General features: G+C 41.0%; 1 non-coding gene across 1 annotated transcript; it reads right to left on the bottom strand.

Moving 5' to 3' along the window:
• Positions 1-39,510: 39,510 nt before the first annotated feature.
• Positions 39,511-39,617, bottom strand: LOC111885605 (small nucleolar RNA R71). The gene has a single exon (XR_002848155.2). It is a non-coding gene; the product is annotated as a small nucleolar RNA R71 (small nucleolar RNA).
• Between the last annotated feature and the right edge of the window lie 28,531 nt (positions 39,618-68,148).

The raw sequence follows: 68,148 nt of genomic DNA on the forward strand, positions 1-68,148 counted from the left end.
AAACCTTGTTGGATATGGTTCGTTCCATGATGAGTCGAGCTTCGCTACCAATCTCATTTTGGGGGTATGGCTTAGAGACTTCCGCCCATATCCTTAATCCGGTCCCTACAAAGAAAGTTGCCAAAACTCCTCATGAGATGTGGACTAGTAAAGTTCCCAAACCAGACCACATCAAGATTTGGGGTTGCGAGGCTTTCATGAGATGCAAGACTCATGATAAGCTCGAACCTTGAAGTAAGAGGTGTATCTTCATCGTCTACCCACATAAATCCTTTGGTTACCTCTTCTACAGACCTAGTGACAATGTGCTCTTTATAGCAAGGAGGGGTGTCTTTCGAGAGAGAGAGAGAGAGAGAGTTCATAAGCCAAGGAAACAGTGGGATGAAAATTGACCTTGAAGAACTTCAAGAGTCAAGTGGTGAAGGAACTTCAAACCCTAGCACTCAAGCTGAGGAGGAAACTCCTGTTAAGCCAATTGATAAGTCTGTACCTCTAAGGCATTCCATAAGGGTTAGGAATGCACCTGAGCACTACTATGGTTTCCATATTACTGCGGAAGGTGAGACACTTATCAGTGATGAGACATTGGTAAGTCTGGATGAACCTAACAACTATGCGGAAGCCATGGTAGGCCTCGAGTCTGCTAAATGGAAAGAGGCAATGGACAACGAGATACAGCCCATGTATGACAATCAAGTTTGGAACTTGGTTGACAATGTACCAGGTCGTAAGACATTTGGGTGCAAATGGATCTTTAAGAAGAATACCAAAATGGATGGTAATGTACACACGTATAAGGCACGACTGGTTGCAAAGGGCTTTTATCAAACTCCAGAAGTTGATTATGATGAGACCTTTTCACTAGTTGCAAAGGTTAAGTCCATTAGGATTGTGTTAGCCATCTCTGCATTTCATGATTATGAAATATGGAAAATGGATGTCAAAAACGCCTTCCTGAATGGAAGTTTGGATGAAGATGCTTACATGTGTCTGCCAGAGGGTTTTGTCAGTATAGAATGCCCTAGTAGAGTGTGTAAGCTCGAGAAATCCATTTATGGATTGAAACTTGCACGTCACAGATGGAATCTTTGCTTCGATGAGAAAGTAAAAGAGTTTGGCTTTTCGAGGAGTGAAGATGAATCTTGTGTCTATGTCAAGGCTAGTGGGAGTATAGTTAGCTTTTTGTACTGTATGTGGATGACATAGTACTCATAGGAAATGACATCCTAACCTTGCAGGAAGTAAAATCCTGGCTTGGGAAGTGTTTCTCTATGAAAGACCTAGGAGAAGCTGCCTATATTCTAGGGATAAGGATTCTGAGAGACGAGAGTAAAAGACTAATTGTAGACTTAGTCAGAGTACCTACTTAGATAAGGTGCTAAAGAGGTTCAGCATGCAGGATTCCAAGAAAGGAGAGTTACCCATCTAGAGTAACGCCAAACTGACTAAAACTCAGAGCCCGAGTACTGAGGCTGAGATAGTAGAAATGAGTTGAGTACCATATGCTTCTGCAGTAGGCTCGATCATGTATGCTATAACTTGTACTCGTACTGATGTAGCCTTTTCTTTGAGCATGGTTAGCAGATATCAAGGGAACCCTGGCAAGGCTCACTTGACTGCGGTAAAGAATATCCTTAAGTACCTGCGGAGGACTAAGGACTGGGTCCTTACCCTCGGTGGGAGTGATGACTTGAGAGTTGTAGGGTATAGTGATGCTAGCTTTCAGATTGATAAGGATAATTTCCGCTCTCTGCAGTCAGGCTATGTCATTACCTTAAACGGAGGAGCAATCACTTGGAAGAGTTCCAAGCAGGAGATAGTGGCTGATTCAACTTGCGAATCAGAGTATATAGCAGCAAGCGAGGCAGCAAATGAGGCGATATGGCTGAAAAACTTCATTGGAGACCTTGGAGTTGTACCAGTTATAAAAGAGCCAATGGTAATTTTCTGTGATAATGAAAGTGCAGTTGCCTTAGCCAAGGAACCAAGGGATCACGGGAGATCCAGACACATCGACAGAAAATACCATTTCTACAGACATCGAATAGAAGAAGGACTCCTCGTGGCAAAGAGGGTATCATCGGATGAGAACCCAGTAGATCCCCTCACGAAGGGACTGAGTCGGGTTAAGCATCTCCAACATGCTCGGAGCATAGGGCTGAAGGATGATATTAGTTTTAGTAGTTAGATAATTTTGAAATTTGTAAAGTGTAATTGACATTTCATGATGAATAAAAGTTGTGTTTATTTATGAGTAAAGTGTTGCTATCTTTTGTCAGTCGTTTACTATATTTCTTTTGCATGTTTTGACTTCCAGAATAATTATGTTTGGTATATCATATTATTTGAATTCTCCACAGTCGGTCATATGTTGGAAGTAGGTATGAATCAAGACTTTCATGAGATGGTTGCAGAGGTCTAAGTTGTTGGACATGGCTATAACACTCATGAGTGCTCATAAATTTTGAGCATTGGATTCAACCCACGCTCACTGGTATCACTTCATGGAATTTATCTCGAGTGATCGTGAGACGGTAATATCATATAAGTCTTCAAACCTAGAGATATGACTTGTTGCGTATGAGTTGGTTATGCATTGATCGTACGAAAACGCATTGGTAACTTGATGTTATAAAACCTACTTTTCTGTGTGATTCAACAAGTAGTAGAATAAGCATATGAGTCGAAGTTTATCTGTTCCTTCTTGGATTAGAAGCGATATATGGGCCCCTCGATGATTTTGTTTTGACCTATGTACCGGGCCCGGTCAGAACCGAATTAATGTGTTCAATTTAGTTCTATGTCAAACAAATCGGAAATCAGGAAACAAACTGCTGGACAATAAGTAAGACATTGTTCCATGTATTTGTCCGGCTGATATTCAGAACAGAGGATTATATGATCACTTATCTTAAATGGCGTATCATCATCTTCTCAGTTCCAAGAGACCTTGGAAGAGCTACGATTGTTGATCGGTTCATGAAGTCATACTTGCAGTTATAGTTATTAGACTTATCCAAGTGGGAGACTGTTGGATAAGGTGTTTAAGTCCATAACTATATTTGGTATGTACTTGACCCGACCCGGCATGGTCCATTTAGGTTGCATGGCATAATGCATTTGGATAAACTAAAATGAGAGAAATAATACTTATGGTTTATTAATATATTATAAGTTCTAATATATTAATAATATTATTTAATTAGCATTGATCAAGAATTAATTTAGAATTTATTAAGTGATCAAAAGATGACTAATTAAATATATGGGTTGATTATGTAAATCATCCATACTTGTATAGTGGACTAGATGCTCCACGGATTATCAAGTTAGGCTAAGGTCCATAGGATGCTCCATGGGAGTTACAAACCCATGGGTCATGGAAATGAAGATTCATGTCACATTGGGGTTTAGATGGTGTAACCCTAGATGTAACACACTATATAAAGAATATGAAGCTCACCAAAAATCGACTACTAGATGCAATATAGAGGGCAAGACGATTTCTAAGTGTGACACTCTCTCAAAGTTTATTCCAAGAGCATTTGGTGTTGTGTGAAACATTTGAGGCATCACACTTGGGGTGCTAGGCTCTCAAGGTATTTCAAGGAATCAAATCAACTACAAGGTATGTAACTCTAGACATATTTTATAATAAAAGTTCCCTATGTATGCTAGATAGGATTATGAACCTTGGAAATCATATTTTGCATGTATTTTAGACTAACATAGATCCATGGTTTTCTAGGGTTGCATGTACACTTAGGGGTGTTAGAATGCTCATAACACATCAAAAGAAGAGGAAGCTTCACACAAGAGCCGCAAGGGAAAGTCTCTTGATAGATCCTCTTTAAGTGGGACCAAAGTTGGTCCTACTAATCCCTCCTCCAATTCGAATGATGCAGAGTGCTTCCACTGTCATGAAAAAGGGCACTGGAAACGAAGCTATCCCAAGTACTTGTAGGACATAAAGGATGGCAAGATAAGTGTAAGTCCCAAAAATTGCTTGTGTATCAATCATATCCAATTGATGGTGCGGAATCCCAATCAATTGGATGATGTCAGATCAAATAGAAGAGAAGGAGAAGAAGAATTAAGATGAATCTAATGATGTATTTAATATGAATGATGCTCCTTACAATAGATTCATGCACACACACTTCTTTTCTCTAACTTTCTCTCTCTTCTGTCTTTCTTTCCTCTTTTCTCTTCTAACCGTACACTCCCACATGCACTCCTCAATTTATATGGACCTCCAGCCATACACATGTGTACAACCGCACACCCTGTGTACGGCCGTACACACGTGTACGGCCGTACACACAAACCGCAAACACATACAACATTACATAAAAATATATTTTCCTAGAAAAGCAAAGTATAAACCATATTTTTGACCTAACAATCTCCCCCTTGGTTTATAGCTTTCTTTTCTAATTGGCCCAACAAGCTCCCCCTAAAAAGTAGCTGGCTTTTCTTGTTAATCTTCATTGGGAGCTTGGCTTCAGTATTAATCTTCAAATTTCTTCACAGCATCAAGATGAACGTATGAATCTTCAATAAATGACTTCATCTTGAGCAGTTGGGATTTCTGCAGAATTTGACATTGAACGCACATTGGGTGAGGAGGCTTCTTGTAGAGATTCTTGAAAGATAGCACTTGCAGCTTGAGAATCTTCAGAGAGAACAACAGAGAGAAATAATCTACTGGATCACTTCAGCAGGTTTAAGATACCAGCAGACTGATTGAGGAGGCTTCAATGCAATCCGTCACATAATCTTCAAGTACAGCTTCACCATGCTTCTGGGGTTGACGGAGTAAATGTCGAAAGAATAATCTTCATTTCTTTCTCCTTCGAATGTGAATTCTTCGATGCTCACGAATGAAGCCTTGGCTCAGAAGATCTTCAATACAGTCTCCACGAGTCTCATCTACGCCTGAAATCACTTTTCAAGACAAAACAAAACTAAAAGAAAAATTATCACAAAAAATAGTTTTGGATTTTTAATATTTTCTGGAAAAATAAAAACAGAAACAAAATATTTTTGGATTTTCTGATTTTTCTGAACAAGAAATAAAACATAAATAACACTATTTTATGGATTTTTAATGTTCTGATTTTTGAATTATTTTTAATTCTCCTCCTAAAATTTAAATTAGAAGAAACTATGACAAATTTAACAAAAATAAAAATGATATCTAACTTTAAGAGAGATTTGGGATCAAAGTTTCCAGACAGCCTTTATCCACTTATCGGTACCTTTCATATTCACATCTTTGTCTGGTCGATCGTCGGTATTGTTTTCCACTTAAACACGAAAAATTGTGACAAAATTAGGACATACTATAAGTGACAAGACAATGTGATCCTAAGTTCCTAGATATTATATATGATCCTAAGTTTCTAGATACTATATCTTAATGACCATTAGCTGACGACGACCAGGGATATTGTTGTCCACCTAAATTGAGCAGCTAGATCTATAGACAATCTATATGTGTTCAATTTTAAGTGTACTAGAACGTGTTTCCCGCTTCCTGATATGCCCCAGCCATCAAGAACTTCCAGAGTACTCCTTACACCGGGTAAGCAGACAACCATTCAGAGAGAGGATAGATTCAGAATTCTATTACTTATTATTTATTTCTTCAGAGGGGTTGAGAAGTAGAAGGTTGCATATGCTGTGTACCAGGTCGGATTAGAAGCCGCGCAGAAGAGACATCATATGACTAACAGATAAGAAGTCTTTCACATACATAACCTGCAGAGAAATAGAGTTGCATATGTTGTGTACCAGGTCGGATTGGAAGTCACGCAAAGGAGACAACATATGACTAACAGACGGAAAGAAAGAAAATGATATTCTACAGAACTAATTTATCGGAATTTACCAGTCGCCCCATCCAACCGGAATTAAGGACATAATCCGCACATCGAGGAAAAGTTAAACCACGGTTCCAAGTACGGGTTCATTTAATGTGATGAGTAGATTCCCATATATATCTCCCTGCTCAACCTATCCAAGCGTCGAATTGTCAGGCTAAACGAAACTATCTAGGTCAAGATTTGTCAAGTCATTTGATTTCCTAAGTTCAATTCTGCCTAGTCATGTCCATTTAGAATCTTTCGTGCCTACCGACACATCAAACCAGAGCATAGACCCTTCAACTTTGGGTACGTTACACAGACTCATGTTGCATGTTATCACATGATCATATCACTTCCCTGAACATCTCCCCTCAAACATATTTTATAATTTTTAATGTTTTTGGATTTTCTATTTTTTAATGTTTTTGGTTTTTCTATTTTTTTAATGTTTTTTTTTAATTTTGTTTTGTTTTTATTTCTCCCCCTAAATTTGTGCATAGGAGAGAAACGAAAGTAAATGCGCAAATTTAAACTATCCTAAAACAAAAATTTGTCTTTAAAGCGAATCAGCTTAAGAAAAGCTCAGGAGTATAGAGAAGAAAACTTAAACCGTAAGTCACCGATTGAATTTGCATCCAGAAGGTCTGAGAATAGCACGCGTAAACTCAGAATAGATCCGAAAATTCTTCATGTCATTAAGCATAAACCCCCGTGAGTGATCACTTCCTTTCTTCCCTTCCCGCAAAGGACACATACTCTCAAACAAATGTCTGAATGTTGTACAGTTGAGAGATGTACCCTATCAAGTGCCAGGAACAGCCACTACCAACAAACCGAAGTCTGATGATATGCCTCCATAGCTGCTCCGACACAGAGCGGGATCAGTTGGTCTTTGGAACCCATTTCATTTTGAAACCGGGTCGACCTTTGTCATCCTTGCATGATACTCTCTCCCATGACATATCCTGCTTATAACAAACAGAAGATGTAGAAATATTAGAATCGTTAGAAGATTTGGGAGAGTGAGCCTTTGGAACCCATTTGTAGTTGGGTTTAACCCATTTCTTTTTCGATCTGATGGGTGGCTCAGTACTTGTTTTTGATCTAGATGTTGGCCGTTGATATGACTTTGATTTTGACTTCATGGGAGCATCTCTTGGATTTGGCTTCTTGGCCGACATTCCCTTCTTGACCTTGGGATTTGATTTCTTGGCCTTGGGAGTTGAACTCTTGCCCTTCGTAGCATTCCAGTCGCCATTATCTGAACATGACCTTGAGGGGTTTCTTTTGAAGTATCTCCCTCTTGGCGTGTTCTGCCACCCTGGTGGATAGTAAGGAATGTATGCGTGATTTGGACAGTTTCGGGCAATGTGTCCAGGTGTTCCACAGTGAAAACATGTCTTTTTCTTCACTGTGGTGTTGTTTCTTCCTGCCCCTCGTGGCGTAACCTTGCCTCGTTTTTTATTGTTCCCACAAGCACACTTGCAGCAAGTTGGCTGTTTTGCGTGAATTAGTGTCCTGTATTTACCAACAACAGGTTGATCAGAAGTAACTAAGTTATAAGCAACAGATTCAGAGTTCAAGGAGTCATTGGATTGTTCAATTGTTTTCTCCTTGTTCTCATCCTCTGCTACTTTACCTGCAGATGTAACAGAATCATTAGAAACGTTCACTTCATCCTTTTCAGGCATAACCGTAATAGGTTTCCCATATTGGAGATGTGCCTCATTGTGAATTTCTTCTTGTGTCATAGGGATGGATGTGTAGTTATGATTGAAAAGGGGGGGGGGGACACTATCATACCCTAGACCCTTGTTTTGATTATCTTTGAATTTTAATTGGTTTTCAAATAAGGACTCGACTGTCTTACTTGACGCAGTGTAATTTTTGAAACTAACATCTGTTTTTCCACACTTAATTTTCAAAGCGTCAAGTTCCTCAGTTACAGCAACAAGTTTTCTTTTGATGTGATCATAATTCTCACACTTATTGCTTTAATCTTCTTGCAGTTTCCTAAAGTCCTTAGTCTTGGCCTCTAATTGAGCTTTTAAAGGTTTCTGGCCTTTCCTAAGATTATAGCCTTCGTATTTGAGATCCTCATTTTCTCTTTTTAATAAATCGATTTGATCTCGGAGAAATTTAATCGTAGCTTTACAAGATGGAGTACATGAAACTTCATTTATTGGAATTGATGTGGAACTCATTCTTTTTATTTTTAAATTATATATATATATATATATTTTATTTTATTTATTTTTTTTTTAATTGCCCTTTGACTTAAAAGAGAAAGTCAACCTTAAAAGTCAAACCGAAAAGCCAAATTTGAAAAATTAAAAGTCAAATGAGAAAGTCAAAGGTCAACTTTTAAAAGTCAAAGTCAAAATTTTAAGTAAAAAGTCAAAAATAAAAGTTAAAATTTAAAAACTAAAATTTTGGTTGAAAATGAAAAAAAAAATTTAAATTTTGGGCTGATTTTGTCAAATTGTGAAAGTTTGGAACCGAATGGTAGTCTTTAAGAAGAAAAAACGGGAGTTAAATAACAAGATTTAGGGTAGAAGAGATGGTAAGCCGCTTTGTTGTTGGTCCAAGGGATCTGGGTTCGAATCCCGACAGCCCCAATTCCCGTTTCGTTTTTCTTTTTTAATGAGATGCTGCTGTGCAAATGGCTGCGAAGCGAGTACTAGAGCTGCGAAAGAGTCAAAGAGTTTGGATTTTCGAGAAACGAGGATGAGTTGTGTGTATATGTCAAAGCTAGTGGGACTATAGTGAGCTTTCTGGTATTGTGTGTAGATGATATACTGCTCATAGGAAACGATATTCCAACCTTGCAGGATGTTAAGTCCTGGCTTGGAAAGTGTTTCGCTATGAAGGACCTTGGGGAAGCTGCTTACATCCTAGGGATAAGGATATTGAGAAACAAGGGTAAAAGACTAATACGACTTAGTCAAACTACCTATTTGGACAAGGTGTTGAGACGCTTCAACATGTAGGAGTCCAAGAAAGGTGACTTACTTGTCCAAAGCAATACCAAACTGAGTAAGACTTAGAGTCCGAGTATAGAGGCTGAGATAGCATATATGAGTCGAATACCATATGCTTCGGCAGTTGGCTCTATCATATATGCTATGACTTGTACTCGCCCTAATGTGGCCTTTGCTTTGAGCGTGGTCAACAAATATCAAGGGAATCCTAGTAAAGCTCATTGGACTGCAGTTAAGAACATTCTTAAGCACCTGCAGAGGACTAAGGACTAGGTCCTTACCGTTGGTGGGAGTGATGACTTGAGAGTGACAGGGTATAGTGACACCAGCTTTCAAACCGATAGAGATAATTTCTGCTCTCAGTCGGGTTGGGTGTTTACCCTGAATGGAGGAGCAGTGACATGGAAAAGTTCCAAGCAGAAGATTGTAGCCGATTCAACGTGCGAATCAGAGTACATAGCAGCAAGTGTAGCATCAAAGGAGGCGATATGGTTGAAAAACTTCATCGGAGACCTTCGAGTCATACCATCCATAAAGGAGCCTATGGAGATTTTCTGCGATAATGAAGGGGAGGTTGGCTTAACCAAGGAAGCGAGAGATCATGGTAGATCCAAGCATATCGACAGAAAGTACCACTTCATAAGAAATCAAGTAGAAGGACACCTCATGGTAAAGGGGATATCGTCAGAGGACAACCCAACAGATCCCCTTACAAAGGGACTGACTAGGGTTAAGCACTTGCAGCATGCAAGGGGCATTAGGCTAACGGACGATATTAGTTTTAGCGGTTATATAAATAGAAACTTGTAATACCTAAATTGTAATTGACATTTGATGATTAAATAAAAGGAGTTTTATTAATAAGTAAAGTTACTGTCTTGTGTCCATTATTTACTATTATTTCACTTTGCATGTTTTGACTTCCAGTATAATAAAAATTTTCAAACCATCCACAGTCGATCATACGTTGGAAGTAAGTATGAAAGAAGACTTTCATGAGTTGGCTTGTAGATTGTCTAAGGTGTTAGACATAGCAAAAGTTTGCTACACCATTCATGAGTGCTCCTAATATAAGATTTGATTATTAGATTCAACCCGCACTCACCTGAACTACTTCATGGAATTTATCATGAGTAATTGTGCGATGATAATATCATACAGTCTTCAAACCAAGATATATGAGTTGTTGACTACGAGTTGGTTGTGCATTGATGGCATGAAAACGCATCAGTAACTTGGTGTTATAAAACGTGTCGTTGTGCATGATTTGATGAGTAGTTAGTACAAGCATATAATGTCGAAGTTTATCTATTCCTTTTATTCTAAGAGGAATAAAAGCGATATCTTGGGCCCCTCGATGATTCTATTTTGACTATGTGTCGGGCCCGGTCAGAACTAAATTGATGTGTTGGGCCCGGTCAGAACTAAATTGATGTGTTCAGTCTTTGTAAGTAGGGCCTTGAAAGGGCCAGAGGTTAATTACCCAGTCTTTGAGAAACTGGTCCTCATCCAGGTATACACTGCTAGGCGGCTACGGCGGTATTTCCAAGCTCATAAGGTGGATGTTCTAACTAGATACCCGATAAAGCAAGTTTTGATAAGGCCGTAAAATTCTGCATGCCTGGCCAAGTGGGCCATAGAATTAGGTGAACATGATATCAATTACCACCCCCAGACTAGCATCAAGGCCCAGGCCCTCGCAGATTTCCTAGTCGAAATCCCATATACTATCATGGGAATACCAACGATAATCTCCGTCGACCCATTGGAGCTGGAAGCCAACAAAAGCTTTGGAAATTATACACTGACAGCGCAGCAAGTAAGGAAGGCTCAGGCGCAAGCCTGATCCTTCAAAACCCCAAATGCAAAGAAATCACTTACGCACTACGATTCGATTTCCATGTATCTAATAACGAAGTAGAATATGAGGCACTACTAGCAGGCCTGAGGTTGGCAAGGGAGGTTGGTCTAAAGCAGTTAGCAGCTCTCAGTGATTCATTACTCATATGAAGCCAAAGATCCAAGGATGCAGAAGTACCTAGATGCAGTTCGCAGCTTAACAAGCACGTTTAAAACTTCTCAATAAAGCAAATCTCTCTTGGAAAAAATGCATGGGCAGACGCTCTCAGCAAGATAGCCTCAACTTCCTTTTATCAACTAACAAATATAGTGTTAGTCGAAGTGCTCCCAGAGAGGAGCATTGATAACCAAAAGGTTAATATAGTCTCGACAAACCCAGAATGGACCAAGCCATACGTCGATTACTTGCGCCACTGTGTACTCCGAGATTACTCGACAGAAATGAGAAAAGTCAAGGTCAGGGTGTCATATTTCACAATCCGAGACAACCAAATGTATCGAAGAAGGTATTTAAGCCCATGGCTAAATTGCATCTCTAAGACAGAAGGACAGACGCTCCTAGAGGAAAGTCACTTCGGAGACACGGCAGCACACGAAGGGGTTTGAGTACTCACGGGCAAAATACTCTGTTGAGGAGTGTATTGGCTAGACATATATAACGAGGCAGTATCCTTAACCAAGAAATGTAAAGAATGCCAGGCATTCACTCCTTTCCATAATCAACCGATCATGTCGTTGACCAGCATCACCAGCCCCTGGTCTTTCCATCAGTGGGGGATTGACATAGTAGGACCATTCCCACCGGCGCCAGGGGGTGTGAGATTCTTGTTAGTTGTTGTGGATTATTTTACAAAGTGGATAGAGGCGGAACCGCTGGCCACTGTCTCGGGAAAGCAAATGATAAATTTCATGACCAAAAATATCTAGGCTCACTTTGGCACACCTAAAGTGACACCGGAACACAATTTGAAGGGAGCCCCTTCAAGGAGCAGTGTGAAAGAAAGAAGATCCACAACCAGTTCACGTCCGTAGCACACCCTTAGGCTAGTGGACAAATCGAGATATCAAACAAAACCATAGTTAATGATTTATAGAAAAGGTTACTCAGATCAAAGTCTGCTTGGGTAGATGAGCTCCCGACAGTGCTGTGATCATATCGTACCACCGCAAGGTCAAGCACGAGAAAAACGCTATTTAGCCTTACCTATGGGATGGAAGTAGTCCTCCCATTGGAAATATTAGCTGGCTCACTACGAACAAAGAGTTTTGAGGAAACGGCTAATGAGGCAGGGCGACGCTAGGACTTAGACATGCTAGATGAAAAACGCGAGGCTACATAGATGCGCCAAGCATTGTACAAATCGCGTATCGAGAACTATTACAACCACCAAGTTCGGGTCAGGAACTTCAAAATTAGAGAATGGGTGTTAAGGAAAAACGAGTCCATCCACCCTGAACCATTAGGAAAACTCAGCGTCACTTAGGAGGGACCGTGCAAAATTATAGAAGCCCATAAGAATGGCGCTTACGTACTAGAAGCCCAAGACAGGCATGCAATACCAAGAACTTGGAATGCGCAGAGTCTGCATAATTTCTACTCTTAAACGAGTGTCAAAGATAAATTAAATGTTAGAAAAGGCATTGGTTATTGGTCTTGGAATGTAAAATTAATTAGTAAAAATTAGTTTACTATTTCCATCCTTGTGACACTCTAACAATAAGGGAACTAGAAAAAAAAAAAGAGCAATTCAGATACTCCTTATTTTCAAGTTTGTAAAATAAAATAAAGAGGTTGTGTACATTTACCATGTGAGAACAAAGATTGATCATCCAACGTCACATGAGAAAAATCGTTATAAGAAGGTAGCCATGGGTTTTTTGTTTTTTAAAAAAAGCTTCATAATCTTTCCCCAAAAACATGTTCGCCACTCATATTATAGCAAAAGTTCCTGAAAAACAAACGTACAAAAGAACATGTAACATAAGTATAAAAGAGTCATAACCTTCCACTGATAAGAAAAGCACAACCATGTGAGCCTCAAGATGAAGATCGTGGCAACACCTAGGGTCTTTAAGCAGGAAATTAGAACAAATTTCTCAAAGAATAGCGTGAGCAAAGCATAAAGAGTTCACAAGTAAAAGGACTCATACCAGGGATTTAAGAAAGCCCTGCACAAAATACTACGTGATGGCCAACATAATCTATGAAGAAACCAAAAAAAATATATGATAAGAGGAAACATTCACATTCATGAAATAAAAATATATGATAACAGGAACCATTTATGAACAAACATTGTTAGTTGCCGGACTCCCAAAGTTTTAAGCTACCATGAATGGCAGAAAAGAAAAAAAACCATTGTTCACAAAACCTACATAGACCAAATCAAGCAAATAACACTACTCGTGAGCAAGGGCAGTACCATCACCAGGTGGAGAACTTGGGCCAGGACCCGACTCATCACTTTGAGCATCTTGGCAGAGGACACAAATCCCGGCCAAATCTATGTCACCAAGACGATGATAGCTAGCAAAACCTGTCTCTGTGAACGTAGAAATGGTGTCCTCCATCTCCTGAGTCTTGGTGGCCACATCCACCTCCACTTCTGGGTGGAACTTCCTATCAACCACTAGTTCTCTCAAAGCTCCTTTCCCCTGCTCCATACCTGATGCCACGCAAGCAGCCTGCACGTCCACCAAACCCTTGAGAAAATGGGGGCTTTCGATCACCCTGTCCACAATTAGGCATAGCCCATCACGAAGGATCCACATAATGTCCTTCTCCAGCACACCCCTCGCAACGCTTTCCCCAACCAGGTCCACCTCCTGCTCCGCCGTTCGTTCGCTCAGGCCAGTGTTCTCCAAGGTCAGCCCCCCTGCACGATCGGTTAAGTGCTTCACCTCCCCGTCCAACCTTGCCAAATGTTCTTGCAGGCTCGCCTTATCTCACAACACAAGCTCTAGCTGGACCTCCCAGTTCTGCTTATCAACCTCCATCTTTGCCACCTGAGCCTTCAACTCCACATATTCAACGCTTATCTTTTCCAAATAGGAATGGATAGCCTCTATGTCAGAAATACGCTCAACGGCCGATACCAAGCAAAACGACACTTAGGCGGCGACATAACGAAGACCGTTAGCCATGTTCTCATCCACCAGAATGGTCAAAGCTTCAGTTGTGGCGGGTGGAAAAGCATGTCGGCACCACTCAAGAGAACAATGTCGTGGTCGGATACAAGGTCTTTAGGGGTTAAGCTCCAAGACGGAATATAGGTGCTCGAGTGAGACCCTGAAGGAGGAGGGACGACACCCGTTTTACCTGGACAAGTTGACACGTGACCACGAGAGAGCATAGATCCAAATTTCGCCTCGGCTCTCTCAGCAGCAAGATCGGGGTTGGTCACATTGGTAATTTTCTTCTCTTTATTATCGGGCAGTTCATTCACCGTATTGTGTGCCCCCTCCAGCAATTTCAAAGAACTTTCATCGGGGTCATTGGTAGAACCTTTAGAACCCCATAGCAAGAAACTCAAATTATGTTTCTTACGAAGTGGGGGCTCGGTGCTAGCTATCTCAATGCTACCGTCAGAAGAGGTTTCCAACAAGGCGAATTGCCTCTTGACACGTCGAATACTCCTTGGGGACCTGGAAGGGACAGGACCCTTCGGAGAAGCACCGGTAATAACGGCGTCCTGCAGATCCGGCTCCTTGCCGGCTCCGACAGCATCTTCTGAACCGACGGGAGACTTAGATATAGCCCCCGATACCCCGACCAGAAATAGGGGGCGGAAGAGTCTCTACAAGGTCAATGTCACAACACTTAAGATCACCGTGCAATAAACCTTGTAGAGCTCTCTCTAAGGAGATAACCTCCTCCCATTTGACAAAAAACAAAGGGAACAACGCTTAACAAAATTACCGATTTTAAAGTACTTCGCCGAGTAAGGGGGGGGGGCAAGGGAGAGCAGAATAAGAAGCATTATACCTTCTCTCTCAAAGAAAAATGCGAACATTTTCACATGAGCCTTCCAAGCGGAGCTCATCCCACTAGTGGCAAAGAAGCAGTCGGGCCAGTCCTCACCATTGATGCTAACCTTCTCTAGGGCATCTGCCAACTCTTTGTCAACACCAAAGAGCATTGGAGAATGGCCCACATACGCCTTGGTCCTTGGATAGCTAAGCACCACAAGGTCACTGTTCACCCACAAAAACTTCTCCTGCCAATTCTTTTTGGATTTTTTTTTTATCATGGATGAGGGTATGGACTCCTCGTCGGCAAGATTTGGTCCGAGTCCTAGACTGGGTGGAAGCATTGAAAAAGTGCTTGAATGTCGGGACAGTCGGCTGGTAGCCTAGAGCACGACAGAGAAGCTCAAAGCCCAAAATCTTGTTTATGGAGATTGGAGTTAGTTCCTTCACAGGAAACCCGTATTCGCGAATGATCAGGTTGAAAAAGTCTATAGTAAGTAAATGCAAACCCGCCTCAAACGATGCAATTGGAATGTCAAACTTTCCCTCAGGGGGACTATAGAGCAATGCATCAAGAAGAGGAATTTGAAACCCAGGTTCAGGGACAAACCCAAACCGGAACTGGAAGGATTCCCATTTCTTGGCAGTGAGTTCCCTTCCTAAAGGATGAGCGACAACCATAGAATAATGCAAGGAAAGGTCGAAAGGGTTCTTTAGAGCAAAGCAAAAAAGTGAGAAAGGCAGTGAGTGAGGAGGAAAAAAGAGTAGTGAACCGTCTCATGATGAAACCGCCGAATAACGGCGACTCCGTCTTGTCAACCGCACATACTAGGAATAGCAGTCCTCCACGTGTCTATGACTAGGCCAGTACGACTCTCTTAAGTCACCAACATGGAAGCCTGCTGTTCTAAGCTACTTGTTAATGTTACCGTATGCGACCACGTTAAATCTGAAGGAAAGCACTGACGGGACATTTTCTCTCCTGGGCCTTGGTCGGGTCTCAGTTACCTCATTCTGTTTGCAACGGGTATAATAGGATTCCTTCTTGCCCAAGGAAGGGGATCATCTTCTTCCTTATACAATTTTACCTAAATCTCTCTTAGAAAAGCTAACTTGATCATCGGAGTGACGTCCCAAGGAACCCCAGTCGTCCTTTAACGATTCTTCTGTGGTGTGTTCTAAGGTAAACCTATAGGAAAAACTCATCAACAAGCAACCAATTCCCGACAGCATGTCACAACATTTAGTGAAATCGGGAGATTAAAGTAGAAGAACTTTAACCCGAGAGCTTACACTAGTAAAAACTAGATACCCGGAGCTTTGCTAAACTAAAATACTCCAAAATCCTGAAGGATGAACTTAAATTCAAGACTAAGAAGTTGACAGAGTTTATGGAATGAGGGTGGAAATGAATTAGGGGTTGCTGCCCTTTTATAGGCGGATTTTGAATATACGTGTCACGCCTTTAGAGGTGCGCGTTGTGCACTTAAGACGACGTTTCTCCTACCATTTTTGTGCACGTGTGAACTTCCTTGTGGTTTGTGTTTCCACATTCTAGAAGCGTGCACCGTGCTCTGCGTGTGCTTTCCACGCACTGTGCAAAATGTAGATTGTGTAAATTCCATAACTTCTTTTTAAAAGCTCGGTTTTCGAAGTTCTTTATATCGATGTGTAGCTATCGGCGAGATTTACAACTTTCGTTTAGACTCTATCGACTAATTCTCACTTTATTTTTAAATTTTTGTTTTTATATGCTTAGGCTGTTAAAGTCCATATAAAAATCGTAACTCTCTCATAAGATATTCGTTCTCGACAGTCTTTATATCAACATATAGGTATTGACAAGATCTTCAACTCTCGTTTAGATTTTTTCCTAAAAATTGGCCATTCTCTATTTTGGTTTCTGGGTCGCACACTGCTGCGCTGAATCTTCGAAAAATTATAACTTATTCGTATGAAGTTAGATTTGGATGTTCCCTATATGCATGCTCTCGGTTTTACGTTTCCTACGAATTTCGTTAGGATTGTTTATCCTAAATAATCTCCTATCAAAAATACATGTTTATCACTATGACGAATAATTATCCTGTTATTCTTTAATCATCTAGCCTCACTTGTAGGCGTTACAATTATCTCCCCTTTTAGGATAATTACATTCTGGAATCATCAGCAAAACATGGTTTGTATAATGATTCCACATGTTACCTTTCCATCCTAGGTAATAACCGTAACTCCTATGTCATTCTAACTTTTGGACTCCTTAATTGCTGGCGGTGCACAACCTTACACCCACTCTTCATTCTCTATTGGACCTTAAATCTTAACCTCTGAGTTAAAAACTTGATCTTCATTGGAGACTCTTACTGTAACGACCCGTCTCCGGTATGATAATTCCATGGTATTTATTTTGAAGTTGCAAGAGGGACTCGGCGAGTTCATAGCCTGACTCGCCGAGTAGGGACGGGATTTTGAGCACGTGTTAGCCGGCAACTCGGCGAGTCCATATTCGGGACTCGGCGAGTCTGCGTGTCTGGAAAAAACCCTAAATCCCCGGGTTGCTCACTATTTAAGCCACCTTATAGCCCCCAATCTCACCTCCTTCACCCTCAGAGAGCTGTGAGAAAACCCTAATCCGTTCTTGAGTGATTCAAGTGTTCTTGTGTGCATTTGTAAAGGCTTGAAGAAGGAGAAGAAGAAAGGAGCAAGGAAAAGAGGTGTAGAGCAAAGATTCAAGGGCAAATCAGAGTTCCTTGAGGTATTCTTCGGATTTCCTTCCCCTTTATGCTTTAAAACCCCATTAGAACTCTTTTAGCTCTAATTTGATGCTTTTCACAAGCCTTATGATGATAAGGATGCCTTATTAGGTCGAGATATCCTTAGATCTGTTCAATTAGGAGTTGTAGAGCCCGGATCTATTGTCTTTTGTTGATACCTTGTATGAAAACCCTAGATCTAGCCTTCTCTTTATGATTTTGAGCTATTTTATCTTCATGGATGCATGTGGGCACGTAAAGATAGAATCTTTACGTGCTAATCGAGTTAAGGGAGTCCAGATCTATAAGTTTTATGCACTGGATTCAAGCAGAATTGAGTTTTGAGTTGTTGCATGCAAGCGACTCGACGAGTCTGATGAACGACTCAGCGAGTCGAGTCGAGAGTCCCCGATTTTCCCTTTTCGAGTAATGTCGAGTAGGACCAGTGAGTGGTAGAGTGGACTCAGCGAGTTTGAGGTTAGACTCAGTAATGGAGGGACTCGGCGAGTTGTTCATACAACTCGGCGAGTCCAAGGCAATCTTCTTAGCTCGAAGAACAACTCGTCGAGTTGTTCATATGACTCAGCGAGTCGGATGCAGATTGCCTAAGTTTTGATTCAAAAGATAACTCGTCGAGTTGATGCCATACTCGACGAGTAACAGCGAGTAGGGTCGAGAAGTGAGAATAAGGACTCGGCGAGTTGGCGGCCCAACTCGGCGAGCCAGGTCAACTGTGGGTTGACTTTGACCAGGAGAGTTGACTTTGACCAAGGGTAAAAGAGTCATTTTACCCCAGTGCAGGGTTTAGCATTGATTGAGTGTGTTTATGGACTTGTAGCCGGGGAGATACCGGAGCAGCAGCAGATAGCTTCCAGAGCCATACACACATCAGCCAGTTCACGAGGTGAGTTTCCTTCCAGTAGGATCAGGGTCTAAGGCCACAATGCCGGCCCGTTCAGTTAGTAGTAGTTTCAGGGCTTCGGTCTACTGCAGTAGTTAGTATGTTTGACGCCTTCGTGGCTCAAACAGGATATATGTGTTTATGCTCGTTGACATGTTATGCTATGTTTAGTCAGTTAGCTTCGGACTTCGGTCCGATGGAGGGGACAAGGTCCCAGTCAGTCAGCTTCGGACATCGGTCCGATGGAGGGGACAAGGTCCCAGTCAGTCAGCTTCAGACTTCGGTCCGATGGAGGGGGCAAGGCCCCAGTATGTGCTTTATATGTTATTGTATGGTATGCGGTAGTTTGGGGGAGCTCACTAAACTTTGTGCTTACAGTTTCAGTTTTGGTTTCAGGTACTTCCGCAAGCAAAGGGAAGAGCTCGGGATGATGGCATCGCACACACCACAGCTTCAGTTTTCATCCTGGGAGTTGATTCAGTTTTTGATTTTGATAAGATATGGATATGATACAGTTTTCCTCACAGTGTTTTTATTATGTTTGAGATACATCACGTATGGTTTTATGATATAATACTCAGATTATGGTTTTGATTATATTGAAAAATGAAATTTTTGGGTCGTTTCAAGTTGGTATCAGAGCCTTGGTTTGAGGGATTCGGATACACTTCCGGGTGTATCTGAACTCAAACTAAGGGGAAGATAGAAAGATCTTTAAAAGGAAAATGTTTTCTAAAGAATTTTGAAATCACTTAGAAAGAAAGAATTTTTTTTAAACGAGATAAGGGTGTGGTGCATGATCAGCCGAGCTCAAGTAAGTACTCCCAAATTACCCATACAAGTTATTGGTTCAGTTTCAGTTTCAGTAGAACAGCATGCTAGTATAGGACTAAGGATCTAGGAGGATGCCTTATGTGCCTGCTTTATGTGTTACAGCTTTATGAGTATTGCATGCTAGTATTGCATAGCCAGCAGTAGGATAGCCTGTTTAGGTTATGCCTGATAGTATGAGCTTAGCATTGTATGCTAGTACAGTTTCCCCGTTATGAGGATAGGATTGCTTGAGTGGTTCTTGTGTTCGAATGCTGCTTGCTTCGTGCTTTGTGGGATTCTGAGTGATGGGAGTTAGCCATTAGGTGAACACATCACACCACATGTGATCAGGGTTGAATAATCCCAGAGTGCTGGAATTGGCCCTATTGCGCAACTCTTGTTTGAGTCCAACCGTTATAGGGACGAGTCTTTTACTTGAAGGATTATCTGAGCCTCGTCACATGTGATGGTGTTCAGGTGGTGGCTAATTAGCATTATAAGGAGGCCTTCAGCAGCTGAGGACTAATTGAGTTGAATTTGAGGTTTCCCTAGGGCAAGCCTAGGATGAGAGTAGCAGAGATCAGTAGTAGTAGAAGTAACTTGGTGGAGTCAAGTCAGTTCTTGAAGAAAGTACGGATAGATGTGGAAGGTAGTATGGGCCCGTACTACTGAAAGCAGAGGATCCGTACTCGAATCAAGGAAGGATGAGACAAGACCAGGAAGCTAGTTGTAGTATCAATGATCCCTTGAGATATTTCAGTTTTCTGATGTAGTTGTGATGTGTTTCAGAATGGTGGTTTTGCGTTCGAGACCATCAGCCGGCAGTGGAGGTGCCGGGGAGGGATCAGGTTTAGGCTCGGGGGACGAGCGCATGGATGAGCAGACCCGAGAGTTTCTTTCTTCGGAGATTACGCGCATCATTATAGAGCAGACTCCTGTGATCTTCGGTTCGATCAAGGAGGGAATTCTAGAGCTGATGGATGAGAGACTGGGCACCTTCCGTGCTGAGGTGGCGGCTATGATGGGGTCGCGCACCCTTACATTCAGGGAGTTCAGGGCATGTGGAGCTCCGGACTATCATGGGGCGCGGGACCCCATAGCGAGTACTAGATGGTTAGCGGATGTGGCCAACGCTTTTCGCACTAGCAGGTGTCCCGAGGGGGACAAGGTCAGATTGGCATCCTGCCTTCTGAAGGACAGGGCACGGGATTGGTGGGAGGAGGTCGGACATACCATTGAAGATGATGCAGCATTGGACGCCATGACCTGGGCTGATTTCTCTACCAGGTTCAGGGAGGAGTTTGCACCGGTTATTGAGGTGCAGCAGTTAGCTAGGGAGTTTCATGACCTAACCCAGACTACAGAGACAGTGGCGGAGATCACCGCCAAGTTCAGGGAGAGGGCTCTTCTCGTTCCTTAGTACGTAGCCGATGAGGAGATGAAGAAGGCCCGTTATCATGAGATGTTGCGGAGCGATATCCGCCAGTTTGTGAGTCGGTCCAGCTGTAAAACGCTGGATGACATGATTGCTAGGGCTCGGGATAAGGAGATTGATCTCAAGATGGAGAAGAAGAGGAAACCGGAGGCGGTTTCGGGTACAGGCAGTTCGGGCAAAAAGCCCAAGGTTTCAGATCACAGGTCCAAGAGTCAGCCGAGCCACAGTCGATGTGGCAGGTGTGGGAAGATGCACGATGGGGTGTGCAAGGCAGGGAGTTCCGGCTGCTTCAAGTGCGTTCGGATTGGGCATTTGAGTAGGGATTGTACGGCCCCTGCTACTGCCGTTGCAGCATCAGATCTGATTTGCTTTCAGTGCAATCAGAGGGGACATAAAAAGTCCCAGTGTCCGAGTTTAGCCGTAGCAGGGAAGGTGGCTGCACCTGCCCCTGCTACCTTGAGGATTACAGATGGCCGGCAGGGCCGAACTGAGACGCCAGTGGCGAAGAGCAGGGCGTTTCAGATGACAGCAGAGGAGGCGCGAGCGACTCCTGATGTGGTGACGGGTATGTATCTTCCCTTCATCTCTTATTTATTATTGTTTGATTATTGCTTATGATTGTACGTTTTATTTAGGGTCGTTCTCTGTGAACGGCATTTCTGCTATGGTATTATTCGATTCGGGGGTTACCCGATCATTCGTATCGCTTGCGCTTAGCAAGAGATTTAGTAGAGCTCCAGGGGAGCTGGATTGTCCATTAGAGGTTGAGATAGCAGATGATAGGACCGTGATGATCGGCAGAGTGCATAGAGGGTGTTCTCTTCAGTTGTTTGATGAGCAGTTTTCAGTGGACCTGGTTCCTATTCCCCTGCGAGGGAATAAGGTTATTGTGGGCATGGATTGGCTAAGCCCCAATGGGGCGGTGATTGATTGTGAGCTTCAGCTAGTGAGGATTCGCACTCCCAGTGGGGGAGAGTTAGTGATTCAGGGCGAGAGGCCACAGCGTGGACCGACCTTTTGTTCCGCCGCAAGGGCGAGGCGCTATGTTCAGCAGGGTTGCGTCGGTTTTGTAGCTTACGTCTTGGATGCCCGGGAGAAGGGCAAGACGACAGTTGATGATGTTCCTATAGTTCGAGACTACCCGGATGTGTTTCCCGAGGATTTGCCAGGGATACCTCCTGAGAGGCAGGTTGAGTTCAGGATCGACCTAATTCCTAGTGTGGCTCCGATAGCCAAGGCACCGTATCGACTAGCTCCTCCTGAGATGCAGGAGTTTTCTACGCAGCTGCAGGAACTGTTAGACAAGGGTTTCATTCGGCCGAGCAGTTCGCCTTGGGGAGCGCCGATTCTGTTTGTAAGGAAGAAGGATGGGTCGCATCGTATGTGTATAGATTATCTGGAGTTGAATAAGGTAAGGGTGAAGAACCGTTACCCGCTTCCGAGGATAGATGATTTGTTTGATCAGCTTCAGGGAGCGTCTTGGTTCTCCAAGATCGATCTACGCTCCGGTTATCATCAGATGCGGGTTAGAGATGAGGATGTACAGAAGACTGCTTTCAGGACCAGGTATGGTCATTATGAGTTTGTGGTGATGCCATTTGGGCTCACCAATGCTCCAGCCGCGTTCATGGATCTCATGAATCGCGTGTGCAGGCCGATGCTGGATCGGTCAGTGATAGTATTCATAGATGATATATTAGTGTATTCCAAGACGCAAGAGCAGCACGAGGAGCACCTGCGGGAGGTGCTGGAGGTTTTGAGGAGGGAGAGACTTTTCGCAAAGTTCTCCAAATGTGAGTTCTGGTTGCGCGAGGTGCAGTTCCTTGGTCACCTCGTCAACCAGAAGGGTATTTTGGTAGATCCGGCCAAGATAGAGGCCGTGATGCAGTGGGAGGTCCCGAAGTCTCCATCTGAGATTCAGAGCTTTCTAGGGTTGGCAGGGTATTACCGGAGATTCATTCAGGATTTCTCCAAGATAGTTGTGCCGCTCACCCGACTGACCAAGAAGTCGGTGGTATTTCGTTGGGGGCCTGAGCAGCAGGCAGCGTTCGAGACCCTCAGACAGAGATTGTGCGAGGCTCCGATCCTTACCTTGCCAGAGGGAGTAGAGGACTTCGTAGTCTACTGTGATGCCTCGATCACAGGTATGGGAGCAGTGTTGATGCAGCGAGGCCATGTGATAGCTTACGCCTCGAGACAGTTGAAGCCTCACGAGGCTAATTATCCTACCCATGATTTGGAGCTGGGGGCGGTTGTGTTTGCCCTCAAGATTTGGAGGCATTATCTTTATGGGGTCCGTTGTACTATCTACACGGATCACAAGAGTTTGAGGTACCTTATGGATCAGCCGAGTCTGAACATGAGGCAGAGGAGATGGTTAGATGTGCTAAAGGATTATGATTGTGAGATCCTTTACCATCCAGGGAAGGCCAACGTAGTGGCCGACGCCCTAAGCCGCAAAGTGTCGGCAGCCCCTATCAGGGATCTGTGTTTGAGGATGACGGTGATCACTCCACTGTTGGAGCGGATCAAGGAGGCTCAGGTGGAGGGCCTCAAGGAGGAGAGGCAGAAGTGTGAGAGGATAGTGGGCCGAGTAGCCTCGTTTGATTATGACAGTCGGGGATTGCTGATGCTTCACGGGAGGGTGTGGGTACCGTACTGGGGTGGAGTACGGCAGGTGCTGATGGACGAGGCTCATAAGTCTCGATTTTCTATCCACCCAGGGGCGACGAAGATGTATCGAGATCTTCGACCCGATTATTGGTGGCCCTGCATGAAGCGGGACGTCGCCTGGTATGTTGAGAGGTGTCTGACCTGCAGGAAGGTCAAGGCGGAGCACCAGAGGCGTCACGGCAAGATGCAGCCATTAGACATTCCAGTGTGGAAATGGGAGGACATCACAATGGATTTTGTCACCAAGCTTCCCAGGACCGCACGAGGAGTGGATTCGATATGGGTAGTAGTGGATCGGTTGACGAAGAGTGCTCATTTTATCCCGATCCAGGAGAGTATATCAGCAGAGAAGTTAGCCGATATCTATGTGCGAGAGATTGTGGCACGTCATGGGGTGCCGGTATCGGTGGTGTCAGACCGAGATGTCCGTTTTACATCCAGATTCTGGAAGTGGTTCCACGACGAGATGGGTACTCGTCTCCATTTCAGCACCGCTTTCCACCCTCATACGGACGAGCAGAGCGAGAGGACGATTCAGACTCTCGAGGACATGCTTAGGGCATGTGTTTTAGATTTCGGTGGCAGTTGGGATACGTATCTTCCGTTAGCGGAATTTTCGTATAACAACAGTTATCATGCGAGCATTGATCGACCTCCCTTTGAGATGCTTTACGGGAGGAAGTGTAGGACCCCGATTTGTTGGGGCGAGGTCGGTCAGCGAGTCATCGGGAGCACAGAGGTGGTGCTCAAGACGACCGAGTTGATCCAGCAGGTCCGTAGTAAACTGCAGACTGTGCAGAGTCGGCAGAAGAGCTACGCCGACAGGAGGCGTTCAGACTTGGAGTTCCGGGTGGGAGATATGGTCCTTCTGAAGGTCTCACCTCGGAAGGGTGTCATCAGGTTCCGGAAGAGGGGCAAGTTGGGTCCCAGGTTTATTGGTCCTTTCAGGGTTTTGGCCCGGGTGGGTCGGGTTGCTTATCGGTTGGATCTTCCTGAGGAGCTTAGTCAGATCCACAACACTTTCCATGTGTCTCAGTTGAGGAAGTGCTTGGTGGATGAGTCAGCAGTCGTTCCCCTAGAGGATATTCAGGTTGATAGCAGCCTGAATTATATAGAGAGGCCGGTCGCGATTCTGGACCGGAAGACCAAGACCTTGAGGAACAAGGAAATTCAGTTAGTGAAGGTGCAGTGGCAACACCGGAAGAGGTCTGAGTGGACGTGGGAGGCTGAGGAGGAGATGAGAGAGCACTACCCAGAGATATTTGCAGATTCAGCCGTAGCGGACTTCGAGGACGAAGTCTGAGATAAGTGGGGGGGGGGGGGGGGAATTGTAACGACCCGTCTCCGGTATGATAATTCCATGGTATTTATTTTGATGTTGCAAGAGGGACTCGGCGAGTTCATAGCCTGACTCGCCGAGTAGGGACGGGATTTCGAGCACGTGTTAGCCGGCGACTCGGCGAGTCTCCCTGTCTGGAAGAAACCCTAAATCCCCGGGTTGCTCACTATTTAAGCAACCTTATAGCCCCCAATCTCGCCTCCTTCACCCTCAGAGAGCTGTGAGAAAACCCTAATCCGTTCTTGAGTGATTCAAGTGTTCTTGTGTGCATTTGTGAAGGCTTGAAGAAGGAGAAGAAGAAAGGAGCAAGGAGAAGAGGTGTAGAGCAAAGATTCAAGGGCAAATCAAAGTTCCTTGAGGTATTCTTCGGATTTCCTTCCCTTTTATGCTTTAAAACCCCATTAGAACTCTTTTAGATCTAATTTGATGCTTTTCTCAGGCCTTATGATGATATGGATTCCTTATTAGGTCGAGATATCCTTAGATCTGTTCAATTAGGAGTTGTAGAGCCCGGATCTATTGTCTTTTGTTGATACCTTGTATGAAAACCCTAGATCTAGCCTTCTCTTTATGATTTTGAGCTATTTTATCTTCATGGATGCATGTGGGCACGTAAAGATAGAATCTTTACGTGCTAATCGAGTTAAGGGAGTCCAAATCTATAAGTTTTATGCACTGGATTCAAGCAGAATCGAGTTTTGAGTTGTTGCATGCAAGCGACTCGGCGAGTCTGATGAACGACTCGGCGAGTCGAGTCGAGAGTCCCCGATTTTCCCTTTTCGAGTAATGTCGAGTAGGACCAGTGAGTGGTAGAGTGAACTCAGCGATTTTGAGGTTAGACTCAGTAATGGAGGGACTCGGCGAGTTGTTCATACAACTCGGCGAGTCCAAGGCAATCTTCTTAGCTCGAAGAACAACTCATCGAGTTGTTCATATGACTCAGCGAGTCGGATGCAGATTGCCTAAGTTTTGATTCAAAAGGGAACTCGTCGAGTTGATGCCATACTCGACGAGTAATAGCGAGTAGGGTCGAGAAGTGAGAATAAGGACTCGGCGAGTTGGCGGCCCAACTCGGCGAGCCAGGTCAACTGTGGGTTGACTTTGACCATGAGAGTTGATTTTGACCAAGGGTAAAAGAGTCATTTTACCCCAGTGCAGTGTTTAGCATTGATTGAGTGTGTTTATGGACTTGTAGCCGGGGAGATACCGGAGCAGTAACAGATAGCTTCCAGAGCCATACACACAACAGCCAGTTCACGAGGTGAGTTTCCTTCCAGTAGGATCAGGGTCTAAGGCCACAATGACGGCCCGTTCAGTTAGTAGTAGTTTCAGGGCTTCGGTCCAATGCAGTAGTTAGTATGTTTGACGCCTTCGTGGCTCAAACAGGATATATGTGTTTATGCTCGTTGACATGTTATGCTATGTTTAGTCAGTTAGCTTCGGACTTCGGTCCGATGGAAGGGACAAGGTCCCAGTCAGTCAGCTTCGGACTTCGGTCCGATGGAGGGGACAAGGTCCCAGTCAGTCAGCTTCGGACATCGGTCCGATGGAGGGGACAAGGTCCCAGTCAGTCAGCTTCGGACTTCGGTCCGATGGGGGAGCTCACTAAGCTTCGTGCTTACAGTTTTAGTTTTGGTTTCAGGTACTTCCGCAAGCAAAGGGAAGAGCTCGGGATGATGGCATCGCACACACCACAGCTTCAGTTTTCATCCTGGGAGTTGATTCAGTTTTTGATTTTGATATGATATGGATATGATACAGTTTTCCTCACAGTGTTTTTATTATGTTTGAGATACATCACGTATGGTTTTATGATATAATACTCAGATTATGGTTTTGATTATATTGAAAAATGAAATTTTTGGGTCGTATTTTTGGGTCGTTTCACTTACTCCTCTTTGAATAGAATGAGGTCTTTACTTTGGTTATTGAGTGGTCATAGCCTAATGACCTTCCATCGCATGTTGTAATGGCTAGACTTAAGTCTTTTTGACTCAGCCTCTAGCATGGAGGATACCTTCCTTAATGTTCTAATGTGGTACAACCACGTCATTATAAGTGGCATTTCTAACTACTAGCTGCTTAGTCTTAACGATGATTGCGATATTTCTATCGATCGCTTAGATTATCCTTCCCTTCAATATCTTGACTAAAGCCGGATGCTACATCGAACTTGGCTCTCTAAACTGAGTAACTTACTTTGTAGCTTTTATCTTGATCGGACTCGATTTGATATTACCACTAGGGTCGGGATAACATTCCTCTTCTTAGTCATTACCGAAACGATGGTAACGACAGACATAAACAAAACAAATTCAACTAGTAGTGCATTACTAATCTTGTGACTAATCCTGACTCAATTATGAATCATGTGCTTTTGGTAATACGAGCCCATACTACCTTCCACACCTACTCATACTTATTCCAAGAATTATCTCGCAGTCTTCAAGTCACAACACATAAATAATATAACAACTTAACATAAATGAATTTGTCCAAGAAATCAAATACAACAAATGTCCCTAGACTCCACTAGGATCTGTGCCATTCATATCTTAAACAACAATTCCACTTCCCAATCCTTGGTATAAATTATTTCTTGTGTAGTATGCAGTCTGCAAGGCACACTATACTAGAATTTATTCGCTCTCCAACTTCTTGTACTACATACAAGTTCGTGTAAGTAGAAAAATCTCGCCATATTGAGTTTGGAGACTCAGTCAGCCTTAATCTTTTTGTCTTTCCGAAATTCCTCTGAATACTATACCGCACCTTACGCAACTTCAACTTCGACAAGGCTTGGAGTTTTTATCACCATCTTCAGTCCTTCCGAATCGACAAGCAATCACTACTTTAACCTGGTTGGTGGTGGAAACGCCATACATTGGGACGACTTCAGGGATTACACCAAAAGTTTTATTATGTGACATCCTCCATTTTTCAGAACCAATTAAAACTTTTTCTTTATGCTTAAAAAATAATTAGTTGTTTTGTTGTGAAAAATCCAGTATAATAAAATATTTTATTGAGATAACAAATATTGTTTCAAAATATTACAATACCAACGATGTCATAATTAAATCTCCAATATAGGTTGCAACATAAGTATTTAAAGGTCCTGAATACTATAACAGACTCGTCTCTTATTCACTCGATATCCTAACTTAGATTCCAAAAGCCTTAGTTTCGCTACCTGTGATGCATAAAATTTGAGTGGATCAGGTTTAGGATCCAGGTGAGATACATAGGGTTTTCAAGCCCACAATCATTTAATGATATTAAATTATATTAATTATCCTGCAAAACAAACATTTCCAAACAACATAGAAATATAAATCCAACGTAAATATCTATAAGACATTCTACCCGGACATACCCAGCCCAACCGATTCTCACAATTCCTAGTTCAACGATTATTTGGAAGAATCATCTTACCTGATAAATCATTTGAGTAATTTTCTGACTACACCGCTAGGGGATTCATTGGCCAGTGTATGTCTTTTTAAAAGCAACCAATGTTATGAGTATTTGATAAATATGGTATCCCATTTCATTTAATTTGTGGTTTATAATGTCACACTAACAATGTAATCCACATGACTACCTAAAATAATTAGCTGTTGTCATCTCACTCTGGAAGATGATCCAGACATACCATCCGACTGTCTGATCTAGATCTGCCAATACCGACTATCCAAAGAAAGTGGAGGAGTAGTACACTTCACTTTAAATCTCACGCACATTACCCGACTTATGAGACTATTCAGATTCTTACTTACTTCGTTCTATTATCCTTTATAAGTCTTAACTTAATTTTTAACAAGAATATATTTAAAGAAAATTGTCTTTGAATAAGTTTCCTGATTTTTTCATTACTATTGTAACTTAGTAAATAAAATCTATGTAAAAATACATATATTAATTAATTAACATATTAACAATCCTTCGACGATAAATACTTGCAATAATTAATTTTATTATAAATATGCACTTTAAAGTAACTACACACTCATCTGGTTAAAAGTGAAGTACTTTTAGTTGAATCTTCACTCAAGATACGCTTCAACCTTTTCTTTTAAAAACAACCTAGATAAAATATTACTGTGTTTAGTCATCGTTTATATTATATGCAATTATTATTATAGTTTCTTAGATTTTATCAGTAATCCCAGACGTAGCACCAATGTATAGCTATAGCTGATAAGAAACAACCAGGTACGATCCTATTGGAGGTAGGATCCGTTTGGCATATAAAGGTATATTGTTTGGAAAATCCACTTTGACCACCTCACTATTTTTACCTAGTCATCATTTTTGTAAGTAGATCGATCAATATAACTACGGATATTACTGATAAATTTTATTTATCAGTTCATAGTAACGACTATAAACATAAATATAAATTATGCTTAAAGCATGGTAAGCATAACTCAACTTATAGTTCATTTAGTGAAAAACCAGACTTTGCGCATACATAGCTCCAAAACTAAAAGCACTAATGCTCTGGGCTCTTGAACGCTCCAGAGCTACGCTGCTAAGGTCTAAGAAGTACTAGAACATGGCCTTGGGACCTTGGGATACTTTGGAGTTTGGATGGAAAAAGTTGTGTGAAATGAGCATTTCTCGGTTTCTATTTATAAGCTGTCACAGAGGGTTACACTGGGCGTAACGTAGAGTTATGCAGGGCATAATGTGCCACATGTCAACATCTGATTGAAAGCCGTGGGGAGAAAGGGGTGTGCCTGATCACTAAACATGTCATACTCTCATTCGCCGAAAAATTAATTATTTTGTAAAATTTATAACTTTTTCATACGAGCCCCATTTTCGACGGTATTTACATCCACGCATAACTATCGTCAATTACTACAACTTTCATTTAGACCTTGTTGGCTTATTTTTAATTGTAATTTTCGTTTTATGGATCGAGAAGGCTTAGATTGTAAATAACACTGCAGAATTTGTAGCTTCTTCATATTAACTTCGTTTTTGACGTTCTTTATATCTTTGGTCTCCTATAAGGAGGATGATACTACGAGGACCGAAAATAACAAGATGGATTACGATGGTAGTTCTTGGCAAAACTTAGGACAACCCGCGTGGAAGAAGCAATGCACGAATAGATTTGATAATGCAACAGCCATCCCACAAATGCAGAACAAGGGAAAACTCCCCAAGTGTTATCGGTAAAACTATCACCATCATGGTAAATACAAGGAATTCTTCTATCACCTTTTCAACAAGCAAGGATGCACGGACAAGTACTATCATAACGTAAACTCTAGAATGGGTGCTAGTGAAGACAGCAGATGCTATGAATGTGGAAACCTTGGACATTTAGAGAAAGATTTGCCAAAACTAAAGAAAATCAAGGAAGAAATGTTATAGGCAGAGCATTTAGGATTAGCATAAGGGACGTGATCCCGAATCCATTCATGGTAACTAATATGTTCCTTGTTAACAACTACATGCAAGCTATACTATTTAAGTAGTGATAAAATTCTATAACCACTAAGTTTAAACACTTGCTAGATCATAAATCCAACAGACATAAAGGAACTTACATGAAAGAAATCACTAACAGATCAATTCATGAATATTCAGGAAGAATGAGAAAATCCCACACAAGCAATAAATAACAACGTCAGCTGCGATGAGGAGCCTTGGCGTAACAGTCAACACAAAGTAGTTGACCACCTCACCAATACAAAAATATTTGAGTATAATAAATTCGTTCGAACTACCATTACATTACCTGACAAACTTTGGAAAAATACATAGAGTACTCATATACCCTTGAGTGAGTTTTCTTACCATAGCAATTATCACACTAGCAATTTAATCCACACCATGTAAAGCTCTTTATGAGCCAGGTGTCAATCACTGGATAGCTAATCAAAGGTCGGAGACTAATTTATATGGATATCTCATTGGAAAGGTTTCATAAGATTTAGAACGTGAGGCAAGCTTAGTTCTAAGTATATTGGACCGCTTTGGAATTCTCATTAGAAATTGTAGGACAACCTGCGAACTCAAGTTTCCTCAAGAATTCAATAATGAAAATGAGACTTTCCACCCACCGGATCTCAAGAGGTGCTGTCCGATTAAACTATTTCCATCCCCAACGATGAAACTCTCATGAACTATAAAAATACTAATTCAATGTAAACTGGGAAATCATGTCTTAGAATATTCAAATCCGCCTTATTCCTCATTCCTCGTCTATCCAACCTTTTATCACATATAACTTGCATACACAAGAAGGCTATAGAAGAACCACACAAAGATTATATGTAACAAGATTAAGCCCAACCATTCAATAGTAACCCAACTCTCGCCATTTCAACCCATATCTAATGTAGCCCATAGGCACTACAAGCTGAATTTCGGGACGAAATTCTTTCAAAGGGGGGGGGGGGGGGGGGGGAGAATGTGAGAACCTTAAAAAGTTGGTCAACGATCATCAATCTAAAACTTGAAAAATGTAAAAACATAGACTTAAAATATAATATATGACAACTCTTGATGAAAATATAACATTAGATAGTAAAATGTATAAGAATATCGGTCGAAGCGTCCAAAGACTAAGAATTTAGGCGCACAAAAAGTTGTATTATTTTATATAAATAATAACACATCTCATAAGTACACATCATCACGATTTCGAAACTATAACAAACGCAAAAATATTACTTCGTATAAGGAAGTTATGAGTTTTCTATATTTTGAAATCAACCTCGCGCAAAAATGTGCATCGTAAAAAGTTTAAAGAGAATTGGTTGAATTTTACCCAAAACAATGTAAAGGAGAATCTTATTACTCCTCAACACAAAGTCGTTCATATAAAAAATGCCAAAAACGGGGTCCGTAAAGAAAAAGTTATGATTTTTACAAAATCATTTAGGGTACATGCCTTATAAAAAGATGAAGTAAAAATAAATTTTGAATTAGCTAAAACAACCAAAAGGAAAGTTGTAGTACTCGTTGATAGGAACGCATTGATATAAATAACATCATAAACCAAACTCGTATGAGAAATTTATGACCTTCCGAAACTATGAGGTTTCACCTGACCAAAAAGATGATGTGGCGCAACCAAAATGCGCCACGTGGTCATTGTGCAGATGAGATTCGCAGATATTGCGTCGACGCGCACCAACGAGTGAGCGACACATGGCAACACCTGGGTGGAACCAACACGACCTAGCATAATGCGTTTATTGGCTATGCGTGATGCGCCCCTCAAAAGCACCTTTATAAATAGCAGCTTGGGTGTCCCTCATTTCTCTCACCAAAATCCATTCTTTCTCTCTCTAATTCTAAAACATTTACCCTCCCTGAGGACCAAGTGATCTCAATCTTCAAAGCTCTCAACGACAGGAAGAAATCTCGATAAAGCATGCTACAAGGGTCAGTTCATGGCCTCATTTTCGAACTCTTTCTCAAATTGAAGGGCAGGGGGATTACATGCTTAAATAAATTGGTCTTATTAAAGTTATCATATTGATATTTTGGTTTACACAAAGCATAGTTATATCATATTGTTACTCTGCATGTTTAAAATGGATAATAGTTAAATATGATGTTGTTACTCTGCTCATTTTTATGGATAATAGTAAAGTATTATGTCATTACTTTGTTCATTTTAATGGAAAATAGGAAGTATTATGTCGTTAGTTTGTTTATTTTAAAGGATAATAATAAAGTATTATGTCGTTACTCTATCCATTGAATTTCAAAGATAATTAAAATTATATTATATTAATATCATTTTAAAAAACAACAACCTGATAATTCAATAACTTGAAGTTAAGGTTACAACTATTAAGGTATTTCACTCGGTATTAATGAGCCTTATTTATCATATTATGCTTAATATTTAGCTGATATAACTCATACATGTAATCGTTAAATCTTAAGTGATGGGGATAATTATGTATAGATCTATATGAGTTTGTGATCCCTACCTGTGGTTGCTAGCTAGAACCTTGATGAGGGAGCCACAACAGGGATAACTGTCTAAATCAGTTTTTTGACATCGAATGAAACGTCATGGTGGGGGATAATGAAACAACCACGAACTCGATTATGAAAACTCATCTCAACACTACTCCAACGCCCCTTAAGTAAATTTATAAAATAATTTAAAATAAAACTTATATTTAGTAAAACATCAATATGGGATAAGAATTCACCAGTACATATAAGTTGAAATAGTACTTATATATAGTAAAACATGCTTGGAATAAAGGTACTCCACTAGTTATATATGTTGAAATAGTACTTATATATGGCGAAACAAACTTGAAATAAAAGTACTCCATTAACTAAATAAGTTGAAATAGTAATTATATATGGTAAAACACTCTTGGAATAAAGGTACAACACTAATTCTATAAGTTGAAATAGTACTTATATATGGTAAAACACTCTAGGAATAAAGGTACAACACTAGTTACATAAGTTGAAATAGTACTTATATATGGTAAAACATTGTTGGAATAAAGGTATTCCAGTAATTATAGAAGTTGAAATAGTACTTATATATGTAGAACACTATCTTCAATTAAAAAGTCTATAAGTAATATGTAACGTCCCAAAATTCAAGACTAAAAATTTCTTTTAATAAAACATTACTTTAAGCAAATTCATCATTTCAAAACATAAACATAGTATTAGTTTCCAAAATACATGTTCGTTATCAGAGTAAACATTCCCAGGCTGTCTAAACTATGGTGTGTGCCATGCGATCACCCCGAGCTCTTCCCTCCGCTACCGAAAGTATCTGAAACCAAAACTGAAAACCGTAAGCACGAATCCTAGTGAGTTCCCCACCCTACCACATACCATGCATAACCACATACTGCACATACTAGGCCATGCCCGCTATCTTGGGCCTCGCCCACCCCTACCTTGGGCCTCCCCCGCTACAACGGCCCCGCCGCTCCAGGCCCCGCCTGGCTTCGAGCCCCGCTCGGATACAGATTTGTTTCACTTAGGCCTCGCCTTTCATAGGGCCTCGCCCACTAACGTATAATAACACATAAACATATCACATCACATCACATAAGCTAAGCACATACTAACGGATCTTGTCCTAAGGCCTCGCCTATCTCTGGGCCCCGCCCTTGTCTTGCTACTGATGAGTCATGGAACCCCGTCCATACTCCTTCTAATAGTGAGGTACAGGCCCAGCCCACCCTCACTCCTTCCCTAACTTGGGCCTCGCCCCTACTCTGCTGCTACTGAGATGTGGAACCCCATCCACACTCTGCTATTGGTGAGATACGAGACCTCGCCCGCACTCACCTCCCTACCAGGCACATACAAGTATCACACAGACAACAAGTATAAACTATCACATAAGCCATTCCTTGAGCACCCGCCCTCTATCATTGGACCTCGTCCCAAATATCATACTAGCCTACTGTGCCTAGGGCTAACCCCCAGGTCTTCTACTCATAACTACATTGGCCGACATTGTGGCCGTAGACCCATTCATACAAAGGGAAACTCACCTGCACTGACTGAAATCGCTGATGATCCCGCTAGCTGCTGCCCGACAATTCACTGAACTCCTGCTCTACTAGCTCCCTGAGCTATCAATATCAATGCAACACTTAGCCTGACTGACCCCTGACAGCCAACCAAGTCAATTCTGGTCTAAGTCAAAGTCCTGGTCAAATTCAACCTTCCAGGTCAACCCTACTCGCCGAGTCCACCTACTGACTCGCCGAGTTCATATGCTCCGGGTCCTTCCATTCGCGACACGACTCGCCGAGTCAGTCCATGACTCGCCGAGTCCAACGATTTCCGAGTCCTGACCTGTCCAACTCGCTGAGTCTCCACCCGACTCACTGATTCGAGTCTCAACTCGAAGGGTTTGGGGTTCTGCGACCTGAATCAAAGAGCAGACTCGCCGAGTACAAGGCAATCTTCATCTAACTCGCCGAGTTGTTCTTCCAACTCGCCGAGTTCATGCCCAACTTCATCTGACTCGACGAGCTGTTCATCCCACTCATCGATTTCCTCCTCATCTTCATGATACTCTCCGAGTCCACGCGAAGGACTCGCCGAGTCCATTCAAATCTACATACATGCAGAGGACTTAGGAGTCATGCATGGACTCCAAACTGTAGATCTATCCTTCCCAAGCCTATTCCTCACGTAAAGTTGCAAACTTTATGTGTAGAGAAGGAGGTCTAGGCACAATACCCCATAAACTAGGGTTTAAGGTAAGAAGGCTCCATAATCAGCTCAAGGGCAGATACTTTATGGGACACTAGACCAAAACAAGCATGGATCTGAGGTAGCAACCTCAGATCTGGACTTCTAGCTCAAAATGGTTACTATCATGCCAAGAATGCCTAACACACACATAGATCTAGGTGCAAGGGAGTCCAAGGACTAGCTTATTACCTCCAAAAGCTCAGAAATGCCTTCCCAATCCCGGATCTACAACCCCCTTCTTGCACTCTCAAGATTCTTCTTCTTTCTCCAAGCTTAATGCACTCTTCAAGGCAATAATTGGCTCAATCAATGGATATGACGGCTAGGGTTTGGTATCCAGGGCAAAAGAGGCAGTAAGGAACCCTAGGAAGAAGATTAAGACGTTTATATAGGCTCCAAGTCCCGAATTTAGGGTTTTCTACGCACAGACCTAACTCGCCGATTCACCTTGGCCGACTCGCCGAGTCGGTCACTTACTCCTCGACCCGGATCCCGCTCGGACTCGCCGAGTTCCTCCTTGGACTCGCCGAGTCTCCCCTTAAAATTAAGGTTTTCTTTCCTTTCTTGTCCTTCAAAACTTTGGGTGTTGCAACTCTCCCCCACTTAAACTAAACTTCGTCCTCGAAGTTTGCTATGGCCCACCGCCTGCGATCTACCTGTAATACCCAACCAATTATTCCAACACTAGCTGCCTTCCCTCGCTGGCCTTCCGCTCGGTCATTCCGACTAACATTAATCCTTGCAGATACTCATCTCGGGTCAACCCTGACCCTGAACGTTTTGGAACACAACTTACTCAACCAACATTCCTTCTGGTACTCACCGAGTACTGCACTGAACCCATAGGGGTTCTCCACTTCCTTCCTTGCGCAATTTCCTTGCCTCCCCAAGGCAATGCTCCATAACCAACTATTTCCTCTGCCACTGTGAAGACCCTATCTTCACCAATTCTATTACTCCCACTACTTCCAGTACGGGTCATTATCACCAGTATCCACTGGGCATTTCTTTCTACTATATTTTGGTGCCGAGCACCTCACAATCAACTAACTGAATTCCACCATATGCTGCATACTCGCACTGCCACTGACTGGCAATTCTGTTGTTCCTCTTCTGACTTCCGGATGAACTGAGACCACCCATACTGCTCAATCTATCATGCCATTCAGGCGCTACAATCCTGGGATCCTAGATCCCCTATCTTGACACTAAGCTCCTTACTAGGTCCCACCTGTGCTACTAAAACTCACAGGCCTCACCCACGGGTCCCACCCGCCTCTAACCTCCTAGTCCCACTAGTCTAACCACTCTCGCTCGGGCCTCGCCCACGGGTCTCACCCAACCATACTACTAAGCAACCCTGCTCTCAGGTCTCACCTACATTGCTAATCTCATACGGGCCTCGCCCATGGGTCTCACCCAACTATATTCTGGAGCAGCCTCTCCCAAGGTCTCACCTCTCTAGCGATATACAGGCAAACTCCCTATCATTCTCATCCACTACCCATTCCTGATCCCTACCTGATCGTTAGGAGATAAGGGCCTCGCCCCAACTCCGCTAATCGAAGCTACTAAGGAATGCTACGGCTTACCCGTAGTCTTACATCACCATCCATTGCTGACTGCTAGTGAATGCTACGGCTGCCCCGCAGTCGTACAACACTTCCACCACTGACTGCTAGTACAAAGGCACCCATGTGCCATAAGCTCTCCAGATCCTCATTCCGACTCCCTCGAGTCCTTCGGCGATCCACAATCTGAATTCCCAACTACGCACTAACCATTACCATCACACGCACTAACTGATGGGGAGTTTCTCAAACTCCAACCCTGAATCCTCAATCCATCAAACGTTGACCTACTTCTTTTCCTTCTCGGAGGTCACATACTCATTCTGGGTCTGCGTGTTCCTACCCTGGGCACACTCGGAGGATTCTTCCCCACTTCGATCCTGCTTACCCCTTGCTGCTCAATACTCAAAAGAGATTCCGATCTTTGCTGCCATTCCATAATCAATCTGCTAAGGAACCCAAGCTTACCATAGCTAGGGATCTAACCAATCCATCTCTAACACTATACAACTCCGATTTAGCGAGACATACCAAGTCTCTCCCAAGCATGCTACAGTTACTGCATCCTATGTAACCTTCCCCAATAAGGCACATCCCCTCACTACCACTCGAATATCCAAGGTATGTAGATGGCATATAACTCGATCACAATCAACCGCTCAAAAATGCAATACTCATACCGATAATGATGCAGAACCATAACAATATAATCATGCACAAATAAAAGAACTTAAAACAGAAATCGCATACCTGCAACGTCCGGTGCTGATCGCGCCTCTAAGGTAGTCATCTGAAGAGCTCTGCCTCCTACCGCAGGCGCCTCTACACGGCCCTGACGGCCGTCTGTGATCCTCAAAGTTGCAGATTTTGATATTGTCATATTTATACTTATTTTTAGGCAATATTTAAGTACATTTTTATTAAAAAGTCGGTAATTTGTTTAGAATAATGGTACTTATGAGCTTAAATGTTGTTTACAGCAAAAAAGAAGACAAAAATGATGAAAAGTGGACTGAAAGTGTTAAAGAAAGAAAGTTTGGGAATCAAACGAGTAAAAGTGAAGAAAATCTGGAAAAAGGTTATTCACGACGTGAGACCTAAAGGATTCACGACGTGAATCGTTGGTTCTAGAAGATATGTACGCGGGTGAAGGAATCCTTGAAGGGCACGGTTATCTAAGACTCACGACGTGAATTTATGATTATTCACGACGTGAATTTATGGATATTAGCAACTATATAAATCCTTGACCTTTACGAGTAGAGACACTTTTGGGCAGAAAGAAGGACTTCCAGAAGACGTTTCAGAGCGAAGGAAAGGTTCTGGAAGAGGGTTTTCAACACCAAAAGAAGTAAAGGTTTATTTTTAGAGCATGTCTTTCATTAGTTTTAGCTGTGTTAGTTTAATTACTATGATGAGCAGCTGAATCTAGCTACTCTTGTTTAGCTAGATGAAGCTTTAAACTTATGAATAGTTATATGATTATGGATTGAGTTTAGTTGGTAAAAATTTGCTTGTGTTTGATTTGTAAAACCTAGCATGTTAATATTTGTTTATCTAATTGCTTAATTGCATGTTCTGTGTAGCTTAGTGAGCATTAAACTGCATGAACATGTTTACCTAATAATTTAGTGAACATTGAATTGTTAGAGCTGGGATTGACTAATCTTAGTTAGTAATTAGAATAAATAAAGTTTAGCTGTGCTAGAGAACGTAAATTGTGATCATAATTGCGTTTATACAACAAATCTTACATAGCATATTTATATCTATAATTAGTTATGTGTTTAATTATGTGTGAACATATATAGTTTGACATGAACTAGTTAAGTATTGGTAAGATAGAACTAAATTACTAATATAATTGAAAACCAACTTAGTAATCCGTAATTGTTAGCTAGCTATAAGGGAGAAGTGGATTTAAACTAAACAAGAGTGTGTTTTTATTTATTGAATTTGATTTAAGTTCATCTGATCTTGTAAAACCAGATAAAACCCTTTATTAAATTTGTTAATAAAATAGGTTAATGTAATAGCAAGTAAATTAATTAGTAACACCGTTCCCTGTGATCGACACCCGACTTACCTAAGCTATGCTGTAACTGACTAGGTACACTGCCTATAAGTGCATAGATAGTCTAAGTTTGTTAGGTTATAAATATTAAAATTAGTGGGTACTTTTGTGCACATCAAGTTTTTGGCGCCGTTGCCGGTGAACGGCACAAATTATTAGTTTATTCAGTTGCATTAGATTAATCGCCCTTTTTGTGGAATAAAAACTGCAAAAAGTCTAATTGGTTATTTATTTTGTTTGCTAGCTTATCTTAGTTTAGTTTCTTTTTCTGTCACAGCATTCACGACGTGAGATTTAGTACACTCACGACGTGAAAACTGAAGATTTCATTTTTAGTTTTTCTTATTTTAGTCCAGTTTTACGTTTTAGTTTAGCAAGTTGCAGGAGTTCATGACCAGAAGCTCAAACACTCCCTTGGTGCCACCACTTGAAGATCCATAGTCTGCAATTCACAAGAAAAAGACGCCCTTGCAAGAATTGAAGTCAGCCTTTTCTAGGAAGTCGGGAAAGAAGACAGGAGAGTCAAGTTCATCAGCAAAGCACAAGAGCAATCTTGAGCATTTGGATCACACACCCGTGCAAACCGAGTCCGAAAGCGATACCGAGCTAGAATTTGAAGAACACACGAGTGAACCCGAGAACGAGCCAAGGAACGAGATGGAAACAATTGAAGAAATGTCCATGGGAGCTTACAAGAAGCGGATCCGAGAAGATGTGGGTCCCGGCTTAGTTCAACCCGCAATTCCTGCCACTGCCACATTCGAGCTGAAGGGACACATATTAACAGCACTGAAGGACATCCCATTCTTCGGGAAGGATCATGAGGATGCTTTTAAGCATCTACACGAAGTCAACGACATTGCGGATTACTTCAATGTCCCAAATATCAGCAGAAACACAGTCTTGCTTAGGATGCTTCCCATCACTTTCAAAGGAGCTGCTAAGGAGTGGTTAAAAGCACTCCCACCAGGTACAATCACCACTTGGGCTCAGATGCGTGAGCAATTCCTGGATCAGTTTTGCCCACCATCCAAGATAGCCAAACTCAAGAAGGAAATAGCCAACTTTGAGCAACAACCGGGGGAGTCACTATACGAAGCATGGGAGCGGTACAAGGGCTTACTTAGAAATTGCCCTCAACATGACCTGAATGTGCAGCAAGAGATGTCAATTTTTTATGATGGGGTCAACGTGATGACAAGACAACTCCTTGATTCTCAGGGACCTTTGACAAAGAAAAATCCAAGGGAGGTCAAGGAGCTAATTGAAGAGTTCGCGAAACACTCCCGCGAATACCACAACCCGAGGCAAGAAGGAATCAAAGGCGGAGGAGGGTCCCAAACTGAAGAAATAGCAGTGGTCATGGCCATGTTAAATAATATGGACCGCAGGATAACACAGATGGACCAGTCGATACATGCCATCAGAGTGGGTTGCGAGAGATGCAGTGGTCCACACTTGACAAAGGACTGCATTATAGATGATTATGGGAACAGAAAGGCTCAAGTGTGCTACTCTAGTGGGGATAAGCTTGATGAGGACTGGAGAAAACCGAAGAAGGAGTGGTTGCCATATGAAGAGTATAAGAAGCAAAAAGAAGAGAAGTATAGGCAGACAGGTCGAGGCCTTTATCAAAAGGAGCAGCCACCAGTCGAGAAGAAACCCGACATAGAGACCATTTTAATGAAGTTTATGGAAGCATCTTTTAAGGGACACGAGGCCACTGATTCTGCTATTCTGGAACAACAAACTTTGATAAAGAATCAGCAAGCCTCCATCCATAACCTTGAAGTACAATTTGGTCAACTAGCCACTTTAGTTCATGAAAAATTGTCCCCGAAGAATCCCGAAGTAAAGAATCAATCTCATGTAATGGCCATAGACACCGAAGAAGAAGCCATCTTGGAGTTCCTAGAAGCATTGGAAGAAGAACCACGGAAGCCTGATCAAAAGATGAAGAAGATCAAGCCCGAACATCATGAAGCTGCTGAGTTCCAGAATTCACGACGTGAACCTTATATGTTCACGGCGCGGGCCCGTCATGAACAGAAAAATTCTGCAGTCAGTCCGGTTTATAAGCCAAATTTACCTTTTCCTTCCCAAGCTACCCTTAGTCCACTGGAGAGAGAGCATAGAGAGTTTGTCAAGCATGTGAAGGGGATCCCGATTAACACCCCCTTTGTCGAGTCCCTATCTAAAGCTCCCGAGAACCAGAAATTACTGCAAGACTTGATAGACACTCGAAGGCAATTAAAGATGCAGTCTACAGTGATTCTAAGTGAACAAACTTCAAAAGCTGTGTTGGGAGAAACACCAGAAAAGATGGGGGATCCTGGACGCCTCACTCTTCCATGTGAGTTTGGGAATAAAATGAAGGTTAATGCTTTAGCCGATTCTGGGGCTAGCATTAATCTAATGCCTTTTTCATTTTATCAAAAATTGGAGATTCAGAAGATGAAGGCTACAAAAATGAAGATTCACATGGCGAACCGTTCGGTGACGCAACCCCGAGGCATAGTGGAGGATATTTTGGTGAAAATTGGAAAATTTGTTTTTCCAATAGACTTTGTAGTCTTGGACATGAAAGAAGATCCGGATGTTCCGATAATCCTTGGTCGGCCATTGCTTAACACTGTTGGTGCCCTTGTTGATATCCGCGAGTCTAAGCTAACTTTGAGGGTTGGAGATGAACAAGAAGTCTTTGGGATAAAGGAAGACTTTCAAGAAGATAAAGAAGAGGTGTTCACAATTAATGAAGAGAATGAACTAGAAGAACTGGAAAAGCTTATGGAAGAAGAGATAAAAGCAGTTCATCAAGTCAAAAGGACAAAACCAAGGGCATCTGTTCCATATTTGATTGAAGTCATAACTTACAAGAGTCCGCCTTCTTGGGAAAGCAAAGAGGAAGAGGAATTACCAAGTGATGAAGAGGAGGTCACTTCAAGAGTAACAAGGCCGGTGGTGAAAGAGGAGGAGAATGACATAAAATGCAAGGAGGAACCCAAGGGCACAAAACGCAAGCTTGAAGAAGAGGGAAGAGCTAAAAAGGAGAATTCAAAGAAAGCTTATAAAAGGCGAGTTCAAGCTTACAAGAGGCGGTTCAAGGAACAAAAGATCTTGGTGGAGGACTCCTCCGAAGGCTCAACGTAAGAGGCACGGAGTCCAGCTCAAGACTCCAAGAAAAAGAAGCGCTTCTTGGGAGGCAACCCGAGTTCGGTTTGAATTTTTTTTTTCTTTTTGCATTTTAATTTTGAAAACTTAGACCAAGTCATCCAACTCTATTAGAACAAAATGTGGGGACCTTAAAACGAAAGTAGTAATAATTAAGAACTTAGTTCAAACTCTAAAATTTTTTTTCCAGATTTTAGTCACGACGTGAATAGTTAGCAGTTCACGACGTGAGTTGTGAATGAACCAGACACATAATCCATGATATGGCTTAACCCATTAGACTAGCAAGCCCAAGATCAGTCCGTGAATACATGGCCCAAACTTAAACCCAGACATTATTCACGACGTGAATTTTATAGAATTCACGACGTGAATGTTCAAAAGTACGGGACCACATGATAAGTCCCTGGAAACCAGTAAACTCTTTCATTTGTTTATTGTTCACGAAGTGGAAACTGAAATTGGTCCCCCTTGGTCCCCATTGTTGCGATTTTAGCCGACAATTCCACTAATCACTATTGTGCTTACGTAATACTTCCAACAAAGGTACCAATTATTGATTATTAAGTTTAATTTTTGGTTCTAGAAGAGGAATTTAGGGTTAGGGTTTGTTAAAAGACGAAATTAATTCTTTACAATTCGTAATAACCTTGGAATGTTCGTGCTAAGTTTTTGGAAGTGGTATAGGAGTAAAACCCAAAGATATTTTTATTGGATTTTCCTCGATTGTTAAGATTCTGCCTTCTGCGATTACGAACTCACGACGTGAATCCTATATGATTCACGACATGAATTCTGGGGCTAAACAGAATTCATTTTTTATCTATGTTTAATTTGTGGATATTGGTTTTGGCTGTTTCTTTTTCGTGCTTTTGCAGGAATGGCTCCAAGAAGAGAGGTTCCGGCTGGGGTTGCGGGTTTGCACCCGTTTTACAATTTTCCCGCGACAATGGCCCGTGATGTTTTGACCCATTGGAACAACAGATTGGGGTGGCTTTACAACAGGGAAATTGCAGTTGCTCCAACAGTCAATTGGACAAGATTGAGGGAAGTAGGGCTTGCAAACCGGGTGGGCCCGTTCTTGACGAAGATATTCATTGGAGATGGGTATTCGTTCACCTGTTCTGGTTGGCAAAATCTGTTCCGGGTGCAAGAGCGGGTTTACAAGGAATTTTGGGTCGAATTTTTCGCAACGGTGACATTTCAGGAAACGGTCCAAGATCCTCATTGGCCACAGGCGTTGGTATTTCGATTGGGGGGTAAGTACCGGGAGTGCAGCCTAGTTGAGTTTGCTTGAGAGTAGGACTGTATGATCAACAGGAGGCTATGACTCCCGAGTTTGGCATGTTTTTGGGAGAGGCTGCTAGAGGATATGCGGAGGGTGTCACGGGATATTCGTTTTGGCATAACATTGCCTCCGGGATGTTTAATTCCGTAGTATCTCCTGAGAGCAGTATTCGGTCCCCGATCCATCGTTTACTCCACCGGTTCATTACCTTTTCCATCAACCATAAGAGGCATGGAGACAAAGTGACTAAGTAGAACTTATTTTTCTTATGGTGCATCTTACAGCCTGGTGTCTGTTGCAACATCCCGTATTTTCTAGCCCGTTTTCTGGCCGAGTCTGCCACGAGTTCGCGCCCTGGGAGCCCTATTTGTGGGGGGCATTTTATTACTCGTTTAGCCCGTTCTTATCATCTGATTGTTCCCGATATTACTAGATCCATGACGTGTGTGGACGAGCATGACTTTGGTATGGGATATTTGGAGACTATGCGGGTGGTCAGAAATTTTGGATCGCATTGGGGAATAGTTCCATCAGATAATGAGGGTGAAGATGAGGATGATCAGCCAGCTGATCAACCTGTGTCGGAGCCAAGACCGAGGCGTAGGAACGTGAGAGGAAGGGGAGACCGCGGTCAGCCGATACACCCACCTGCTTCCATGGGTGGTGCACCTTTTGGGGGTGATATGGCTGGTTACTTTGACCAGTTATCGTTGAGTGTAAATTGGATAGGCGGCACGATGGAGAATGTGGTTCGGCATCTTGGGGTGGAGCAGCCGCCTCATTTAGGGTATCATTACCCGATTTGCCCACGATGGTCGGAGTATGGTGGTCGTGGAGGTGATGGAGCTGGTACCAGTGGAGCGCATGACAATGAGGAGGATGCTTGATCGTTATTTCTTTTGTTTGATTTGTGTTTAGTTTTTTTTATGGGATTGTAAGAACTCCTTTGAATATTATGTTACTTTTATTCTTCGTTGTTTCTCAGAAATTGCTACGGAGTGCCTAGGAGGGATAGCGAGTTGTGAATGCGTACGTTTTTAGCTGGGAGTGTTTAAATCCGAGAGTCGAGACCCTTATTTTCAAAATAAGTGTGGGGTGAGTTAATTGAGTGGAGTGTTAGCGCAAGAGTCATAAACTGATGACTTTGGAAGAGTCTTAATACATTTAGACATTAGAAGAAGGATTGAGCAATGCTTTCTACTTGTCCAGTTCTCACGACGTGAACATTTCTAATTCACGTCGTGAGTCAGTTATTAGGAGTTCTTCTTGTCAATATATTCACGATGATTGGGGCTCATTTTTTTTACCACCATGCAATGTGGCGTATGCTTTCCCACATTGGTCATTCTACTTTTGGAGACTTACATAATATTTGAAGATGATTGAAGGCTCGATTTCATGTTTTGCCGGTACACTCCTTATTTCGCAAGTTCGAGAACCGAGTCTCTATTTTTGGAGTCCATATTCAAGATGTACGTTTCCCGCACTTTTGGAGATGCTCACGCCACTATCCCAGGGGAGTCTGTTCATTTTTCTCCCTTTTCTTTAATTTTGATTTGTTTTTATACATACAATGAGGGCATTGTATGAAATAAGTGTGGGGTAGGGGTAGAAAAAGTAAATTGCTAGGAAATTTTTGAAAATTTAAATTTTTATTAATTGAATCTAGTAGTAATAATTTGAGCTATAATTGCTAGTATTATGTGGGATGATCCGATCAAAGTTTAAATGTTTAGTTGAGCCAATATACGTTATAGTGCATTTGTGGCCTCCCTTATTTTAGTGAAATCATGGAACAAAAACACAACCCCGCGTGGTTCGAAGGATGCAATATGTTTAGCACCCTAAACCTGAAATGTATCCAGGAAAATTATTATCGTTAGCCAATAAAGGTTGAGGTTGAGCGCCTCTGCTTAAGCATGTAGGTTTTGAGTGAAAAAGTGAGGTACATGTAATATATAAAAAAAAGAAGAGAGAATTACGAGTAAAGTTTGAAGAATTTTGGAGCAAATAAAGTGAAGATCAAAAGATCAAAATTCTCAAGAAATCCAAAAAGTTGAAGATACCAGAAATCAAATCAAATAAGGTGTTGAATTCAAAGAAATCAAAGATCAAAATGTCAAAGAAATGAAGAATTCAAATAAAGCTCCATAGTGGTATCGAAAAATTGTAATTCTAGTTTATGTACGCTTAGGTTGCTCAACTAAAAATACCTTGAGGTTAGGAGGTTTTCTGCGGATGGATTCAGAGGGTTGCATAAAATGAGCATTGTTCGGAAAAAGTGGGCGAGTGTTTATGAAGATTGTGAGTATTTAAAGTATGGGGGGGTACTTTAGGAAAATTTTAGACACAAATGCATGCGTTGAGTTTTGGCATAATGGCTGAACTAGAGTCGGATTGTTCTGTGTAGTGTTAGTAATTAAGAATTAAGTTTAAAATTGCTTGAGGACAAGCAAGGCCTAAGTGTGGGGTATTTTGATATTGTCATCTTTATACTTATTTTTAGGCAATATTTAAGTACATTTTTATTAAAAAGTCGGTAATTTGTTTAGAATAATGGTACTTATGAGCTTAAATGTTGTTTACAGCCAAAAAGAAGACATTTTGAAGAAAAGTGGACTGAAAGTGTTAAAGAAAGAAACTTTGGGAATCAAACGAGTAAAAGTGAAGAAAATCTGGAAAAAGGTTATTCACGACATGAGACCTAAAGGATTCACGACGTGAATCGTTGGTTCTAGAAGATATGTACGCGGGTGAAGGAATCCTTGAAGGGCATGGTTATCTAAGACTCACGACGTGAATTTATGATTATTCACGACGTGAATTTATGGATATCAGCAACTATATAAATCCTTGACCTTTACGAGTAGAGACACTTTTGGGCAGAAAGAAGGACTTCCAGAAGACGTTTCAGAGCGAAGGAAAGGTTCTGGAAGAGGGTTTTCAACACCAAAAGAAGTAAAGGTTTATTTTTAGAGCATGTCTTTCATTAGTTTTTGCTGTGTTAGTTTAATTACTATGATGAGCAGCTGAATCTAGCTACTCTTGTTTAGCTAGATGAAGCTTTAACCTTATGAATAGTTATATGATTATGGATTGAGTTTAGTTGGTAAAAATTTGCTTGTGTTTGATTTGTAAAACCTAGCATGTTAATATTTGTTTATCTAATTGCTTAATTGCATGTTCTGTGTAGCTTAGTGAGCATTAAACTGCATGAACCTGTTTACCTAATAATTTAGTGAACATTGAATTGTTAGAGCTAGGATTGACTAATCTTAGTTAGTAATTAGAAGAAATAAAGTTTAGTTGTGCTAGAGAACGTAAATTGTGATCATAATTGCGTTTATACAACAAATCTTACATAGCATATTTATATCTATAATTAGTTCTGTGTTTAATTATGTGTGAACATATATAGTTTGACATGAACTAGTTAAGTATTGGTAAGATAGAACTAAATTACTAATATAATTGAAAACCAACTTAGTAATCCGTAATTGTTAGCTAGCTATAAGGGAGAAGTGGATTCAAACTAAACAAGAGTGTGTTTTTATTTATTGAATTTGATTTAAGTTCATCTGATCTTGTAAAACCAGATAAAACCCTTTATTAAATATGTTTATAAAATAGGTTAATGTAATAGCAAGTAAATTAATTAGTAACACCGTTCCGTGTGATCGACACCCGACTTACCTAAGCTATGCTGTAACTGACTAGGTACACTGCCTATAAGTGCATAGATAGTCTAAGTTTGTTAGGTTATAAATATTAAAATTAGTGGGTACTTTTGTGCACATCACAGGGGCAGGTGCCATCACCCGTCCTGCTGAAAACAAACTGGGGCGCTGGGCCTTCTTGTGGCCCCGCTGGTTGCAGTGAAAACATAACAGGTCTGATCCCTGCGAGGTGGTAACAGTACAATCCCTGCTGAAATGACCAGTCCGACCGCACTTGAAACAGCCAGACTCACCACCGCTACCACTCCTGCACGCGCCCCCGTGCGCCCTGCCACACTTCCCGCACCGGCTGCGGTCCTGATAATCCCTCGACCTCGAATCCGATCCCTTGGGCCTTTTTCCCGAACCTGTAGCTACCTGAACCTCATCCGGCTTCCTCTTCCGGATCTGCTCCAAATCAGTTTCCCTCTCTCTAGCCCGAGAAATCATATCTTCTAGCGTTTTACAGCTGGATCTGCTCACGAACTCTCTGATGTCATCGCTCAACATCTCATGGTATCGGGCCTTCTTCATCTCCTCATCCGCGACATACTGCAGTACCAGAAGAGCCCTCTCCCTGAACTTGGCGGTGATCTCCGCCACAGTCTCAGTGGTCTATGTCAAATCCTGAAACTCTCGTGCCAACTGCTGCACCTCAATAATCGGCGAAAACTCCACCCTGAACCTGGCCGAGAAGTCGCTCCAAGTCATCGCTTCCAACGCGGCATCATCCCCCAAAGCATGACCAATCTCCTCCCACCAATCCCTCTCCCTGTTCTTCAGAAGACAGGAGACGAGTCTAACCTTGTCCACCTCGGGACACTTGCTCGTATGAAAAGCGTTGGCCACATCAGCCAACCATCTGCTGCTAGCAATGGGGTCCTTAGCCCCATGTTAATCTGGTGCCCCGCAAGCCCTGAACTCTCGAAATGTCAAGGTACGCGCTCCCAACAAAGCCATCATCTCGGTACGGAAGGCTCCCAACCTCTCATCCAAAATCTCCAGTATACCCTCTTTGACCGTGCCAAAGATCATAGGAGTCTGATCTAGCATACTGCATGCAACCTCGGCGGATATCAACTCCCTCATTCGCTCCTCGAGCTGCTCGGCTCCTGAGCCCGAGCCTGATCCCTCTCCGGCGCCTGATCCGCCCACCGGTCTCTCTCGCAACATCACCATGCTGAAACACATAACACAACCACTATCAGAATACCCATCACTGCTACGAGACCAAACACACGCACTACCAGGTTCCCGGTCTTGTCTCAGCCTTTCCCGAATCGAGTACGGATCCTCTGCTTTCAGTAGTACGGGCCCATACTACCTTCCACATCTATCCGTACTTTCCTCAAGAACTGCCTTGACTCCACCAAGTCCCTTTTCTACTACTTCTGCTCCTAGCACTACCTCACCCTAGGCTTACCCTAGGAAAACCTCTGACTCAACTCAAGCCAGTCCTCAGCTGCTGAAGGTCTCCTTGTGATGCCAATTAGCCATTACCTGGATACCATCACATGTGACGAGGCTCAGATAATCCTTCGAGTAAAAGACTCGTCCCTACAACGGTTAGACTGAAACGAGAGCTGCATAATAAGGCCAAATCCAGCACTCTAAGATTATTCAACCCTGATCACATGTGACGTGACGTATTCACCTAATGGCTAACTCCCATCACTCAGAATTCCACAATGCACAAAGCAAGAAGCATTCAGACAAGGGGAAAATCTAACCATAACATACTCAAGCAATCATATCCACATAGCAAGAATCTAAACTAGCATGCAACACAAACTCATAGATCCGCACAAACTCATAAACTCAGGCATAACCTAAACAGGCTATCCTACTACTGTCTAATAAGCACTATCATGCAACTCAAAACACATATAATAGTCACATAAGGCATCATCCCTAGATCCTTAGTCCTAATCTAGCATGCTATTCTATCAACTGATAATCATAACATAAACTTGTATGAGTATTTTGGGGTACTTACTTGAGCCCGGTTGATTGCATGCACTACACCCTTTTTCTCTTTTCAAAGTTCTTTCCTTTCTGAATTATTTTTTCTTTTCTAAAACTGTTTTCTTTCCCAAAACTCTCTTTTACAAACTGTCTTTTCATTTTGAAAACTTCTATACCAATCCCTCAGTTTGAGTTTAGACACGCTTCAGAGCATGTCCGAATCCCTCAAACCAAGGCTCTAATACCAACTTGTAACGTCCCAAAATTCAAGACTAAAAATTTCTTTTAATAAAACATTACTTTAAGCAAATTCATCATTTCAAAACATAAACAGAGTATTAGTTTCCAAAATACATGTTCGTTATCAGAGTAAACATTCCCAGGCTGTCTAAACTATGGTGTGTGCCATGCGATCACCCCAAGCTCTTCCCTCCGCTACCGAAAGTATTTGAAACCAAAACTGAAAACCGTAAGCACGAAGCTTAGTGAGTTCCCTACCCTACCACATACCATGCATAACCACATAGTGCATATATTGGGCCACGCCCGCTATCTTGGGCCTCTCCCACTCCTACTTCCGGCCTCGCCCGCTACAACGGCCCTGCCTGGCTTCGAGCCCCGCTCGGATACAGATCTGTTTCACTTAGGCCTCGCCTGTCACAGGGTCTCGCCCACAAACATATAATAGCACATAAACATATCACATCACATCACATAAGCTAAGCACATACTAACGGATCTTGTCCTACGGCCTCGCCTATCTCTGGGCCCCGCCCTTGTCCTGCTACTGATGAGTCATGGAACGCCGTCCATACTCCTACTGATAGTGAGGTACGGGCCCAGCCCACCCTCACTCCTTCCCTAACTTGGGCCTCGCCCATGCTCTGTTGCTACTAAGATGTGGAACACCATCCACACTCTACTATTGGTGAGATACGGGACCTCGCCCGCACTCACCTACCTACCAGGCACATACAAGTATCACACAGACAACAAGTATAAACTATCACATAAGCCATTCCTTGAGCACCCGCCCTCTATCATTGGACCTCGTCCCTAATATCATACTTGCATACTGTGCCTAGGGCTAACCCCCGGGTCTTCTACTCATAACTACATGGGCCGGCATTGTGGCCGTAGACCCATTCATACAAAGGGAAACTCACCTGCACTGACTGAAATCGCTGATGATCCTACTAGCTGTTGCTCAACAATTCACTGAATTCCTACTCTGCTAGCTCCCCGAGCTATCAATATCAATGCAACACTTAGCCTAACTGACCCCCGACAGCCAACCAAGTCAATTCTGGTCTAAGTCAAAGTCCTGGTCAAATTCAACCTTCCAGGTCAACCCTACTCGCCGAGTCCACCTACTGACTCGCCGAGTTCATATGCTCCGGGTCCTTCCATTCGCGACACGACTCGCCGAGTCCAACGATTTCCGAGTCCTGACCTGTCCAACTCGTTGAGTCTCCACCCGACTCACTGATTCGAGTCTCAACTCGAAGGGTTTGGGGTTCCGCGACCTGACTCGCCGAGTCCAAGAGCAGACTCGCTGAGTACAAGGCAATCTTCATCTAACTCGCCGAGTTGTTCTTCCAACTCGCCGAGTTCATGCCCAACTTCATCCGACTCGACGAGCTGTTCATCCCACTCGTCGAGTTCCTCCTCATCTTCATGATACTCTCCGATTCCACTCGAAGGACTCGCCGAGTCCATTCAAATCTACATACATGCAGAGGACTTTGGAGTCATGCATGGACTCCAAACTGTAGATCTATCATTCCCAAGCCTATTTCTCACGTAAAATTGCAAACTTTACGTGTGGAGAAGGAGATCTAGGCATAATACCCCATAAACTAGGGCTTAAGGCAAGAAGGCTCCATAATCAACTCAAGGGCAGATACTTTATGGGACACTAGACCAAAACAAGCATGAATCTGAGGTAGCAACCTCAGATCTAGACTTCTTGCTCGAAATGGTTATTATCATGCCAAGAATGCCTACCACACACATAGATCTAGGTGCAAGGGAGTCCAAGGACTAGCTTATTACCTCCAAAAGCTCAGAAATGTCTTCCCAATCCCGGATCTACAGCCCCCTTCTTGTACTCTCAAGATTCTTCTTCTTTCTCCAAGCTTAATGCACTCTTCAAGGCAATAATTGGATCAATCAATTGATATGACGGCTAGGGTTTGGAATCCAGGGCTAAAGAGGCAGTAAGGAACCCTAGGAAGAAGATTAAGACGTTTATATAGGCTCCAAGTCCCGAATTTAGGGTTTTCCACGCACAGACCAGACTCGTTGAGTCACATTGGCCGACTCGCCGAGTCGGTCACTTACTCCTCGACCCGGATCCCGCTCGGACTCGCCGAGTTCCTCCTTGGACTCGCCGAGTCGCCCCTTAAAATTAAGGTTTTCTTTCCTTTCTTGGCCTTCAAAACTTTTGGTGTTACATAATATAAGTTAAAAATACATAAAACACAAAACAAAATACTTTTTATACAAAACGCTAAAAACTTGTTAACTCACCAACATTATATAGATGTTTTCAAATCGCATGTATGCCTAAGAAATCAAAAGATGGAAGTTGCATACCCGATAGTCAATATGTGAAGCAGACGTCACTAGTAGAATAATAATGTAGCTTTTGGCCTATTATTTAAGGCATTGATTTATTGTAAACCTTGAATATTATTGTAATCATTTTCAGAAATAATGCTATCACTAATTATGTTATATATTGTACTATTCATTATACATTCAAAGATTGTGATTCACACGACATCACACAACCTGGCATTTCCGCCGCAGGCCAGGGGTGTGACATAACTAGAGCTCAAGACATGCATTGGACATGCATGCCCATCAAGCAAGGATTTTTATGATGCTTATGGGTGTAAAGAAGCCTTTTGGAGAATACGGCTGTATAACTTAATGGATTAAGGGCTTAATCCATTAACACATCTGGGATAGTTCTCATGATGTGGTGCAATGCTCACTACGACATGGTGGAGGGTTTCTCGTGACTTTTTTGTCGTGAGACTGCCACGACGTGGTATATGCTTGGCTACGACGTGGTGGCCAGTTGAGTTGAATTTTTTTACCACATTGACTTCTCGTTAGCTTAAGTGTTCTAGACTGTAGATTGAGGATTTTTCTATTATTGATGTATAGGTGGTTCGGAGTTCCCGTTTATACTTCTGTGTGAGCCATTATTTCGTCCACTCGTCTGTTAGGTGAATTTTCTCATTATACTTTGTACAACACAATTTATCATTTGAGTCTTAGGATGTTGATATGCCATAGTAATCTTTTAGAGTGGTAGATTTGTTATGATTACATGTGTTTTCTTTTGTTTTATATTCATATGTCGACATATTGTGGTTGGGTTAAAGCGGTCCTGCTCTGTGTTGTAGAATAGGATATTCGGGCGGTCTAGTTGTTATTGTAGGCCCAAAGAGAGTGGTATAACTATATGTTGTATTCTTGAAAGAGTGGTCCAAATGATATTATAGATTTAGGATAGCACTTCAGTCGTATGATGTAGGATCAGGTGGTGGTACAGCCTTGTACTTAGGCCTGGTGTGTATGTATTGTATGTGTATTGTTGTGTGGGGATTTTGGTGGAACTCACTAAGGTTTGGCTTACAATTTGGGATTTAAATGTTTAAAGTACTTTTTAGAATTGGGGAAAGGCGAAGGCATGATTGTACACCTCATCCAGTGGTTGATATGTTTTTTAGAGATACTATGTTCTCTATACTTTGATTTTCTGATATGGTTGTGAACAATGTCTTGATGACTTATGTTTTTATGGAAAATGGTTTATTCCCTTTATAAAAATGGAAATTTTTAGTATGGTTTTTAGGACGTTACAATTTGGTATCTAAGCCCTGGTTTGAGGGATCTGGATGAATACTCGTGCGATTCCAAACTCAAACTATGGATCTACAAAAGATTTTTCAAAATGATATTCAAAAATTAGTTTTAAAAAGGGAGGATGCAATGTGTATAGTCAATTGGAGCTCAAGTGAAAGTTGTTTCTCAAGATACCCACACATGGTATACGTATATTGTTGAGATGTTAAGTGATAGAACTACATGCTGGTTTTTAGGCTAGGGATCTTCAAGAATTGCATGATAGAATTGTCTGATTTGTGATGCCTAATACTTAGGGGATTGCTTGTTTATGCTATATGAAACTGAAATTATTGTTGTTGGTTACAAAGTGTATGCACTATGATCGTACATAATTAGGGTTTTATAGCCATAGTATGCTTGATTTAGACTTACTTCATGCTCCATGTTTGGTTGTGGACTTAGGGTAGAATCAATTATTCTTCTGTCTATCGAATCTAACATTATGTATAATCAGCATACGTAAGGCAACCACTTTTTTAGTGAAGGTTTCTTGAGATAAGATCATGGTTGAATATGTCCTAGAAGGTATGAAGAGTTAGTGGTCACTCTTAGGAGTGTGTATGAGTACCCTAATTGTATTGTGCCTAGTGGCCCATGATTTTTGTGGCGACTCTTGACACAAATGTGGGTAGGTGTGGAAGGTACTATGGGCCCGTACTACTGGAAGCACATGACCGGTACGCATGTTACATGAGTCAAAAATTCAAGGGAATGAGTAATTGAGTAGTATTTTTTTATGCTATGATGTGATTTTTGATATGTTTCTGGTGTATTTTCAGTATGGTGGTGACAAGAGGATGTGATTAAGGTGTTGATGGTCCGGAGAGGCCATGATTGAGTGATGACGAGATCTGAGATTTCATCACAACTCGGGTAAATTTGGCACTCAGAGATGTGATTCTAAAGGTGTTTGGTTTTTTCAAGACCACATTGATTGAGATGTTTGATGAGTTTTAGTATGTATTTGTTGAGGCTACCACTGCCACAACCAAAACAGTCGTTACTGTTGCAGGACTTGAGGGAGGAGGGTCGATGCAGTACCAGGAGTTAAGTAACACGAAGCCCCTAGTGTTCGATGGGGTCATGGATCCAAATATATCCATGAGGTGGATATCTGATGTTGAGGGGTGTTTCTACATGTGTTCATGCGCGGATAACCTGAAGGTGAAGTTTGCATTGAACCTTCTTCGCTTGGGGGTGAAGGACTAGTAGAAGTTTGTGAATCACACCTTTTCCATTACAGAGTTGGTCGTAGTGACTTGGGAGTAGTTCATAAAGATGTTCCATACTATGTATGTTCCACTGGTCAAGAAGTAGAGATTGAATCTCGAGTATCTGTCACTTAAGAAGACGACGAAATCGGTGATGAAGATAACCAAGATGTTTAGAGAGAAAGCTCTGTTCTAACCTGAGTATGTTGTTTCAGAGTAGGTGTAGATGTCACAATACTTAATAATGATCAAGACTGAGATTTCGGAGTTTGTGTCGACTCAGCAGTATCGGACCCTAAAAGAGCTTCAGTTATTTGCTCAGAGGAGAGAATTGAGATTGAGACTCATGCAATAGAGAAAAGACAAACCCCAATTCAGACTTAGCTTGTAGATAAGTAGTTCAAACCCACCGATTCTTAAATATGGAGGCTAGAAGGCACGCATTTACGACAAGTGCGGGAAGTTGCATAAGGGTTTGTATCGGTAAGGGAGCGGGTGCCACAAATGTGGCAATAAAGGCCACTATGTGAGAGATTGCCATCAACAACAGCCCCCACAATGGAGAACTCGAGTTCGTTACCACTTTCATCAGGTTATCCATATGAAGGCCAACTGTCCATTGCTTACTGCTAGGTGAGTGCAACCACCAACCCATACGACTCTTCGTATCATAGATGTATTCATTTATATTTCTGTCTAGTTATTTCTGTGTGCATATATTTATTTTTTCGTTAGGTACCTTTTTATTGAAGTCATTGCCTATGCTAGTACTATTTGACTTGGTTGCAAGTCATTTATTTGTATCTCAATCATTCAACGGGAGTTTCAATCTGACTCTTGGAGAGTTGGAGTGTCTGTTGCGAGTTTCCATCACCGACGAACACAAGGTTTCCGCTTTGAGTGTTTTCTATGATTGTATGTTGGAGATATTCATGATGCCTTATCCAATTGATCTAGACCCCATTCCTATAGGGGACTTCTATGTGATTGTGGGGATGAACTGGTTGAGCCAGTTTGGGGCTTTGATTGATTGCGAGAGACAGCTAGTGGTGGTTTGTACCAGTTTTGGTTCACCTTTTTTTCTTTTCCGCAAGGGCTAGGTGACACATTCAACAGGATTGTGCAGGTTATCTTACTTATCTGGTCGATACAGGATAGGAGAATATGCACTCGATCTCCGATATTCCTATAGTTTTTAATTTTCTAGATGTATACCTAGATGATTTGTCCAGTGTGCCTCCAGAATTGTAGTTGGAGTTCAAGATCGATCTGATCCCCTGGTACGGCTCCAATTACTAAAGTGCCATATCGCATCGCGTCGCCTGATATGCTAGAGTTATCCTCTCAACTTCAAGAGTTGTTAGGAAAACAGTTCATCAGACCGAGGAGTTTGCCATAGGGAGCATCAATTTTGTTTGACGATAAAAAACCGTTATCCACTTCCAAGGATTGATGACCTTTTTGATTAGCAACAGGGTGCATCTTTTTTTTCGATATTTATTTGAGATCGGGATACCACCAAATGAGAGTCAGAGATGATGATATTTAGAAAACAGCCTTCCAAACTTGATATGGTCATTATAAGTTTGTGGTGATGCCATTTGGGCTCACCAGTGCACCTACAACATTCACGGATTTGAGGAACCGGGTGTGCAGGCCGAAGCTCAATCGGTCAGTTATTGTAGTTATTGACCATGTTTTAGTCTAATCGAAGACTAGGGAACAACATGAGGAGCACTTGTGGTCTACTCCAAGACTTGGAGTGTTGAGGAAGGAGAGGCTGTATGCCAAGTTCTCCAAGTGTGAGTTTTGGTTGCGAGAGGTTTAGTTCTTAGTACATCTCGTTAATCAAAACGAAGTTTTGGTTGATCCAGCTAAGATCGAGGCGATGATGCAGTGGGAGGTTCCGAAATCTCCATCTAAGATCCAAAGTTTCATTAGGTTGGTTGGTTACTACAGGAGATTCATTTGAGATTTCTCCAATATTGTAGTTCCTCTCAGTCAATTGACAACGAAGAGTGTTGACTTCCGTTGGGGCCTAAGCAGGATGTGACATTTGAGACTCTAAGGAAGAAAATATGTGAGGAGTTGGTATTGACCCTTACTATGGGCATTGAATATTTTGTGGAGTATTGCGACACTTCATTGATGGGATTGGGGGTGATGCATATGTAGTGCGGTAGGGTGATTGCTTATGCTTCCAGACAGCTGAAGCCTCACAAGGCTAAGTATCCCGTGCACAATTTAGAGTTGGGGGCAGTGGTGTTTGTCCTCAAGATTTGGAAACAATACCTATATGGGGTCTGTTGTACCATCTACACGGATCACGAGAGTTTGAGATATCTTATGGACCAACCAAATTTGGATATGAGCCAACATAGGTGGCTTGATGTGGTTAAGAGTTACAACTACGAGATATTGTATCATCCAGGGAAGGCTAATGTGGTCACCGATGCATTGAGTCTTAAGGTATCTGGTACTCATACCTGAGACCTAAGTTTGAGGATAACCATCATTTCACCACTTCTGGATCTGACAAGGGAGGCACAAATCAAGGGAATCAAAGAGGAGAATTGGAAGAAGGAAAAGATCATGGGTTAGATTTCTACTTGTGTCACAGATAGTTGAGGATTATTGAATCAGTGTGGTTAAGTTTGGGTTTCAGTATCTGGTCGGGTTTGCCATACATTGCTAGAGGAGGCACATAATTCTAGGTTCTCGATTCACCCTGGAGCCACAAAAATATACCGACACTTGATGCTTAGTTATTGGTAGCCTTGCATGAAGGTCAAGGCCGAACGTCAGAGGCCTCATGGAAAGTTATAGCCTTTAAATATCCCCATGTGGAAATGGGAGCATAATACCATTGATTTTATCAAGAAACTTCAAAGGACGTCCATGGGGTTTGATGTTATTTGGGTGATGGTCAACCAAATGACAAAGAGTGCCCATTTCCTTGTTACTCAAAAGAGTTCCTCAGGTGATAAATTAGCCGATATCTACATGTGATAAATCGTTGTTTGCCACACTGTGCCTCTTTAAATTGTATCTGGTCGAGATGTTCGATTCACTTCCAAATTTTAAAATACATTCCATGATGATTTGGGCACACGGTTGCATTTCAGTACTGCATATTATTTGTAGACAGATAAGGCAGAGCAAGTGGACCATTCAGACGCTCGAGAACATGTTGAGAGCTTTTGTTATTGATTTTTTTTAGGATTTGGGGCTCCTACCTTCCTCTAGACGAGTTTTGATACAACAACAAAAACTATCATTCTACCATTATCGCACCTAGAGTCGGTCCTAAGGATTTAAATATCCTCAAATACCCTAGACGAACTAGAAAAAATGGCCCTTATCGTTATTATAAGTTTTATATATATATATATATATATATATATATATATATATATATATATATATATATATATATATATATATATATATATATATATATATATAACATAATAAAAAAATTGGCCAAAAAAAATGGGCCATATGCAGCTACCCACCTTGCGCTACCCTCCATGTCCCCCATGGTTGCACCTCCTTATAATGTTATTTGTAGGAGGAAGTGTCAAACCAGAGTTTGCTAGGTAGAGGTCGGTCATAAGGTCATGGGGAGCACTAAGGTAGTGCGCCAGATGACGGAGCTCATCCAACAAATCAGACAGAGATTGTCGACAGCACAAAGCAGACAAAAGAGTTATGCTGATAGGCGATGTTCGGAGTTAGAGTTTCAGGTTAGGGATATGTTATTGATGAAGGTGTCACCTTGGAAGGTGTTATACGCTTTAGGAAGTGGGGCAATTTGGCCCCAAATTTACTGTATCATTCTGAGTTGTGGCTAGAGTGGGCAAGGTGGGCTACCAATTGGATTTAATAGAGGAGATTCTCCAGGTTCATAGAACTTTCCTCGTCTCTCATATTCCAAAGTGCTTAGTGGATGATATAACTATGGTTCCATTAGATAATATCCAGGTCGACGAACTCCTAAATTACGTGGAAATAATGGTGGTGATTCTATATAGGAATACAAAGGCCTTGCGCAACAAGGTGGTGCCCTTGGCCCAGGTTCAGTGGCATCATCGGAAGGTTTCTGAGTGGAATTAGGACCCCGATGCGGATATGTGCGAGAACTAACCATATATGTTTTTGAGTACGGATTTGAAGGACGAAATTTAGTTCATGTATGTGAGAATTGTAACACCAGTTCTGGGTATATACTTCTTTTTTGTCCATAGCAATTAAGATTTCTAATATGAGATTTTATATGGCTATGACATGGTGGTGATGATACCATGACGTGGACTCACCTGATAAGAACACGCCATTCATTTGGATACCATAATATGGCAAGGTTTTGGCCATGACATGGTGGCTGCCAGTACACAAAACCTTAATTTTCGGGTTTAGAGCCCTATTTAAGGGATGTGATGGCTTGGGTTTGCTCACGCTCAACCTCTATCACTCCCTTTTGACCTATAACGAACCCTAGCCTCCCTTTTTGGTATCTTGAAGGTTTTTTTTGGTGTTTTGTAGTGTTCAAGAAGAAGAAGGTACACTTTGTCCAAAGATCTAGCAAGCAAGTCTCCCCACCACCTTCTTGCACACATTCTCGACCATTGTAAGTCCTAAAGTTCATACCTTTTGTGAGCTATGCTTCAAGATCAAGACTTGTAAGCACTTTTCTCCATGTTTAAGGTAGTTTGACTAGATGGATTCCAAAAAGTTGGCAACTTAATGGATCCTTGTGGTTCCTTTGTCGTCTCATGTTCCAGATCTGAGGTTATATAGAGTTTTCGTTCCATACATGGGGTTTTGACCTTAATTTTACCGTTTTGACCTAACTAGAGCTCAAGACATACATTGAGCATGCATGTGTTGGATTAGTGTCTAAGTCAATAACTATTTTGGTATGTACTTGAACCGATGGTGCATGGTCCTTTTGGGTTGCCTTCACCAAAGCAACTTGATAGGATGAATTATGGAGAGAGAAGATTAATTATGATTTATTAATATATTATGAGAATAATATATTAAAGGAGAAATCATATTGTTTAATTAATATGAGTCAACAATTAATTGATAATTAATTTTGTGGCTAAAAGAGATTAATTAAACTTAAGGGACTGGAACTGTAATTATAAGATAATTACATTTGGGCTATGGATCACCTTGGAATAATAGGTTGGACGAATTCTATGGGGAAACCCATTAGAAATCATCCAAGGGTTATTCTAAAAGGGTCCATGGGCTGCTTAGGGCTTAAGCAGTTAAATTAGGGTTTCCTAGTTGAAAACCCCTAATAGCCTACATGTATATATAGTACCCTTAAGCCCCAAAAACGTGGCTAAGAGTTCCTCTAGGGTTTTGGACATTCTTGGGCAGCCTCCTCTCTCCTTATTCTTCATCCTCTTTCTCTTGGTGTTTGTGAGCCATTAGAGGAGTGACAATTGTGACTCTAAGCTTTCTAAAGTCAATGTAAGTAGTAATTGAGATTGTTATTGCTACATAACAATCAAAGGTAATTCTCTAAACCCTAATTTCAGTTTATAATATGTTAGATCTAAGATTGTAAGTCTTGGATACATTGCATGTTCAATAGAGAAACCTAGATCCAAGCATTAGGGTTTGTATGAGCACATAGGATTGTTCTTATGTCTAAAACCCATAAGTGGTATCAGATTCTTGATTGGTTTCTGTTGTATGTGATGTTATGTTGAATTATTTACTGAAAATCGAATTTTGGACTTCTGTTCGAATTGACTCGGCGAGTCACTACATGGACTCGGCGAGTCTGCCCTACTCGGCGAGTTCCAATGTGTGACTCGGCGAGTCGGAGCCTCAGACAGAGGGAATTTCGGATTTACTTGCTGTTTTGCTTAAGGATAATTACTATACTCGTTTTAAACTAATAAATTACGATTTTTATTGTTTCTAAAAGATTATCCTTACCAAAACACAAGATAATTACCAATTGATTAGATAATAACTTCCTTATATGATTAAAGATTGATTATTTGTATTAATTGGGTAACTTATCTTGCAAGAAATTGATTTTAGGTCAAATTTAGATAATCATTAAATTAATTGCTTAATTTAAATTATTTGCTATTTGATCCTTTGTGTTTTGAAAAGTTTCAAAACTTGCCCTCAAGTCTTGGAATTTAAATTTTTGATTAAAAGGTTTGATTTTGAAATATTTAAATTCTAAACCCTAATGTTTTGAATTGTTTCAAAACTTCTCCTCAAGTTTTGGAATTTAAAAGTTGATTAAAAGTTTAATTTAGAAATGTTAAATTCTAAAAAAAACCTAGCATTGTTTTGAAAAGTTCAAATCACACCCTTATGGTTTATTAATTAAGTAAAGTGTATAATTAAAAGAGATTTAATAAATCCATAAAAGTTTTGGTTCACATTTAAATTAAATTAAAGGTATAATTTATTAAATTAGACCAACTAGTATTTTAAAAGTGTAAAATATACCCTATACTATATATAACATTGAAAGTCTAATATTATATATATGTATGAGTATAATTCAGTCTTACCGTTAGTAGGCCTCATTCATAAAGCTGGTCTATAAGGGGTGTTTAAGGAAATTGCCTATAAAATGGCGATTGAATGGGTATCCACTCTTATCCACCGCACTCTTGACTAGTGGATGGTTGTTAGCCGAACGGGTAGGATAGGACATAATCCTTTCCATTAAAAGTATAATGAAGTACAAAAGTAACTAAATGCTTTTACAAAATTCCCAATCTTAGTTACTTTAGGAAAAAGTGAATTGATGCAATTCCATGAAATTACACTTTGTACCCTTGCAAAGACATTAGTGGAGCGTGTGTGGTTAACCGGCACACTAAATGGTTCTAAGCAAAGGTAGCAAAGGGTGATTCATTGTTTGTCATAGTTCGGTGGAGCGTGTGTGGTTTACCGGCACATCGAATAGGTGATTGTAACAATGAAGGCACCATGTAGATTTGCATGGTTATTCACACCCGCTTTGTGATCCTCAGCATCCCAGTCAGAAACTAGAGGGGCATATCGAGATTTAAACATGCCATTGAAAATTTCAATGAATCTCATAGGATCTAGGAGTTTTCAATACATTTAAAACTTAATATGTTTTTCGTTTTTCATGGTGGAAATTAGTGAATCGTCATTCACTTACCTTCAAATATTCTACAACTAGATTACGACATCCCTTTTCTAGGTTGTAGAGTATTGTGTTGGGTCCTAGTCTTAATATCTCATTTGTGTGATTTATTAAGGACTCAATCAATCAACTAAGTTGAATTTAATTTTTCTCCCGTTTTGTAGATGTCAAAGTATGACAACTATGGTCTTCCCAAATCCCGTGGAACAAGCTTTTTACATGAAGATGATATTCCACGATTCGATCGAGGAACACGAGATCATGCTTCACTTCCTCCACCTCCTCCTATTATTCTCCCTAACCCACGAGTTCATAAGATTGAAAAAATTCAAACTCACTCAAGCCCTTTTGGCAAGAAAACATGTAGAAGGAAAGTCAGTATGTGCACACGTCCTAGAGATGAAGTCACACATTGATAGGTTAAGAATGTTGGGATCTGTTGTCTGTGAGGAGCTGGTTGTTGATTGGGTTCTTCAGTCACTTCCTGACTCATATAGCGAGTTTGTAAGAGAGTACCATATGATGAGCCACGACGCAACCCTCATTGATCTCACCTATATGCTTATTGCTGCTGAATCAGCAATGATTTGGCGCACTGGAAAAGCAAAGTTGATTGGTGGATCTGCCTTCCAGACCTCTATGGATATAGGCAATGGCAACGAAAGGCATGCCATGATCGAAAAGTTTGATCATAATAGAAAGGCAAAGTCAGAACTAGTTCCGTGTGCTGTTCCAAAAGAGTCAATTTGCTTTTTTGCCAAGAAAAAGGGCATTGGAGACGAAGCTGCCCTATTTACCTAAGAGATCTAAGAGATGGGAGAGTCAAAACGTATGGCTCTGCTTTAGGTAAAATCCATTAACTAACTCTTTTAAGTTCCTATTTTAGATTCTTAATACATGATGTGATAAGATTACATTTCAATGTTTTGTAGGATCGAAGAAAAGAGAGGAAGCTTAAGGGAAGAAGTGAGCGAAATCTAATCGTGAAGAAATGGATTTCGATCGCATTACTTGAAAATTAGATTCTTGAGCTACTACTTGGAGTTAGAATAAGATTACTAAGAAATATGTATTAGCATAGTTTTTCAATGAATTGCATTGTAAGGACAAATTTTTCCGCAATAAAATAAATTTTGATTTTATATTAGTTATTTATCCTTGCAATGGCGTGTATGAAAAAATTGATGTTTGAATGCAATAATGGATTTGATTCTTAATTATGTTATTTGTGGAAATTTCGAGAATTTACTAAATAGGGAGAGTTTCTCATCGCCCAAGTTTCAACTGGATAGAAACTTGGAATCATGCAACTTGGTTGCATGATGAATGAGAAATTTCATATTTGGAAATTAGACTAATTTGTTGACAAAGTGTCAAGTGAAGGGCTAGGAGATCGAATACACAAAGTTGTCTGGTGATCAAGTCCACCACAAGAGTAACAAACATATTCGTCATGATTTACTAAAGGTTTAGTGAATATGGTTATACTTATAAGATTGAGTATAATTCTGAATTGATTGAAAGAGTTTCAATCACTAGCAGAACGAATAAGAAGAATCAAGTAGGCAGAAAGATAAAAGTTTCTCTATTCTAAGAAGAAGGGAGAGTACCTTTTATTATGTTTTATGATAAGTCTTTATGATTAACAACTATATCTCAATTGATCCTCTAAGTGAGTCTTAGTACAATTGTATGTCTGAGAAAAGGAATCAAGAATTGAAGAAATGGTTAAATCAAGAAGCCAATCATACTTCGTTCCAAAACAAGTCTTAGAGTTAAGATTGTGACACTGAGTAACAAGTCTTAAGAAGGTTTATAACATTCATCAAATGTAGAATTTGGAAAAAGGCTTTCTTATTTTTGCACATTTGGAATTGGTAAGCTGTGATGTCTTGGATAAGACAAAGACCAACTAGGACCAATTTGTGAAGTGTTTTGTCTTGATAAAACTGCACTAACTCTTGAATATTCGTTTGTCATGAAATGTTTCTTGATAAAAGAATCTTATATGTCAAGGACTCAGTGGGAGTCTTATTAGTCTTGAAAGGTTTCAAGAACAAATTAAGAATAAACCTCATCGATCATCACTAGCACACGACTTGAGGTTTATAACCTATCGTGTTGACGCTATTTTGTTTATGTGCCATTCTGATTGAATTAATTATACATATGAGTTCTATGAGTTCTCATTTGAATGCATAAAAGGCAAGCACCATGATCGATGGAAAGTACATTGATAGGAAAGGGTGAGTTGCATAAATACTTGGAAGACATGGTGGGCACTCGTGTTGCCATAAGGCAAGAAATCAAGATTGAGAAGGTTCGGTCCATATGAGTTTGGATTTGTTACAAACATTGGTTTTGACAAATTCGCATGGATAGGAACATATACACCATTAAAATCTAAGTGTCATAAGAGTCCCTCCTTCATGAAAATGACTGTGAGTAAATGCTTTCACTAAGAGAGATTTTAAGAAGATAGTAATTGTGAAAATTGTATTCTCAAATCCGATTATGGTTACGATATCCCTTTCCATTATTCGAATTGTGAGATTTGACAATTAGTCTGAATTTTTTAGACACACATCTGAACTATCTAAGGCAAAGGTGTATAAGTTTGAGAATCTTAGATAAAGGATTATCAAAGCATTAGAAATATGAACTTAAGAAATTCAATAGGAATTGTTTTCTGGAAGTTAAGCTGTTTCTGAATACATGTCAAAGCTAGTGGGAGCATAAGAGTTATGCTTATGTGATAATAATCATCATAGTGGGAGCATAAATGTTGTGCTTGTATGATTATTATGGCAAGTATTGCAAGTTAGCAATATTGATTATAGAAAACAAGAGTTATACTTTGCAAAGTCGTAAGGGTTGAAAAGTTGTTTTGCTATAATTAAGGGAGAGAATATTATGCTTCATTTCAAATCTAAAGGCTTAGGTTGTAGAATGTTAATAAATTTAGTCAAGGATACATAGTGCGTTCTCAAATTTCGATTATGATTATGGCATCCCTCTTCATAGTTCGAATTGTGAGAATGTGACACATAAAATATTATGGCAAAAGATTGATAAAGTATCGTATCTTTATGTAAGACATTATGCATCGTGTCCCATACGCTTCGGGTATAGGATTGATTGCAAATGCTATAATATTTGACCATTCTAAAATTTTCCAAATGTCTAGCGCATTTAGAGGGAAAAAGGACAAGAATTGGTTTTGACTAAGATAATTAAACAACTATCAAAGGACGATCCAAGGCTCGCTGAGGATTGGTCGCTTGTGAGTAGTTGGAAGTATGATATTGGATGGACCATATCGACATTATTATGAATAGATAAGATTCTATTAAGAATGAGTTGTCATATGGAAAATATGGAAATGTTTCCATATTGGGAGTTGGATATTCAGAGTCTATGTCTAGATTAGAAATTTTTTTGCAAAAGGATGTTCAAAGGAATGTACTTTGAGTGAGAGACATCATGGAATTGTATTGTAACAATCTCAAATAGAGAACTTTGTAATTTCATTTGCAATAGTCATTGTGATTTTTGTGCTATGACATTATGAAAGGATCATTGCATAAAATGTTAGAATCTAGCATATTCTATAAGTAGCAAGAATTTGATATTCTTACACTTGTGATAGGGATTGGAAGTTGTGAATTGAGTGTGATTGGAAATGTGTTCATTTGACCTATTTCACAAAGTAATCGTAGGTAAAAATTGTGTGCATGCTAAGAGCATGGGACAAGTATAGTTATAATTCAAGTAAGAAGTTGATTACCCGAAACAATAAATAATGAGTAATCGATATGGTGACTTCCTAAATAATTTAATTGGTTCAGAACAGTCAAATTAGTATTATTCTTGTGTTTCACTTTGCATGTTTTGACTTCCTAAATAATTTAATTGGTTCAGAATAGTCAAATTATTCGAACGGGCCACAGTCATTCGTATGTTGGAAGTAGGTACGGATGAAGACTGTCGTGAATTGGTGTGTGGATTGTCTAAAGTGTATTAGACATAAGCAAATGTTTGTTGCAACGTTCATGAGTGCTTATGAATATGATTTGAGCATTGGATTAAACCCACCCTCACTTGGATCACTACATGGATTTTATCACGAGTGATTGGTGAGACGATAACATCTTATATTCTTGAAACCGAGATGTGTGAGTTGTATCTTGCGAATCGGTTGCACATTGATAATATGTAAACGCACCAGTAACTTGGTGTTATAAAGCATATTGTTGTGTGTGATTCGGTAAGTAAGTGCAAGCAAGCATTGAATCAAAGTTTATCCGTTCCTTTTATCCAAAGTAGGATAAAAGCGATATCTTTGGGCCCCTCGATGATTTAGTGATGGCACCTAAGCGCTTGGCCAAGCCGGGACTAAATTGATGGTTCAATTGTAGTCTGTTTTCAGTCGTCATAAATCAGAAGTCTGGAAATAGTATAGAGGGAATGATTAAGTTCATGTCTCATATCTATACGATATCTAGACTGGAGGAATATATGATCCCTTATCTAAAGGACACGCGTATCTGATAAGATCAGAGTTGACAGCGGCTTTGTAAAGCTACGATTGTAGATCAGGATCTGAAGTCATACGCAGAATAGTTATTTGACTTATCCAAGTGGGAGACTATTGGATTAGTGTCTAAGTCCATAACTATTTTGGTATGTACTTGAACCGATGGTGCATGGTCCTTTTGGGTTGCCTTCACCAAAGCAACTTGATAGGATGAATTATGGAGAGAGAAGATTAATTATGATTTATTAATATATTATGAGAATAATATATTAAAGGAGAAATCATATTGTTTAATTAATATAAGTCAAGAATTAATTGATATTTAATTTTGTGGCTAAAAGAGATTAATTAAACTTAAGGGACTGGAACTGTAATTATAAGATAATTACATTTGGGCTATGGATCACCTTGGAATAATAGGTTGGACGAATTCTATGGGGGCAACCCATTAGAAATCGTCCAAGGGTTACTCTAAAAGGGTCCATGGGATACTTAGGGCTTAAGCAGTCAAATTAGGGTTTCCTAGTTGAAAAACCCTAATAGCCTACATGTATATATAGTACCCTTAAGCCCCAAAAACGTGGCTAAGAGTTCCTCTAGGGTTTTGGACGTTCTTGGGCAGCCTCCTCTCTCCTTATTCTTCATCCTCTTTCTCTTGGTGTTTGTGAGCCATTAGAGGAGTGACAATTGTGACTCTAAGCTTTCTAAAGTCAATGTAAGGAGGAATTGAGATTGTTATTGCTACATAACAATCAAAGGTAATTCTCTAAACCCTAATTTTAGTTTATAATATGTTAGATCATACATTGCATGTTCAATAGAGAAACCTAGATCCAAGCATTAGGATTTTTATGAGCACATAAGATTGTTCTTATGTCTAAAACCCATCAGCATGTGCATAAAGAAATGATTTTTATGATGCTTTTGGGCATAAGAATGCCTTCCGGAGAATATGAGCATGCGTCTTAATCCACTAATTTGTCAAGGATAGTTCCCACGACATGGCGACGTGCTCACCACGACGTGGTGGAGGGTTTCTCATGACTGTTTTGTCGTGGGACAGCCTCGACGAGGCATATGCTTGACAACGACGTGGTTGGCAGCTGATGTCACACCCCCAAACCAGAACGGCGGAAACGTTCGGGGGCGGAGGACGTCATATTCAGTATTATAACAGTTCATAGAAAGGAAAGTACACACCACCATACATATATAAAGGTTTTAAAAATGTTTACATCATTGTATTCATTACATGCTCAAAAGATAAATGCATAAACATCTTTCAAAAGAAATAATTAACGCCAGCGCGTTAATCCTCAAAAGTTGATTTCCAAACCTGCTTAACGGTTCCCTGAGAATACAAGTTATTTCAAAAGAAAAAGTGTCAACAATTAAGTTGGTGAGTTCATAAGTGATTTAGAAACATTGAATGCCATTCCAAAAATGAGTGTATATTTTCCAGGAAAATCCCTTATTTTCTAATAAAAGTATGAAATGCATGAGAGTATTTGTGTTGAAAAATGTAGCTAGTTGAACCAAGAAAATCCCTTATTTTCCTAATAGTTGTTTGGTTTGTATACAGGAAAATCCCTTATTTTCCTAAAGTAATAGTTTGTTTAATGTCCAAGACTAAAAATTTGAAAGCAATCCACATGCTTTAGAATATTTTAAACATAGATTTATATAATAAACCTATCAGAAGATTTCAGTTTGTTAGATAAAGAATAGTTTTAATAGCTACTCGTTCATCAATCAGAAGTAATATAATAGTTGTGTATCCGATGAGTTTTATAACCATACTAAACATAATATGCCTGTAGCGACGTTCTTCAGGCGTCGTAGCGTTATGACAAACTGTCACCCCAAAGGAAGGACTGTAGCTAACAGTCAGGGCGCGGGATCATGACTTCCCGTATAGATCTATACACATTTGACACGTTCTTCGAACGGGAGACTCTGGTTATAGACAGGACTTGTAGCGATACCTTCTAATAAAAGGCAGTATTTGAAGATGTACATGTCTCATGGATTCTCAACTAAGTCTGTATTAAAGTAATAGTTTGTGTGAAAAGTTTATCCTTTTTCACAATGTTTGACAAAGCATAAATCATAAGTTTTTAGAATGTATAAAACGGTTTAGCAACGAAGGATACTTTGGAATTACTAAATACTTTGTATAAATCTAGGGTATGCAAAGTATGACAAGAGTTTTCACATAGTAGTACTAAATCACAAGTGATTCATTTGATAAAAACGAGTAAGTGAAATTTTATAAAATCCACGATAATAACCGTATGTTTACTTGTATTCCCCCCCCCCCCCTAAAAGAGTATAAAAGCATTTAAAATATATTTAAAGTGTGTTTGAAGGGGGTATGAACTCACTTGGAAGTTTGAAGATAGCGATATGGAAAATCGAGCAGAGTTTCGTCTCGGGAAACGAATTTTTCTCGGGATTCTCGGGAATCTCGGGAGAAAAATCGACCTTCGAGACTTGAGCAAAATGATCAGGGCTTCAGGGTAGTGCGGGCACGGAAATCGAGGCAATATCGTGAGAGAAATGAGAGAAATGGGGTGAATTTTCCGAAACCCTCGCATTTCTATTTATAGGGGCTGAGAGGCCTCGGTACGCGGGGCGTACGGGCGTACGCAGCGCGTACCCGTGCGTCATGCATGAGCGAGTCCTCGACTGCCCCGGAGCTC

This window comes from Lactuca sativa, chromosome 4 (assembly GCF_002870075.4).
Source record: "Lactuca sativa cultivar Salinas chromosome 4, Lsat_Salinas_v11, whole genome shotgun sequence".
Taxonomy (NCBI): Eukaryota; Viridiplantae; Streptophyta; class Magnoliopsida; order Asterales; family Asteraceae; genus Lactuca; species Lactuca sativa.